Source organism: Gopherus flavomarginatus, chromosome 9 (genome assembly GCF_025201925.1).
Source record: "Gopherus flavomarginatus isolate rGopFla2 chromosome 9, rGopFla2.mat.asm, whole genome shotgun sequence".
Lineage (NCBI taxonomy): Eukaryota > Metazoa > Chordata > Testudines > Testudinidae > Gopherus > Gopherus flavomarginatus.
The window spans coordinates 30,368,645-30,440,733 of NC_066625.1; the positions used below are offsets into that span (position 1 = coordinate 30,368,645).

At 42.9% G+C, this 72,089-nt stretch overlaps 2 protein-coding genes across 7 annotated transcripts; one reads left to right on the plus strand and one right to left on the minus strand.

Annotated features, from left to right (window-relative positions):
* Positions 1–983: 983 nt before the first annotated feature.
* Positions 984–28,798, minus strand: ALG1 (ALG1 chitobiosyldiphosphodolichol beta-mannosyltransferase). Of its 6 annotated transcripts, none has more exons than XM_050966461.1 (13): positions 28,720–28,798; positions 27,244–27,321; positions 26,554–26,657; positions 25,276–25,424; positions 23,597–23,686; positions 19,937–20,047; positions 14,281–14,402; positions 13,437–13,475; positions 9,789–9,848; positions 8,946–9,056; positions 7,050–7,164; positions 3,748–3,823; positions 984–3,252 (listed from the first exon to the last, which is right to left on the minus strand). In XM_050966461.1, exons 3-13 carry the CDS (start codon positions 26,590–26,592, stop codon positions 3,121–3,123), a joined length of 1,044 nt encoding a protein of 347 aa, XP_050822418.1. In that variant the 5' UTR covers positions 26,593–26,657; positions 27,244–27,321; positions 28,720–28,798; the 3' UTR covers positions 984–3,120. The 6 variants fall into 6 exon arrangements, with proteins under 6 accessions (XP_050822418.1, XP_050822414.1, XP_050822415.1 ...); XM_050966457.1 differs by lacking the exon at positions 28,720–28,798 and adding an exon at positions 28,443–28,659; XM_050966458.1 differs by lacking the exon at positions 28,720–28,798 and adding an exon at positions 28,443–28,571 and having other exon boundaries at positions 26,584–26,657.
* Positions 27,867–47,017, plus strand: C9H16orf89 (chromosome 9 C16orf89 homolog). Its single transcript, XM_050966474.1, has 8 exons — positions 27,867–28,166; positions 36,526–36,675; positions 37,473–37,623; positions 37,846–37,963; positions 39,989–40,124; positions 42,010–42,114; positions 43,014–43,097; positions 46,473–47,017. The coding sequence occupies exons 1-8, from the start codon at positions 28,019–28,021 to the stop codon at positions 46,538–46,540; spliced, it is 960 nt and encodes a 319-aa protein (XP_050822431.1). The 5' UTR covers positions 27,867–28,018; the 3' UTR covers positions 46,541–47,017.
* The last annotated feature ends 25,072 nt before the right edge of the window (positions 47,018–72,089 follow it).

Genomic DNA, 72,089 nt, shown 5'->3' on the forward strand with positions numbered 1-72,089 from the left:
GAACTGAGCCCAATAACTTGTGTCTGACTAAAGTACATCTTCCAGAAAGGCACCCAATCTGATCTGAAGCTAGCAAGAGATGGAAAATCCACCACTTTCTTGGGTACTTGGTTCCAATGGTTAATCATCCTCCTTGTTAAAAAATAGTGCTTTGTTTCTAACTAATGTGAATTTTTTTGGTTTCAGCTTCCGTCCACTGGTTCTTGTTATGCTACTTGGTTCTTCTCCGCTAGACTACAAACTCCTTTAGTAACCCAATATTTTTGCCCCTGAAGGTACTTAAAAACTAATCAAGGGCATGTCTTCACCAGCAGCGCTTTAACGGGGCTGTGTAGTTGCGGCACCAGCCCTGGGAGAGAGCTCTCCCAGCACTACAAAATACCACCTCCACGAGGGGAATAGCTACCAGCACTTGGAGGCTGGCTACAAGCGCTGGTACACTGTCTACACTGGCAGTTTACAGCACTGAAACTCAGGGTGTGTTTTTTCACACCCCTGAGTGAGAAAGTTGCAGCGCTGTAAAGTGCCAATGTAGACAAGCCCCAAGTCATCTCTAGAAATGCCTCCCATTGACTTCACTGGGCATTGGATCAGGCCTTGAGGCTCAAAAGTTATATGCAGAGGAGGCTCCACAGGACATGCTGGGTTGGTGCTGGGTGCTTTGCTTTGAGTAAGACACATCAAGATCTTTACTGGATGCTATGCATTTGTTGTGACTTATCCCTTAAAAGATCTAGTTTTTCCTTTCCTCCCTCACATCTCAGCAGTCACCACTGGGCACATGGTAAGGAATACAATATACTAGCCTTAGAAAGCTATCTGCTTTCTAGGTGGTTGTATGCCATCTGGAGACTTGGGGCAAGGTGGGGGCACTTCTGGGGGGTGGAGGAGTATGGAAATGAGAGCAAAGCAAAAAGTGAGGCAGGGCAGAGGTGTATGTACACGTAGATACACTGGTGATGGGGCATTATGGCACATAACTATTTAGTCCCTGTTTTTTAATAACAATAACATAATAAACAGCATGTGAACACCATGACCATGCATGAGTGATCATACCAACAATGAAGATATGTTGCAGAGAGTGAACATCCAGAAAGCTGGTCTGGCACTATGTACTCTACAACCAGCAAGATGGATATTATGCAAGCACAGCCAGAGCGACAGGCTTCAGTGGTTCTGCCACCATAATGATATAAAAGGGGATACTCAACATTTACCTGGGGAAGAACAGCCAAGAACATAAGTTATTTTAAAGTTACATTTAAAACAGAATGTTAGTATTCTTATTAAAAATGAAGAGTCGCCTGTAATTACTCAGTGCAAGCAAAGCGTTCATTCCAGTGACAGAAAATTTAACCATTATACCATACGTATGTAAAAATCCACAGGGAAGCAACCTTTGTGTTTAAAACTGAAATGGCAAAAGTCAGAAAATTCTGAGGTTAGGATTCCTAAAGCAGCCTGAATTCTTCCCCCTTGTATAACAGCAGCCGTTCTAGGTCAGACCAAAGGTCCATCTAGCCCAGTATCCTGTCTTCCAGCAGTGCCCCATGCCAAGTGCCCCAAAGGGAACAAAACAGAACGGAAGTCTATGAGCCCATTCCCACCTTCTGGCAAACAGAGGCTAGAGACACTATCCCGGTCCATCCAGGCTAATGGCCACTGATGGACCTGTCATCCATGAACTTATCCAGTTCTCTTTTGAACCCTTTTATAGACTTGGCCTACACAACATCCTCTGGCAAGGAGTTTATTTTATAGACCTCTATCATACCCACCCACCCCCGTCACCTCCTTTCCAAGCTGAAAAGTGGCAGTCTTATTAATCTCTCCTCATATGACAGCTGTTCCATACCCCTAATCATTTTTGTTGCCCTTTTAAATAGTTTAACTTCCTCCTTTTTGTGTAATTCCCCTTTCTGAAATTAAATGCTACAGTGTTGGGCCACTGTGGTGTTTTCCTCGCCACAAGGCTGTTACATTTAATTAAATCATGGTCACTATTGCCAAGTAGTCCAGCTATATTCACCTCTTGGACCAGATCCTGTGCTCCACTTAGGACTAAATCAAGAATTCCCTCTCCTCTTGTGGGTTCTAGGACTAGCTGACCAATTTAAGGTGTCAAGAAACTTTCTCTCTGCATCCTGTCCTGAGGTGACATGTACCCAGTCGATTTGGGGATAGATGAAATCCACCATTATTATTTTTTTATTTTAATAGCTTCTCTAATCTCCCTGAGCATTTCACAGTCATTGTCACCATCCTGGTCAGGTGATCGGTAATATATCCCTACCGCTATATTCTTATTAGAGCATGGAAATACTATCTGTAGAGATTCTATGGTACTGTTTAGTTCACTTAGGATTTTTACTTCATTTGATTCTATGTGCTCTTTCACATATAGTGCCACTCCCCGACCAACACGACCTGTTCTGTCCTGATATATTTTGTATCATGGTATTACTGTGTCCCATTGACTAGCCTCATTCCACCAAGTTTCTGTGATGCCTATTATATCAATATCCTCATTTAAAACAGGCACTCTAGTTCACCCATCTTATTATTTAGACTTTTAGCATTGGTATATAAGCACTTTAAAAACTTGTCATTTTTTAGCTGTCTGCTATTACATGATGTTATTGAATGGGACTTTTTTTTCATTTGACTGTTTCTCATCAGATTCTACCTGTATTTTATCATCTTCCATCCTCGCCTCCTTACAAGGACATAGAGAATCTCCATTAATAGATCCTCCCCTAAGGGATGTCACTGTCCGAACCATTCATTCCAAATGCTAGAGGTAGATTAATGGTCCGGATAGATTGTGAAATTTAAGTTCCTTCAGGCAGGGACCATGTCTTTCTTCTATCTTTACATAATGTGAAGTACAAGTTCAGCTGTAAACAAATCTCAAACCATACCGAATTATTCATCCAACTGGTTCAAATCACAGATCAAAGTGTGTGTTGCAAAGGTTGTTTCAGGATGGAGAGATTTAAAAAACACTTGTCTAAGACCAAATATAAAGGTTTTAGTCACCATTTCCATCATGTATAACCAAACTTGGGAATGTGAAAATCATATGTGCAAATTCTTTTGTCCATTTTTTGGAAATCATTAATTGTTTCTAAACACAGGAAGCACAGTTTGTTCCCAGCTCTCATCCCACCGCAGCTGCTTGGATGCCCGAAGATTTCTTCTGAACATATCAAGTTTACTTTCACCTGTAGGAAATTCCAATAAGAGCATCTGCAAGATTAAAGAAACAACATAGAAGAAGTTAAATATCACACTTCAAGCGTCTCCTGCCCCTCCCAACTTTAATGGGCAAATTATTAATAGAGGAGCAGTAAAGTGGACTCTTCCTTCTAGACCTCTAGGTGTTGCAAGATGATAAAATACCTAAAATGTGCTTTCTTACTTTAAATTCATACACAAACAGATGTGGCCAATAAAATCTATAACTATAGGCAGGAAAATCCTCTTATAATGCATATTTTAAAGTTAAATCCACAAAGTATAATTATTAATACTCAATATTATTCAATGTTGACTAACACTATATAAAAATAAACAAACAAAAAGCATCACTGCCCAAAAGTAAACAATGAGAGAAGACAGAGGAAGAGAAAAACATGACAACTAGATCTATAATCTATTCATTCCAAACATGCAAAAGCAGTACCTTTTCATTAACCATAAAGAAAAAGGAAACAAAAATGATTGAGCCTCTAGTATCTTTACCTTCAGCTGTTCTGCAAGTTCATTCGAGTCCCTAAATATCAAGCCATTTTCATCATGTTTCACAAGTTCATGTAAACTGTGAACAGAACCAGTGAAGAAAATGTGAGAACAACATAAAAGGCTTCTCCACTTAAATACTTGCAGAAATTGTTTATGTACTGTAGCTCTATCAAATACTCTAGGGACAGTCTCTCTAGAGCTCCCAGCTTTCTCCTAATTGGTCTCCCTCTATTCATATCAAATCAGCCCAGTCCATCAACTTAACCTAAAATGAGTCAATCAGCCCTTAAACTCCAGGACTTGCCGTCTTCTCTTGTTAGTTTCTTAGAGGCAGCATGGCACGGGACTGTTACCCCTCCACTATCCCAGGCCTTTCTGCCTCCCTATCTCTCTGTTCTCCACCCATTATAGCTGGGCTTGTTTTCCTTATTGGTCCCAGCATTGGGTACATGCCTCTATGATGGTGGTTCTGGCAACTGTGCTGGGATGTGGTCAGTCTGGTTGCCTGTGAGCAGGGAAGACTATCCTCTCTCTTCTACTTATGCTCAACATGAGGTTTGTAAACTCTGTTACAAGCCCCATGTTGTTAAGATCCTGGATCTCTTATAATGATTGAAACAGATCAGTTCTCCTTCCTAGGCATAAGTCTGTCCAGAACTGCTGCTATACAAACTGCATTCGCAAACTGTACTGAGAAAGTCCTACTCTTGGGAAAGAATAAAAAGGATACAGTGGCGACATGTTATTTCATCTGCCAGCATAGAATAACGTACAAGTTTGTGATCCCTGCCACTATTGTGCAGAAAGAGTGGGGTTTGTAACTGAAGCAGAAGTGAGAGCAGTGCAAGGAGGAATCCAAGCAGTGCAGCCCACGTTCCATGCTACCAGCAAAGCAGCCTTCCCTGCTGGCTGCAGATTGTGGAGAAGCCTGCTAGAGCTTCTCGGGGTGCATGTTGCTAGAATCTGCCACGAGAAGTGTGAGGGCTGGTCTTCACTATGGGGAGATCGATGCTGCTGCAATCAATGCTATGGGGGTTGAGGTAGTGGGTCTAATGAAGACCCACTAAATTGATGGCAGAGCGCTTTCTGGTTGACCCTGGTACCCCAGCTCCCCAAGAAGATTAAGGTAAATCAACAGGAGAGCATCTCCCGTTGACACAGCACAAGGAAGACACTCGGGAAACTCGACCTAAGCCATGTTGACTCCAGCTACATTATTCACATAGCTGGAGCAGCATAACTTAGATCAACTTACCCGCCATAGTGAAGACAAGCCGAGACAGAACTGCGAGGTGTGCAGTGGTTGAGCCTTGGAGGACAAGATTGGGACAGCAGGGGCTGGAGCATTCCCAGATGGAAGGGAAGCTGTACCCAGTGGAAAGAGGAGCAAAACTGAGGGGAGATACGATTGCTCTTTCTAACTATATCAGATGGATAAATACCAGGGGAGGGAGAGGAACTATTTAAGCTCAGTACCAATGTGGACACAAGTACAAATCAATATAAACTGGCCATCAGGAAGTTTAGACTTGAAATTAGATGAACGTTTCTAACCATCAGAGGAGTGAAGTTCTGAAACAACTTTCCAAGGGGAGCAGTGGGGGCAAAAGACATATCTGGTTTCAAGACTAATTTTGACAAGTTTATGGAGGGGATGGTATGATGGGATAGCCTAATTTTGGTAATTAATTGATCTTTGACTATTAGCAGTAAATATGCCCAACGGCCTATGATGGGATGGGATCTGAGTTACTACAGAGAATTCTTTCCTGGGTGTCTGGCTGATGAGTCCTGCCCACATGCTCAGGGTTTAGCTGATTGGCAGAGGCCCTGGGGGTTTACGTGGGGTACGGGTCTGTAGCATGGGGCACGGGTCACTTGCTGAAGGATTCTCTGCATCTTGAAGTCTTTAAACCATGATCTGAGGACTTTACAGGAGTGGGTGAGTGAGATTCTGTGGCCTGCGTTGTGCAGGTCAGACTAGACCATCATAATGGTCCCTTCTGACCTTAAAGTCTATGAGTCTACGAGTCTATGCTTTGTTAGCCCATTGTAACCGAAGCCATTCATTTCCACAATGACCAGTCTGCAGTACTTTATTGTATGTAATCCTTCTGAAAGACAGGTCTTTCACAGTCATGGAGTCTAAATGAATCCAAGGGAACCTAAGACAGAATAATATATATCATCTTTCATCCCCTTCACATATAATAGGTTCAATTACACTTTCTGAGTCTCCCTTACATTGCACTGGACACACACATTTACCAACATGTAGCTTACATACTAGAGTATGATTTACAGAAAGGGTGATTTACTTTAATTTGCATCCTCCTATTTGCTGATTTACATTTTAGCATGTTCTACCCCTATAGCATACAAATTACACCAACTTGGACTTCTTTAGACTCAGTAAGTCAAATTTGCAGGTGATGTGTAAAATTACACATTGTAACTTGATAGCTGCGTGAGAGTCTAAGTTATACATTACACACCGAGATGGCAGGAAAAATGGCTAAATTACAGCAGATTTGATTCTCCTCTGAATTGGCCCAGGAAGCAGGATAGATTAAATAACAGCAGTCTATAACATAGTGCAGCGATTTTCTTCAAGGATTTTTTATTTTTTTAAAGTGGAACTTTTAAAAATTTGAAATGTGCATTTTTCACCTGAAGATACCATGATGATACTGAAAGCTAGTGTATTTTACGGGCTTATTAAACTGATCCTATTAAAAGATCACACACAAAAAGAAAAAAAGAGCCTTCATTATATATTACAGTCATGAACAAAGCTATCACAGAGTATTCTGTGCTGCTGTCACCACCAACACTATAGCAAAGTATCTTTATGAAAGCCATACTTCTCCCAAAGGATTACAAGTACTTTATAAACTATAGACACAGTAACCACTTCATCCATCACTGAGATTTAGACAATCCCAGAGTAGTATGAAACATCTCTCAAATAGTATATCGAAACAAATCCAGTAGTTTAGAACAGGACATGAAGAAGAGTACAATTTCCAACTGGGATTATAGGTGGTTGTTTTTAAGGCATTCTGGTTAGGACACATTAAAAAAGTGTTAATTTTTAAAATGACCTCTAGAAGTCATAAGTTCGTTTTAATAATTTTATTTACCTTTATCAAATTAAAGCAAACATATTACTGTGGCGTAACTAGGAATCAATTCAGTATCAGCAGAAATTGTTATATTGTGATTTTATAGCAAACTATATATTTGTTTTAAAATATCTATCTGAGTCATTTTAAGCTATGTCAAAGTAAGCAAGCTCTTACCACTGGAAATGTACTGCACATACAGGTAAACAACAGCCAAACATATCCACCACCTTCATAGGCAGATCCAAACCACTAGATGATTTGTGGAGACAGACACCCAGATCTGCTGAGCCTATAAATGATAAAAGAAACAAAACTGACTTTTTCAAAAGTTTATTTTGAAAGTGATTAATTCTAAAGATTATTGTCTAAACATACAATTCTGTAAACATTAACAATTTTTGATGTAACCTGATCTCTTCTTTGGTGCCATTAGAACATAACTACTTGGAACATCATTTATGTCAGAATGTCACTAAGTAAACACCATATATACAACTTCTTTATTTTTCAGAGTAGCTCAGATTTAGAAACATAACTAACTGATATTAAAATAAGGGCAGAAGAGAAATTAAAAAACTAACAGATATTATACACTTAATCTACCCGTATCTATTTGAAATAGTAAAGAAATAATTAAATCAATCCTGCCACAATTCAGGGGATGGGCTAAATGACCCACTAAAGGACTCTTCCAATCCAAATGCCTTTACAATACAGGGATAATTTACAGAATCCAAGTTTACAGCAATGAATATTTATTACTTACAAACCACCACAGACATACAAGCCAAATAAATTGACAGTGCCTGACCTGAGGGGCTGAAATTAGGCAGAACTTGTATTTTACCAGTATTTTATCCTTACATAGCTTTTATTGAGCTTCATTTCTCTAAAATGCTACGGGAGTACGAACGTTCTATTTCCTAATCTCACCAGTTAACTTCAACAGCACAGCTAGAAACTCTCCAGTGTTATTTACTGAACAGAATTTGAGAATACACTGAACAGAGACCAACCCATTATATTTTAGCCTACCTAGAAGAACAGAAGGAAGCAAACAGAGACTTTTTAAATAGAGAGCTATTGGCAAAACTTTAAGATGGAATTCTACACCTAATTACCAAAATAGGAGGTTAAACAGTGCAGTTTCAAAAATTAAATAATTTCTCAGGCATAACAAAAGGCACAAGCTACAGTTATATATTTTGTTCTTAACAAGCAATTTAATTTTACTGTGGTATTCATATATCTAGCATCCAAAATCAGGGCTGGCAATTTCCCAGGAAAAACTAGTTTAGGCCAGGGCACCAGTAAATACCAACTTAAACCAAGTTTAAACCGGGAAACTGGGAAGAATAATTGCATCAGGGTCCAGCAAGTTCAGCGAATACAGAATGAATCTTTGCAAACTTTGGATACATTCATTCAAAGCTGAGGAATAGGCTTGGCCTATCCACTACATCAAAGTTGATCTTCAGCTACAGGATGCTGCATGGCCAAATGGACCTGGCCCATTGGTCTGCAACTCTGAATGCTTCTGACTGCTTAATGCTTCAAGTCTACAACTCTGTACTGTTGTTTTCATATAATCAAATGTTTTCAACTTTTGTTTATGTCATATTGAAAACTGAAATGAGTCATAACGTATAACTTCCTTGAGAAAATATCAAACCAAAATGTGGACATGCCAATGTTCAGTACTGCATTACAATTACATATATTAATATTATGCCCATTTTAGTTTTACTTTGTATTTGTACAATCCTACATTAATCTACAAATCTACTGCCCTTACATAACCACAGTTGGAATATGTAACTAAAACTAAGTTTAAAGTGGTGTCATTAACTAAACAGTTTTAAAAATAGAAAATGCCTTAGACTGGAACTAACTAGTTTTTCCCAAGGCGCTAAAAACCATGATTTTACATGGTAAAAAACATCTCTGATAAATACCACGACATCCCTGCCCAAAATTATCAACAGCTATTCCACAGCCTTTGCTTAAGCCTCACACATTGTTCTTGAGTCTTTAAAGCTTTTTCAGCAACTGTAATAATCCTTTATTTACCAAGTAGAACAGGGTAATCCTCAGCTTCTAGCCACGGTGTACAGATCTGGATGTGTTTAAAGTGCATTTTGTCTATCAGTCTGTTGTAGTGCTTTTTTAGAGGCCCTTTACCTTTTAAATGGAAAACAAACACAATATAAATATATTAGTGTTTTTGCTGTGAACACCCAAAGTGGGGTTTTGTCTGCACATTAAAGTCTGGGATATAGAGCAAATCTCATTTGTCTTCCTAGATTGTAAGGTACTAGAAGAAGGGGCTGCGTCATTCATCAATGTTCATACAGGGCCTAGCATGGTGACAGTGAATCCGACTGGGTCTTCTGAGGGCAATCATGAGATATAATGCTATATCGTAGATATAATGTTACTGGATACAAATCAACTGAAAGATGGCACCCTCCAGCAGAACAATGCCCTTTTAGCATCATGCTAATTTATCAGTTTAGTACTAGGAGGAAAGAACACCATTTGTTGAACCATCTATATCATTTTGCAAAATCCTCAAATTTAAACCACATTTTAAGATGTTTTACCAGCATTTCTTCACTATTCAAATTCTGAAAATACATCCAAAGGAATTACAGAGTACAATAAAATGGGTAGATTTGTATGCTGGGGCATATCTTTTATTTTAAAATGCCCAGCATGCCACCACTGGTTTGCTTTTTGCTCCAACCATTGGTCTGGCAAATTAGTGCCAAACAAATATCCAATTTATTTTCTTACTTTAGAAAGACCAAAAAAAAAAAATCAGTGTAAGAGTCAATATAATGGGATGATTAAAATTTATCCTCTAGCATCAGCACTGAAAGGGAACAGAAAATTATCACATAAAAGTGATACCTGTTATCACACATACTAAAGAAGGAAGCTTGATTCCATCATTGACATACTCTTCATAATCTGCAGAACAGATAAAGTTATTTTGTGTGTATCTAGCACGCATCCTAATTAAAGAATAATTCTGATGGACAAATGAGAACTCTATTTCAAATAATTAAAAAAACTTCAGGCAAACTAGTAAACGTGGAAATTCACATTCGGGAACTTGATCCTAATTTGGGCCTCTTGTAACAGCCATAATGCAAAGTAACAATTCTTCACAAGGATACAGGTTTCAGAGTGGTAGCCGTGTTAGTCTGTATCAGCAAAAAAACGAGGAGTACTTGTGGCACCTTAGAGACTAACAAATTTATTTGGGCATAAGCTTTCGTGGGCTAAAACCCACTTCATTGGATGCATGCAGTGAAAAATACAGTAGGAAGATGTATATACACAGAGAATATGAAAAAATGGGTGTTGCCATACCAATTCTAACTAGACTAATCAATTAAGGTGGCCTATCTGTTTCTTCACTTCAGCAGGTGGGTATTGTAGTTTCAAGAACGCTCGATAGAGATCTTATTGGTGTTTTTCTCTGTCTGAGGAATTGGAGCAAACGTGGTTGTATCTTAGAGCTTGGCTGTAGACAATGGATCGTGTGATGTGGTCTGGATGAAAGCTGGAGGCATGTAGGTAAGTATAGCGGTCAGGTTCCCAGTATAGGGTGGTGTTTATGTGACCATCGCTTATTAGCACTGTAGTGTCCAGGAAGTGGATCTCTTGTGTGGACTGATCCAGGCTGAGGTTTCATCCAGATCACATCACACAACCCATTGTCTACAGCCAAGCTCTAAGATACAACTGCATTTGCTCCAATCCTTCAGACAGAGACTAACACCTACAAGATCTCTATCAAGCGTTCTTAAAACTATAATACCCACCAGCTGAAGTGAAGAAACAGATTGACAGAGCCAGAAGAATACCCAGAAGTCACCTACTCCAGGACAGGCCCAACAAAGAAAGTAACATTACACCACTAGCTGTCACATTCAGCCCCCAATAAAAACCTCTCCAGCGCATCATCAAGGATCTACAACCTATCCTGAAGGATGATCCCTCACTCTCACAGATCTTGGAAGACAGGCTAGTCCTCGCTTACAGACAGCCCCCAAACCTGAAGCAAAATACTCATCAGCAACCACACAACAGAAACACTAACCCAGAAATCTATCCTTTCAACAAAGCCCATTGCTAACTCTGCCCACAAGGGACACCATCATAGGACCTAATCACATCAGCCACACCATCAGAGGCTCATTCACCTGCACATCTACCAATGTGATATATGCCATCATATGCCAGCAATGCCCCTCTGCCACGTACACTGGCCAAACAGGACAGTATCTACACAATAGAATAAATGGACACAAATCAGACGTCAAGAATTATAACATTCAAAAACCAGTCGGAGAACACTTCAACCTCCCTGGTCACTCAATTGCAGACCCAAAAGTCACAGTTCTCCAACAAAAAAACTTCAAAAACAGACTCCAATGAGAAACTGCAGAACTGGAATTATTTTGCAAACTGGACACCATTAAATTAGGCTTGAACGACGACTGGGAGTGGATGAGTCACTACACAAAGTAAAAACTATTTCCCCATGCTAATTTTCCCCCTACTATTACTCACACCCTCTTGTCAATCGTTTGAAATGGGCCATCCTGATTATCACTACAAAAAATTTTTTTCTCCTGCTGATAATAGCCCACCTTAATTGACTAGTCTTGTTAGAGTTGGTATGGCAACACCCATTTTTTCATGGGGGTGGGGTGTGTGTGTGTGTGTCTTCCTACTGTATTTTCCACTGCATGCATCCAATGAAGTGGGTTTTGGCCCACAAAAGCTTATGCCCAAATAAATTTGTCAGTCTCAACGGTGCCAAAAGTACTCCTCGTTCTTTTTGTCTTCACAAGGAATCACCTAGCCCTCTCTGAAACATGCATGATACTTAAAGGAAACAGTCTGTGAGGTGTAGTCATAGGTGTTTGCCACCCACAACACTGCTGGGCCAAATTCTGCTTCCCCCCCTCCATACAGATAACCCCATGGATTTCAAAGGAGCAGCAAGACTTTTCTTTTTCCAAAATACATTTAAAGCTGATTTCTTAAGAGATTTTTAAAAAATATGTATGTTGACATATTTCCTTTTTTATACTATTTAAATATACTATATGGACATTATGCTTTTAAATGTACAGTTCATAAAATCCACAGTAACTCCAAATAATTCTGTGACCACTAATAGCTGTTTCTTGTTAAGTTAAAAAACCCAGACATAGATTATCGAAATTGCGTAATGCAGGTTCCCATCTTTCTTGAAATCATTTCAATAGGTATTTGAAAGTGTGTGTGTGTGTGTGTGTGTGTGTACATGTTGTGTAACAGGGTGGTTTGCCTCATTAGCTGCAGAGCTTGGATCTAAGCCAACAATTACAGGATGAGTCCCACCTGAGCCAAAGTTCCCCTAAATCAATGGCTTATTGGGCTGATGTGGTTAAGGTATGTCAGCTTCACAGCCAAGGGTACACAAGGGAGTGATATGGCCAGTATCATGTTCAACTGCCTTTGACAGCCCTAACCTGGTGGAACAGGTAAACATTTTACATCTGAGTGACAGGAGATGGCCTTTCAGTGGGAGATCACGTGCAATTTGAACCCATAACCTTCAGACCTGTAGTCAAGCACCTTAACCACTCACCCATTGAATCTTACATCAGGTAACTCCCAATAAAAGGCAGCAGTGGCTGCACTGAAGGGGAGGTGCTCAGGGAGGCTCCAGCAGAGTCCTGGGATTTGGGAATGAGGGCTTGGCTACACTGGCGCTTTACAGCACTGCAACTTTCGCGCTCGGGTGTGAAAAAACACCCCCCTGAGCGCTGCAAGATACAGCGCTCTAAAGCCTCAGTGTAATCAGTGCCGCAGCACTGGGAGCGCGGCTTCCAGCGCTGCAAGCTACACCCGTAAGGGATGTGGTTTACGTGCAGCGCTGGAAGAGCTCTCTCCCTGCGCTGGCGCTCTGACCACACACATACTTCAATTTCAAGTGTAGCCATACCCTAAGACTCCAGCCAGGAAGGGTTAGGAATAGCCTGCTAAGACAGGAGAGACTCTGGGCAAGCTAGGGAAAGTGCACAAAAGCTCTCCCAGCAAGGAGGCCTGGGAGTGGAAAGGAAATGTTTGTTTAGGGGACTTCAGTTTGGGGCTCTGAATGATTTTCTGTGACTAAACCCAGGCCTGTCTATGTAAGGAATATTTGAGGGAGAAATTATTCAAAAGGCACCGCAAAGGCACCCCTGGCCACAAGGAGCTCAGTAAGCGGCCACGTCACTACATGATGTGTACAAAGTAAAGCTGTAGCCCACTTTATCAAGTGGTTAGAAATATACCTCCTAACGACAAAGGTTTTAATTGTATCCTGCATATCACTATGATCTTAAGCTTTTTTTTTTTTCCTCCCACACTGAGAAACTACTCTGGTTCTTAAATGTATTTGAATTTTCATTTGCACATGAAGGCACTGTTCTTTGAAGAAGCTCTTAGTAATTGTTAAGAACACATCCATAATAAGACTCTTTAAATAGCCAATGGAAACTCCTTGATACTTACCTTCTAAAGCTTTTAAAAGAATAGAAAAATCTTCATCCTCTGAAAAAGAAAGGTTTGTTAGTGACACTCACAGCATTTTAGCTGTAATGCCTTATTCTCTTGAAAAGACAGCAATCGTGACTTTCCTCATCTTCACTGAAGTGACTAAATATACAATGTGCATTTACTATGACAGGTTCTATAAATGTAATAAACAAACGCCTATAACTCTCATAGTGTTCCTACTTGCTCCATTTAATGGAAACTTTTCCAACACTTACACAAATACTGAACCCAATCAGCATCTCAGGAGCATGACATTTCACTGTCAATTTTATTAGACATTATTGCCCAATTAATTCTAATTCAAGAAGATGCACACTTCCATTCTCAAATGCAGTACAGCAGATTTCATTCCAGCTTTAGACCTTTTCATCAACAAAATAATTATCTTTGCGCATAAATATGTAATAAATGTACCGGGAAATGAAAGACAAAACATTTGAACTTATTAGAGCCATTCTAGAGCACCATGCATGCATATTTAATGTACTTCTAATGTTAGATGATGGTAGGACTTGTTTCTCTAATTATTTATGGAGCTCAACATTTACCTTAAAACTCCATAATTAAACTAAACATTTCAACGGATTATAGTCCTCATATGTAGACACAGATATCCATACAGCTGAGCTGCAAATTCTTCCTGTTAATCAAAGAAATGTATACAACTTTGTTTTTGCTGCTTGTAATGTCCTATATCAGAGCAAAGCTTATGAATGGGGGAGGGAAGTACAGCTCTAATTTTTATCAACTTTTTAATGTAAAGGTATTATAAAGGAATATTAACAATTTGATTCAAGACCTGTCCAACTGGTGCTGCTGATTAGAAGAGCTGGTCTTTCTTTGATTTGTGTTACATTTCCATTTCTGATGTCTAGTTCTGTAAATGCAGACTTCTCAACATCTGGATGTATGGAGTCTGTTCTGTGTAAACAGGATTTAAAGAGTACAATTATTAACTCCAAAATAGACTATGTAAGGATGTGCACGGATATAATCAAATACTTTACCAAACGGTATGAATTTCACAACATTCTGGTTCCAAATTTGTCATTCAACACCTCTGGGGCTCATTCATTTTGCTAGTGAGCATCTGGGTGTCATGATCATGTGACTCAGATGAGTCTTTTCCTAGCTATACTACTTCCGAGAGTGTTCCCTTGGCAATTTGTGAAGAGTGTTTAGCATGCCTTCCAATTCTCCACTATGTACTTGATTTACCTTGAAGATGATGGTCTATAGTGCATTCATTCAAACATACATGGAGTCAATTCATTCTGCACTAAGGATTTTAACAAAGAAGCTGGACTGACTGTCCTGAGGATTTTTTAAGCCATTTCTCATGGGATAGTTGTTGTCTGCCATGATATTTATTACGTGCAGTGTAGCTGCAGCCATGTCAGTCTCTGGATATTGCAGAGACAAGGTGGGTGAGGTAATACCTTTTATTGGACCAACTTCTGTAGGTGAGAGAGAAACTTTCGAGCCAAACAGAGCTCTTCTTCAGGAATATCTTTATGGCTGAAAAGCTTCCCTCTCTCAGCTACATAAGAATGGCCATACTGGGTCAGACCAAAGGTCCATCTAGCCGAGCATCCCGTCTTCCAATAGTGGCGAATGCCAGGTGCCCCAGAGGGAACAAACAGAACACATAATCATCAAGTGATCCGTCACCCATTCCCACCTCCTGACAAACAGAGATTAGGGACACCATCCCTGTCCATGAACTTATCTAGTTCTTTTTTGAACCCTGTGATAATCTTGGCCCTCACAACATCCTCTAGCAAGGAGTTCCACAGGTTGACTGTGTGTTGTGTGAAAAAATACTTCCTTTTGTTTTTTTAAACCTGCTGCCTATTAATTTCATTTGGTGACCCCTAGTTTGTGTGTTATGAGGAGTAAATAACACTTCCTTATTTACTTTCTCTACACCAGTCATAATTTTATGACTATTGTATCCGTTCATACCATTTGGTACTATTTTATGACTATCATATCCCCCTCTTGTCTCTTTTCCAAGCTGAAAAGTCCCGATTTTATTAATCTCGCCTCATATGGTAGCCGTTCCATCTCCTAATATTTTGTTGTCCTTTTCTGAACCTTTTCTAGTTCCAATATATCTTTTTGGAGATGGGGCGATCACATCTGCACACAGTATTCAAGATGTGGGCATACCATGGATTTATATAGAGGCAATATGATATTTTCTGCCTTTTATCTATCCCTTTCTTAATGGTTCCTAACATTTTATTTGCTTTTTTGACTGCCACTGTACACTGAGTGGATGTTTTCAGAGAATGATCCATAATGACTCCAAGATCTCTTTCCTGAGTGGTAACAGCGAATTTAGACCCCATCATTTTGTATGCATAGTTGAGATTATGTTTTCCAATATGAATTACTTTGCATTTATCAACATTGAATTTCATCTGCCATTTTGTTGCCCACTTACCCAGGTTTAAGAGATCCTTTTGTAGCTCTTTGCAGTCTGCCTGGGATTTAACTATCTTGAGCAATTTTGTATCATCTGCAAATTTTGCCACCTCACTGTTTAACCCTTTTTCCACATCATTTATGATACATTGAAAAGGACTGGGCACCCTTGGGGGACACCACTATTTACCTTTCTCCATTCTGAAAATTGATCATTTAATTCCTACCCTTTGTTTTTTTTTTTCCATCTTTTAACCAGTTACAGAAGTCGGTCCAATAAAAGATAATACCTTACTCATCTTGTCTCTATGATATTTACTATGGCAGACATCCCACTAACTGATGGAGAAGAAACTTTTTTAATGTTAGTTCATGATTTTGAAAAATCTGAGATTTATATGAATGAGGTCCCTCTTTATGAGGTACTCAGTACATGATATTTAGCTCACTGGGAATTTGGCAATTTCCAAATTTCTTCCTTTTGATTTTCTAGCAAGGGACGCTTCAGTAGCTTTGTCTGTGAGCTTTTTACACCAGGACTCGCATCAACCTCAGTCTAGCTTCCCCATATCTATTTAGGGGCCTTATATCAAAGTCCATACTTCAAACCGAAGAGGCTCATGTGTATTCACCAGATGAGTGAAACCTACGTGAACAGATCTCACTCACTGAAAGTATCTATGAAACAGAAGAGCCATTTTTGCCCAGAGATAGAGGAATACAGGTCAGGAATCCCTGAATCTTCATACCATCTCCAAGAAAGACGGTATTGCTACAAGGATTAGTATAGCATGAGAGGGATTAAACTCCAAATTGATGCAAAATCGTTTTATTATAATAACTTACATTAAATAAACCTGTAACTCATTATAAACCTGCCTTTGCTGAATTTGGGGAGATATTTCCAATTATCTTTGTACACCTGGTGCTTGGAGAATAGCTCTCATGCTTATGGTTTTGGTTGCATATTTTAGTAAGTTAAATATTCAGGCTAATTAAAGAAATGCCTGGGAAATCCTTGCTTTCTTACAATAATGGACAGGTACAAAAAGCTTCAAGCAAGAATACTGCTTCCTTGTCCATAAATCTGTGCTTATCACCTGCAGGTGCAATTTCAGATGCTGGAACAGCATGACGATTTTCATTTTGCTTGAGTACTTACTCTATATAATTTTTTGTGTGTATGATGCTAGAAAGATCTGAATATTTGTTGTTGTGATTTTTGTCTTGCATAGTGTGTTTGGTAGGAATTTTCGATTGCAAATTAAGGGTGAATCTACTGTAGACTGCAATCTTGGGAACCACTTGGTTAAAAAGACAAACTTCCAAAAGGAGTGTCTTCTCAAAGAGCAGAACACCCACCCTCTCCTCTCACCTCCTATGAAGCTATTCTTTGTGCGGCTCTTCAGAAGTTAACATGTGGCTCCTTGTATAGGCACCGATTCCGGGGCTGGAGCTATAGGTGCCAACTTTGTAATGTGCCAGGGGGTGCTCACTGCTCAACCTGACTCTGCCACAATCCCTTCCCCCATTCCACCCCTTCCTGTGCCCTCCCCTGAGCCTCTCACTTCTCCCCCTTGCTCTCACACACACACATGGCCTCCTGCAAGCCATGAAATAGCTGATCGGGAGGTGTGGGAAGGGAGGAAGAGGTGCTGATCAGCAGGGTTGCCAGTGGGTGGGAGGCACTGGGAGCGGGGGGAGCTGATGGGGGACTGTTGAAGTATTACTGTAGCTCTTTGGCAATGTACATTGGTAAATTCTGGCTCCTTCTCACGCCACCCCGGTCTAGGATTTCAAGAAGACATGTAGCATCTGCTTTATCCAGGCCACAAAAGCTAAGCCAAGAGCCTCTCTAACTCCCACTTCTCTCTTTTCCTTCTGAGGAAAAACCTCAGTTTTAAACTCACAGCAAGAATTCTAGAAATATTCTTACTGAAAATTATTTCTTTTACAGGCACTCTAGGGTCTTCATTCATTTTACTAAGGAAAACATGTACAGTTAGGAAATGTTTTAGTTACTTCTAACCCTGTGTTTACACTAAAGGTGAAGACCTTTGTTCCTTGGAGGCTAAAGATAGCATAAGCTCCTTTTGCTGTGTTTCTTCACTAATATTTTGTATCCAGTTGCAAGCATCTAATGTACTAGCTTTCTGATGCCACTGTTACGTGAATAGTGATATGTTTTATGTATCAACATGGAATCAAATGACATTGTTCTAACTGGTTACTAATGTAACATGCCTTATATTCCAGTGGCTTCTTGTATCTATACTAATTGGGAAGTGAGTTAACTTCCTTGACAAATCAAAGACAAGAAACACATCTCCAAGGATTGTTAAGAAGAAACAATGCTTTGAGAGCTATGCGAGTCTAAATACTCTAAAAATCACTTATGTTCAAAAAGACTTTTAAATGTAAAAGGCTTATGTAGAAAGGAGGAATGTTTGGACTCATCTGAAACAGAAATTCATCTCTTAGTAAACCCTGATAGAATTAGAGAGATCTCAGAAGATGAACTAAAAAGAAAGAATTAAGACCCCACCTTTAGAGAGACACTGAAAATTTCCCACACAAACACAAAATAAGAGGACAATGAAGTTGAAGATTTACAATGCTGTTGCATATGTATTAGCAGACTGCATATTCAGAAGCTGAAGATTTTATCAATGTCATCCCATGAAGGTGCTGAGCCAATGAAAGTGTGCTAACAGCTAATATTTGGATCCTGCCACTCCCCTGAAAGAGGTGCATCTTCTACCTTCAGTGGGACTATGGAAGGACAAGAGTATACATCTTTCTGAACTGAGATACCAATTTGGCACATTCATCTCAGTCTGTTCATCTCAGCTCTTTCAAGCAAGCAAATAGCAGCAATAAGGCAAAGAAGCCATAATGCAACATCAAGTAACCTTCCAGTCTAGTATTGTTTCTGCAACATGATGACATCACAAAGACTTCAGCATCACTGGTGAGATAATGTTTGCAAAAGCACTGCCAAAGGATTAGATTTAAATTTTTCTTATATTATTTCAATGTACTATTTAAAGGTTATTATAGCTTAAGGTATTAACACCAGATTGTTCAGACTGTATACACGTAGGGAGGAGAAAACAGATAACCATGACAAAGAGAGAGAAATAGTGGGATTTATTTTTACATTCAGATTGCTACTATTCATTAGTTTGCCTATCTCAAGACCAGTCCTTGCAGTGAGTTGATGGGTTTATACAAAACACTGCCTTCTTATTTGAGAAACTGTTGAATAGCTTCTTTTAAGTAAATGAGTTAATATTTTCTTTCTTTTCATAGGACTCAGTTAAGATAATTTACCTCTGCCCATTTATAAACCGTTTAGGTTATCCATAATAAACCAAACAGGATTCATCAACCCTTAAATGAAATTTCCTTGCCCATCTATAAATTGTTTTAGTTACTAATGTACACTAAGACAGGACTCACTACTGATTTTGGAAAATAATACACTTCGGTATCAAATTATGTAGAGAAGAGTGCCCCCAAGAGGGAGGGCCGACCCTCCAGAGTAAATCTCTGACGAAAGGTCTCCACAGAGAGATGTACAGACTGACTGACTTGTGTTGTTTTCCTTTTTTTTTTTCTTTTTAATATTCACAACTAAACTGTGGGTATCTTGCTTGTTTTTAATTGTGGTGTCTCGTAGACATGCTAAGAATCTCATGTGACTAAAATAGTGGGAGGGGGTCACGTCTCTGGATCTGCATTAAGAAAAACAATTATTTAGATTTGGCCTATCAGTTTTTGTTTCTCTGGACTATAAAGGTGTAGTAACTTTTGGATAAAATGATTTAGTATTTGACACCCTAAGAACACCCCATTCCCACTCCACATGCACGTGGAATCATATCAACAAGATGAGTTGCAGTCAGTTAACGGGGAAGAAGCATCACAAGCAATAAGCATATACTCAGTTTCTAAAATAAGTGTGCTGGCCTATCTTAGTTCAGTTAATAAAGACTGTCACTGCATCTATTACTTATACATACCCTCTTTTAAATGGAGCATAGTCTTTGGCAAGTTTCATGTACAATTCATGCTGGATTTCTAATGGTGTTTCCTTAAAAAAAGAAGCTGGCTTGTCATAGAGGGTTATTGCTCTGCGGTGAAACAAATTCATTAATCAAATAAAAATATATATAAGGCAATTAAAAGCATCAATAAAACAAAACAATTAATGATCTGATTCTGAAAACTCTTTATATTTTAAAAACTTTTTGGAACAGAATAGCTATAATGATGGGCACTTCTGCCACCCTAAGGATGTACAAAAGAGCACAACAGTGCCTCAAAGCTGTAAACAGTTAAGCAGCTGCATAATCTTTATGTCAATGTGACTATGCATAAAGTTAAACACATGCCTGTATCTGCAGGATTGGGGCCTTGCTCTATCAAGAAGGAAAAAGATCTATTTAATTTTTTAATGCTTTTCAAGGTGAACTTTTTAAAAAGTCCCATGTTACTCCTGGGGGGATTCTGTGCCAAAAACTGCATATTTTCTTTGTCAAAATAATGCAATATAATCATATCAGTTTCAATTGTTTTGGTAATTTATTTAAACTACAATACAGAAAAAAAGTCACAATAACTATTCAGCATTTCCTAAACATATGAAATTTAAGTTACAAACACTTGGTAACTAATACCCTGCATTCCAGTCATAATCCTGGATTTTCATTTAAATTACATTACAGAACACCAAACATCAAAAAAGTAGAATGCCATTTTAAATTGCTCAGACTTCCACGCATGGAAGTCATACTGTATTGCTAATCATTGTCCTATACTTGGCTGGGTACCTTGGGAAGTGCTTAGTTCTGATTCTACTGACATTTTATTGACCACTTGGTAAATGTTTTATTTGCCTTCAAAGGCTTTTTTTTTTTTTTAAATGGGTGAGTAAAATAAATCATGAGCTGTAATAACCCCATTGTGCCACTTTGGCACAGGAAAAAAGTGAGAAAGCACATAGACCTTCCTAGCTAAGGATGCCCTTACTGTCATTTGTAAGACGACTCCTTTCACATCAGTTTGGCAATGTAGGGGCCTTAAAACTTTCACAGGTTTTAAAGCTCCTGGGAGAACTGACTGAGAATGGGAACAGTTAACTAACAATAGGAACAATAGGCATTATACTACAGTTCTGCCTCAGAGAATATGATAAAATTGCTGTTGATGATTAATTGAACAACTTTTCTACACAGTCAGGATACTACATTTGTGCCTCAGTGAATGAGATAAATTAACTCAGACAGGCTGCTTTATTTGTGCCTCTAGCCCAGGGCTTCTCTCAACCAACTCTTGCTGGTGGCTGCTCTAAGAATTTTTCCTAAAATACTTAATTAACTTTAGGAAAAACAAATAAATATGCACACATATAAGTGTCCATATCATTGTAATTTCTTTATGTAGGGGTTTATTGCAGACTCAACAACAATAATGTAAACTTGTCTCTATTCTTTGTTGAACCTAAACAGAATAGAAACAAAAATAAAGTACTTTGCATGTTCTGATTTGTTTTGAGATTGCCAGTTAGTACATCTGCTATGTGAAAAGTGATATTTGTATATTTGTTTAATATCACTTTTCACCGCAGAGTTACTCACCCCTGGCATGCTCGGGGACAAATTAAGCCCTGGATGAGGAGGTGAATAAGGAGGCAGGTGGGCCAGCAGCAGCAGTGATCGAGGTGATGGCATGGGGGTGAATCCAGGGATGGCACCCAAAACCCTGTGGTTGGGGGACAGAACCCACCACCGCATGGCCAGAGCCTGGAGCCCACCACCCCAGGGCAGAAGCCTGAAGACCAAGCCACACCACCTCTGGGTTGCCTGCTCCTACAGTTTGTGGCTTCAGAAGGGAGTAGGGACCAACCCCTGCAGGCAGCCCCAGGAGAGGAGCCACTGCTTTGCCAGCAGCTCCTCCCCCCACCCAATCACAACCCAGGAGGCTGTGACCGCAACAAGACCATGGTGGCCGCATTTGAAAAAAGCTGCTCTAGCCTGCCTCATGCATAATAAAAAGCCCAACCCTTACATGCCAGGGAGCAGCAGTCACAAAGAGGGACAGAGTCTCTCTCTCTCTCTCACTGGCACACTCGTACGCCCGCCCCTCGCCCCCATAATGATCACACAGACAGGCAGGCACGCCTAGCCCCCGTCCCAGTCTCTGAGGCTGAACAGACGTGCTGCCTGAGCTGCTGGGAAAGAGGCACGTGTCCCCCGGCAGATTTTTTTGTGTGTTTTTCTCTGCTTGGGGAGCACAGAAAAATGCGGGCCATATGAATTCTGCCCCCAGCACAGAATCCCCCCAGGAGTACCATGTGCTTACCTAGGGAGCTCTCACACATGCTGTAGCAGAGACAAACCCTCGCTTCTTCATCATACAAAAATTTTTTCTAAGCAGGAGGTACTATATATAATTTAAGAAATCTCAAGGAGTGTCACATTCCAAAAGTATTTACAGTAGGAGGATGTTCTGTATTTTGTGACATCATGGGCTGCCCTGGCAAGTGACCGGGAGATGGAAAGTCAATCCTAGTTTGCACAACACAGATTTTAGCCTCTCTCATTTTGGGCAGGGTGTGACCATCATGAGGCCTCAGCAAGCCAACTTTGCTCTTGATTCAGATGCAAAGGCACTCCTCGGGACAGAACGTCCAAGTGCTGAAACCTCCCCAGGCTGCCCTCCTCTGCATTAAAAATAAGAGTTGCTTTCGTACGAAGCCATACGATCTAGAAGACTAAACTACACCAATTAAAAATATTACAGATTTGGCAAGACTACTGCTTATTCACATGGCATAAGGCAGAACTAGGCTTGGCATAGTGGAGCAAATCCTACAAATAGGGACTCATCCATAATGCATACATGACACACATAATATAGCCTTATAAACTGCAGTATAATTGTCTTTTTAACTAGCCTTATAACTGTGACCAAGAATCTAAGCTTTAATTTTGTAAAATTCCTCAGCCCTTATGATCACAAAAGAAAAAATTTCAAAATGTAAAATAATGCTAAATTGATGCAGTAATGTCTCCCTGGGCCTGCATCTAAAACAATGACTCCACAATGTATTGATATTAAGGCTTGCTGAAGATGGGAATTCCAATTTCCTCCAATGCTCAAATTTCAATACAAGATTCATCCTTTACTACCACCACTACCAAAAAACTCAATCACCTCATGCTTGCTTCTGTGCCTATGTAGCTGGGGCCAAAGCCCCAGCTACTGCCCCACCCCATCTCAAGCTGTCACTAACATTTAATTCAAATGGCCTCTCAGACTTTCTTTGAGAGGCAATTATAGGGGAGGGATAAATATTCACTTTTATTTAAGTTTTGTGGAACTACTGGGAGGTTTTACAAAGTAAACAACAAAAGGGTAAGAAAAGTTTGGTGACACGTACGTCCACCAACCCTATATTTCTTGGTAGCCTAGTACCAGAAGCACTGGGATGGACAAATAATATTTTCATGATGAATATGCTTTTCCAAGTATTAGTTCTGAGTCAGAAAGAAGCTTCTTGGATCCCTGATCATACAGTAAGACTTCTATGAATCCAGAATCATTAGGACTAGCTAGCTATATATCCTCACCTAAGTGAAAATCTGTATACAATCATTTGTGTAAGGCCTTTGACTCACTTGATGTTACAATTCATTTGTAGATCTTCTTTCATTGCATTAGTCACACAAAAGTTGTAGTCAGATAGACGTCCAAAAAGCTTTTCATACCTGACAGAAATTAAACTTCAGTTATAAACCAAATGTCATTCCTAACTAATATAAGATTGTGACACTGAATACCAGCTTCTCACCAATACCTATTCTTTGGAATGAACACTAATAATAATTAAACAATTTTGCCTAAAATTATCAGGAGCTGTATCTCGCAGTATTCATTTCTCACTTGCCTCCTAACAGATAAATTATGTCTATGTTGATATTGCTCCCTTAAAGAGCCCTGTATATAGAGCCAACATTCAAGATACATTATAGTACATGCTACCCACTTGGAGGCTCAGAGAAACCAAAGGCCTGAACTAAATTCAACAAAAGAGACCTACTATCATAACCTTAGAGAGGGGTTACTGGGCAAATCAGCAATACAGAACCAACAAGCAAATCAGAAAGCAACTATAATATAAAGTGTTTAGCATAACCTAGTCATAACAAACAAGGCAAGACACAGAATATATTTACATTTGAGATATGGAACCTATAAGGAATTAATACAGCCACATACACCATCATGGTATGACTCCAACCCATCTAAAGAGACCCAGATTACTACTATGTATGTTCAGCTCATGCACCTCAGAAGCATGGTTGCAGCTCATTAAGTCCAATGGATGACACTCAAGTTCAGAAATAATTAGGCCTCTTAAGGTCTGTCTACACTTAAAATATTACAGCAGCGCAGTACACTGAAGTAGTGTTTCAGTGTAGATCATGGTTTCTCAAACAGGGGTCGCCGCTTGTGTAGGGAAAGTCCCTGGCAGGCCAGGCCGGTGTGTTTACCTGCCCTGTCTGCAGGTCCAGACTATCATGGCTCCCACTGGCCGTGGATCGTTGCTCTGGGCCAATGGGAGCAGGGCAGGGCAGGTGGACAGGGCAGGTTTTAGAAACCCTGGTGTAGACACTATCTATGCTGATGGAAAGGATTCACTTCCAAGAGAGGTGATAGCTAGGAATTCTTCCATCAACCTAGTGCTATCTACACAGGCACCTAGGTCAGCTTATCTACATCACCCAAGGGCACAGATTTTTCACACCCGAGACTGACTGTTAAATCAACCTAATTTTCTGGTACAGACCAGGCCTAAGTCACCAGGTTTTTTACAACTCTGCATGTACACTTCACATACAAACACTGGTATATATGTACAAACACACAGGCACACCCACACAATATTTAGCTGTTTCTGAAGGACATTCCTCAAAAAGATATAACCATTTTAACTCTTTGTGAAAAGTCCTATAGAATACAAAAGAAATAACAGGAATAGGAATTGCTCTAAAATTTAACAGAGAACAATATCATTTTCTATAGCTTTCTGGAACCATTTTACAGAATGGTATAACAAGGGCAGAATTTTCTATTAAGTTCTGTAGCAAGGTCCAAAAAACCCATAGAAAAGGCATTTCCTATTTAATTCTATAGGACACCTCCAAAAGGAAAGTATGTCAATTTTGAACCTAAAAATCAAGTGCCTCTTTAAGGAAACATCTGTCAATGGGCTCCTAATGACTACCTTCTACCTTTTTGTATACAGTAAACACTATACAATTTGTAAGAGAAAAATAAAGACTTCTATACAAACCACTCTGCAATTTGTACTATAGGGTGATTTTTTCCATGGATCAGACTCATTATAGTATAACCATAGTTGTGCCAATCAATGATCAGTTTGCTTCTTCGTACAAGGCAAACCATCCAGGTAACAGCTATACTAGGCAGGCCTGGAGGATTCTGTTTAATAAATAAAACAAAAAAACAGCAGCTAATTATGACAAAACGACAAACTGCTTATTAGCTGACAGAAAAGAAAAGGATTGGACTGACACTGCTTTTAACAATCTCTAGGTCTCTGGTTCAAATACGGCTCCTGAGTTATGACTTTTGGTCACACGAATCAGGCAACTACTCAGTAAGGTATGTGAAAAGAGCTGGTTAATCTCAGTCTCTAGTGGTCATACATCTAATCCTAACAACTACCATCAAAACTAGCTCTAAATAGCAGCAGAGACACCCAGAATCATTGCTACGGAAACAGAGCTATTTTCTCACTCCTAGAGATGGTACCTCCAAGTGAAGTTCAAGGCACATTGTTGGGGGAAGAGGAGCACTGTGAAGTTCATACTGCTGTTCACTCATATTGTATTTGTTCTGTAGATAAAAGCTTTCACCCCTCCATGCTCTCAATTTGGCATCTGCAGCCAACAGTAATTCCACTTAGAAAACTGACTTCAACAGGGCTATTCACATGAGTAAAGTTAAGTATTTATCTAAATGTTTGCTGGACTGAGGCCTTAACAATATAATGAGGGTTAAAAATTCATTTACTTTAAATGTGTGTAAGTAAATACTTGACTGGAATAACTCTACATTTCTATTAATCAACGTGGTATGAATTGTGATTTTTACAAGAAAACACAGAATTTGCAATTTACACTGGGAGACCAATTGTGGTATTGTTCTGTTCTCATTAGATTATTTAACACAGATAATTTTGATTCTATATTTGACTGCTTAAGTCACAATTGTGCTGAGTGCATTAGAATGGATTTCAAATTCTACCTTCAAATATGCAATTGAAAACTGCTTTTTGTAAAGACTCAAGCATCTGTGCTAAATTCAGTTCGCTAGTGTTTGTACCAATAAAGTCTGAATGCTCAAAAATTAACGAAAAAAGTGAACACAAAGGTTGCAAATATATGAATCAAAATTCACATTTGCACAAATTTGTTTCCACTATTCATTCTGCACTCACTAGCAGTTTTATCACCAAAATGAACAGTCACTATGTTTTTTGATGTTGCTGGAAAAATGTACTGCAGTGTGATACAATAAACACATAACCACATATCTACATATATACCTGAAGAAGAATATAAGATGGACGATCTACCTTCAGCATTGTATAGAACAGTTGTATTGCCTGTGCAATAACTTTCGTAATATACTGGAAAATCTTAGGACCAACTGTAAAATGACAGAATTCTTTGTCAAAATTTCACACACCACACCCTAAATATGAAATTCATTTAGAAACAATATATAGAAGGAACTTTTTTTTTTGTAAGTGATGGCATCCTTTAAAAATTAACACATTACTTCATGGCTTTTGTTTTAGAAAAAAGAGAAATTCATAGTGCATATAAGTAGATACACACAGCATAAACATGTAATTCCAACCACTTGCTCAGAAGTAGTCCAATTTACTTTAAAGGCATTGTCCAAGTTTTCATGTGAGTGCTCAGATTGTTAAACATAACAATGTCTGTAGCTTCCATGTAAGATAAACGAATATGCTAATTTTGAGCTAGATTCAAATCTCTGGTACAAAGAATGACAACACATTTAAAAAAAAAATTCTTGTATGAAATGCAAATTTTCCCTCCCTCTTTAAAAGAAGCAATGATACCCACTGTACTCTGGAAGTTAAACTCAGACCCTAAGAATTTGTTCTCCAACTGAACAATAATGATAAGTACCTTCAGAACAGAAACAGAATATGAAATATTGATACATGTGTACAACTAAAAATCACCTAACTCACTGAACTTACCTTGCAATACTTTAAGTTCCGAAATAGATACAATGTGTATCTTTTCATTGCACAAAATGTCACTATGCGGCTTTGTGCCTGGAAGAAAAAGAAACTGTTCTACAGCCAGATGTTTATTGAACACACATACAAGACTGTTACCATAACTGGACATATTAAAGTTGTAAAGTAAAGGTGAATTTAGGAAAAAAACCACCATTTTAATATGAAACATTCCTAAAGTTATTGATCCAGTTCTAAGTGGAGAACATCTAGAATACTAAGGCCATGGCTACACTGGCACTTTACAGCTCTGCAACGTTCACGCTCAGGGGTGTGAAACCCCCCGAGCGCTGCAAGGTACAGCGCTGTAAAGCCTCAGTGTAATCAGCACTGCAAGCTACACCCGTAAGGGATGTGGTTTACGTGCAGCGCTGAGAGACCTCTCTCCCAGTGCTGGCGCTCCCAGCGCTTTGAAATTTCAAGTGTAGCCATACCCTAAGATGAGCATATATAGCTGGTGGCACTTTGGTCTGAGTGAAGGAAGCTGCAATCAGTACTCATACTGGGACCAATAATCACCCCACCCGAGGAACATCTGGATGCTTGGGTCACAGCAACGCAGCATGCTGAGAGATATCCCTGTGAGCATCTAAAAAGTGCTTAGGTTTGGAGTATAAGGCTGGCAACTGCCACCCTGGTAGGCTGCCCCCGGTTGGGGCAAGGGCATGAATCTTAGTATGGAGCAAGGCTAATTGCAGACAGGTGGCTGCTGTTAGGTGGCTTGATATTAAACATGCAGCCATCTACCCTGGCCCCCACTGAACCCAGCTTAAGGTGGGCTCCAAACCCCAGGCATGGTTCAATATGGCTCCTAGGACTGAAGGTGTCCCTGGGTGTTTCACTGAGGAAACCCAGAAGAATGACACCACAGCCATGCCTGGGTGAGTGGCAGGGCCAGGAGAGGTGTGTGCGCGGAGTGGATCGGGTCTCACTGATGCCTGGAGTAGGGGGGACAAGTTGGGGCGGGGGGGTGGACCACCGAGGAAGCCCAGAAGGGTGACGCCGTGCCCGGGCGTAGGACAAGACCTGGTCCGAAGGGGGCGGGGAGGCAGGCCCAGACCGGTACAGGAAGCCCGGCAAGATGACTCCGGGGCAGGGCCAGGGCCCGGTCCCCACAGGGAGAGGGAGCTGGGCCGGACCGGGCCGGTCTCACTCACTGAGGAAGCCCAGCAGGGTGACGCCGTGTCCGTGCCGGGCCAGAGCCAGCGCGTGGTACTGCATGCGGGGGCTGCGGCCCAGGTCGCCCAGCACCACCACGCACACCCGCCCTCGAACCAGCTCGGGCCGGGCCGCCCGCCCGCGCAACCACAGGAGCGCCGCGCACAGCGCCAGCCCCGCCGCCACCAGCGGCAGCAGCATCGCGGGGGCCGCCATGTTGTGACGCTGACGTGTGGGGGGGAGGGGAGGCGCGCAGGGTACTTAGAGCCTACTCACAACGGCCGCCATCTTGGCATCAGAGCGAGGCTGCCTGCTCGGAGCCGGCCCGAGCCCGAACCCAGGGGGCGGAGACGCCTGTAGCGCCCGTGGCGGGACACGCAGGGGGAGGGGGAGGAGCTAGTTGTAAGCGGGATCAAGGCAGCCTGGAGCAGCGCCGGGCTCGGATTGTGGGGAGCCCCTTGGGGCGGGACTTGGGCTTCCCCGCCCCGGGACTGCGGGATAATCGGCATAATAGTAACGATGTAACAAAGCTGTTCCCTTGTCTGCTTTCCTCAGTGTCATGTACACGTAGCCAGAACCAGCGGAGCTCATTGTAACTGGAGCATTGGGGGGGGGGTTGAATTGCTTCATTAAAATAGCCTCTTTTCTCCTTAAAATTAAGCAAAATATATAAAACCAGGAGATAGTTCTGAAAATTGATGTAAAGACTAGATATTTCCTTGGAGTGTCTTTTGGTGTAAATACAATACAGACAGCAAGAATTTTATTAAAGAAAGGCCTTTTCATTACATGAATGTCAATATATTTAAAACTCTCAAGGAGCAGTAATAGGCTAAAAATATCCAGTCCTTTTCAGAGCATTAATTTAAGTTATTTCAGATTTCAAAATGTTGCCGGCAGATAACTGCCTGAGGCCAAGCAACAGCGGGGGGGTCCGTCGCCTGGTGTGCCGCGCCAATAAACACACCAGGGTGGAGAAGCAAACCAAGTTTATCTGAGATCTCAAAGCGGTGCAGGGAGATTGACTCAGATCAAGCACACCTAAAACAAGCAGTCTGTTTTTTTATATCCATGAGAACTTTTCTCACTGACTAGCAATCCCCCGTTTCCCCTCCCTCCTTCTCCTTCCTCCCCCTGTAGCAATTACGTAAGCGCAGGTGCATTAAGTAATCTTGGCCGCGGCAGCTCGTTAGTAAGTTTTTCTTCTGCAAGTTATCTTGTCCTTTTGCTAAAGGTGCACAGGCCTCATTATTTCTGCTTTAGACCAGTTAGAACTGTTGCAACTGATAATGGCTGTTACACCTGGCCTTTTAGGTCGATTAAAGTTTAAACATGGAGGGACTTTTGTCTGCTGAGGCCTAAAACCAGGAAGGCTCCATACTTTTGTGGCCTTCCACCCTCCTGAGTTACGTAGGGTTATGCTTAGTGACACCAACAAAAAGGTGTGAGACACTGAAAAATGAAATGGCAAAAGTATACAATGTGCAAGTTTAAAATGATGAGAGTGCACCGTGACCTGATGGACCAGGCCAAGAACAAAAAAGTCTTTCCCAAGTGTGATTTTCATCAAGAGTTATTGTCAACAGTTTACAGGGTTGCACAAATTCTGGAGAAGGTCAATAGTGGAGCTAATAAACAGATCAGAGGTCTGAAGGTTCTTAAGGTAGGGTGAAGCACTCAGATGTATACAGTTTAGAGATACGGCTACAGGGGGATCATCTTTAATATGGATCTATTTCAGCTAAGCAGGTGGAGAAACATTCATAGCAATTGATACAAACAGGATGGAAAATAATGTTGACTGTCTGTAGGGTGTTCTATCCTATTGGGTAACCCAATATTTGTTCTAAGAGACTGGCTGGTTCCGTATCGCTAGAATTCAAGGAGAAAATTGGACATGTAGTTGGACATCAGTCGGTAAGTGTGATTAGAAGCGCAAACAGGAGGAGTCTCACGTGCACAGGGCTGAAACTAACCACCCTATCTGGAGCTCGATCCTGCAAAGTGCCAAGTACTGTACCATTAGCTCCAATTGATGCCTTGTTTGGAAAACTAAGAGTCTGTAGTACCAAAGCTTGAAAATATATGAATTAACCTAAGTTAGTATTAACGAATCTGAAGTTTATCTTATGTATGCAGCATGTACACATTTTAATATTTGCAGGGTTAAGTTTACAGAGTGAGTACCAGAGCAGAAAAAGATCTGTTGTGTGCAGGAAAGTGAGCTTTCATATTTAATCTCACCTGCATCAAAATATGTGTACAACACTATGTCCTAATGGCAAGAATCGCTGCTTCTAGGAATAGGATGTTCTCTCTTAAATTATAGTTTAAGCTAATGTATTTAGGAACCATGCCAGAGGAGTGGAACTACGAGTTTTGCAGAAGTCTTCTCCAAGCAAACTAGCAAAGCAGAAATGTCGTTCCCTGTGTTTTTGCTGCTGATCTTTCTCTTTAAGTCTGATCTGTCAAAAAGTGAGGCTGATATGAGGAGCATTATCATTTCTGCTCTAGAGAAGGCAACTTTCTTCCTGGCAAATAAATACAGGGACATCAATCTAGATGCAGTGTTTGGATTTCATGTTTTGCAAGGTACTGTAACTCAATTGCCTTTATAAATCTCATACTAAACTGATATGAAACGCTCTCCTTTAAAATTACTGTTTTTATTAACAAGCCTTGGTTCCTGATAACACAGTTAAAGGGCTCTCAAATTTATACATTTATACCCATTTAAATTATTTTGGAATGATTAATTTCTCATATTAAAGAAAGCAGCAGTGCTCCAGCTGCCCTTTGTATTGAGCAGATATCCTTATGGAATCACAGATTGTCATTTTTAAAAGGTGTTACAGGTTGTTTTTGTCATGTTTGGGGGAAAATAGGGTAAAATGTGCAGAAGAGAGAATATTTCATCCACTTGATGATACTGGATGTTATACTTCTCTGGCAGGACCCACAGGGATGAGGCAAAGGTAGATGACCATAACCTGTATGCTTCCTAGATTCTAGGGCTAGGGCAAATTGAAGCAGCCATTATTACTGCTCTATATTGTACCCAGCTGCAATGCCTCCCCACGACCATGCTGGTGGTTGGGAATCAGAGCTCAGCAGTGTTCTGACCATGATCTTTTCCCCAAATACCCGCTTGCCCAGGGGTTAGGGAGGACAGAGGCTAGGAGAAGAAGTTGTAGAGCTATCTATGCTGATTTTATGCCATACCCCAGGCTGTAAGTATGTTGGAGGGATTTTCAGATAGGTGGCTAATCTGGTTGACTAATCTGACTATGTGTTCGCTGTATGCCTGTGGATGTGTGCCAGCTATCTTCTGCAGGGGGCTAGGATCTGATGTTTAATGGCAGAACCACTGGTTGATCACATTAGTGGAAAAGTACTATGGTGTCTCATTAGTGGTCCATAAGGGGGTCCCAAACTGTAAAACTATCCCAGCTAGAAGTCTACAGAGGGAATCTAATGAAAATTAGAGATGATTCCAAACCAAAACAGGAGCTAAACAAACTTTGGGAAACTTTGCAAAAGGATCCCAAATCCAGAGCCATCTCTCAAATGGGTCATACCAAAATCCCAGGTCCAGACAAACCTGAATTATGGAGAAATTCAGAACCAGATTCACACCTTGCAACTCAGGTTCAATACCTTTCTGCTAGTTTAATTCACACAACTCTTTTTTTGTTGTTGTTGTTGTTGGCTCTGATGAGGAGACCACATTTCTGAGACTTTATTCCACTGCAGAAGATTCCACCTATTTGATCTCACAAGAGCTATGCAGCTGCAGAGAGCAGTAAGCTTTGCTGTGAAACCCGCATAACAGTGGGGAGAGAGACAGGTGAGAACAGAGGGGAGTGGGAGAGTAAAAGGGGAAGGAAAGACAAGAAAAACAGATCAGTGGAGAAACAAAAAGAGAAAGGAAGCCAAATGGAGAGAGAGAAGAATCTAGGGGAAGGAGATGCAAAGAAGAGGGGAAAGGTGGGACCACAAGACCTAGGAGAGGGATACAGAGTAGGTGGGGTAAACAAAGTGAGAAGAGTGTGCAGGAAAAGAAGACACAACAGACAGAGAGGGAGGCTCTGTTCCAACTGTCATCAGGGAGGATCATAGAGGTGTGGAGAGGTGGGGGGCTTAAGGAGAAAAGCAAGTCACAAAGAATCATTGAAACAGTGAATAAAGAAAAACAGAAAGGTGATTTTATGTTTGTTTTTTGTAGGGATTGCAGTCAAACCCTAATTAAAAATGCATTTTGCCATCGTCACAGGTTAAGTTTGACCCTGCTGGGTTATTTATATATGGATAGATGGGCTAACAGAATGAGAGTGTGTATTGGTAATAGACAGTTGGTAATGGCCCAGAGGGGTTGAAATGTTGGCAGCACACCTTCATTCTGTTAGCTTATATATGTGTATTTAAGCTGATGTTTACTGTTTTTCAGCTGTCTGTATATGCATCAGTGGCATGGGAGAGCCCTTGAGCAAAGCAGAGATTTTTTTTTTGACAACTAACAAACCTTCCTTTTTTTCCATGTGGAGTTTGTCTGGCTAATCCAGCCTCGCTGGTCAAGAAGCAGCCATTAACATATCTTTTACCTGCACAACGATTTCCATATTATAAATAGACCTGAAACCAGATTGGTAAGGATCTGACTGGAAGAATCCAGATCTGCCCAAGCACAGCCTGGATAGCCTTCCTCCAAAAGGAAAGCCTTGAGATGGTGCAGTAATTGGCGAGGACATTAATGTCAAGTGATGGCTTCTTGAACAAATGCCTAGCCATCTCTTGTTTAAGGCTGGTTGGCATTATTATTATTTTTTATATTATTTGTATTATTGTGGCAACAAGAGCCCTAGTCATAAGAACATAAGAGTGGCCATACTGGGTCAGACCAAAGGTCCATCTAGCCCAGTATCCTGTCTACCAACAGTAGCCAATGCCAGGTGCCCCAGAGAAATTAACAAAACACATAATTATCTGGTGATCCATCCCCTGTCACCCATTCCCAGCCTCTGACAAACCACCCCTGCCTATCCTGGCTAATAGCCATTGATGGACCTATCCTCCATGAACTTATCTAGTTCTTTTTTTAACCCTGTTATAGTCTTGGCCCTCACAACATCCTCTGGCAAGAAGTTCCACAGGTTGACTGTGCATTGTGTGAAAAAATACTTCCTTTTGTTTGTTTTAAACCTGCTGCCTATTAATTTCATTTGGTGACTCCTGGTTCTTGTATCATGAGAAGGGGTAAATAACACTTCCTTATTTACTTTCTTCATACCAATCATAATTTTATAGACCTCTTATCAAATCCCCTCTTAGTCATCTCTTTTCCAAGCTGAAAAGTCACAGTCTAATTAATCACTCCTCATACAGAAGCTGTTCCATACCCCTAATCATTTTTGTTGCCATTTTCTGAACCTTTTCCAATTCCAATATATCTTTTTTGAGATGGGGTGACCACATCTGCACATGGATTTATATAGAGGCAATATGATATTTTCTGTCTTATTATCTATCCCTTTCTTAATAATTCCCAACATTCTGTTAGCTTTTTTGACTGTCGCTGCACATTGAGTGGATGTTTTCAGAGAACTATCCACAATGACTCCAAGATCTCTTTCTTGAGTGGTAACAGCTAATTTAGACCCCATAATTTTATATGTATAGTTGGGATTATGTTTTCCAATGTGCATTACTTTGCATTTATCAACATTGAATTTCATCTGCCATTTTGTTACCCAGTCACTCAAGTTTGTAGCTCTTCACAGTCTGCCTGGGACTTAACTATCTTGAGTACTTTTGTATCATCTGCAAATTTTGCCACCTCACTGTTTACCCCTTTTTCTACATCATTTATGAACATATTGAATAGGACTGAGCCCAGTACAGTCCCCTGGGGAACACCACTATTTACCCCTATCCATTCTGAAAACTGACCATTTATTTCTACTCTTTGTTTCTTATCTTTTAACTAGTTACCAGTCCATGAGAGGACCTTCCCTCTTATCCCATGGCAGCTTACTTTGCTTAAAAACTTTTGGTGACAATGGTGAGGGACCTTGTTAAAGGCTTTCTGAAAATCTAAGTACACTACTGTAACCACTGGATCCCTCTTGTCCACATGCTTGTTGACCCCCTCAAAGAATTCTAGTAGATTGGTGAGGCTTGATTTCCCTTTACAAAAACCATGTAGACTCTTCCCCAACAAATTATGTTCATCTGTGTGTCTGACCATTTTGTTCTTTACTATAGTATCAACCAGTTTGCCCAGTACTGAAGTCAGGCTTACCAGCCTGTAATTGCCAGGATCACCTTTGTAGCCCTTCTTAAAAATTGGCAACATGAACCATAATCCTGTTGTGCTAGGTGCTGTACAAACACAGAACCAAAAAGATGGGCTGTGCCCCCAAAAGGGGCTTACAATCCAAGTATAAAACAAAAGACAACGGATACAGTCAGACAAGGGAGTACAAGTGAATTATGAGACAATATGGATCAGCATGATAGGCAGTGGGCTGTGCACACCAGAAGCCTAACCCTTGTCAAGGCTTTTGTAGGTAGCACATAAAACGAGAGTTTGGAGGCATCTTATTTTCCCAGCAGTGCTAACCCCAATTGTTCAAAAAATGTCAATCAAATCCTTAAAAAAATCATAAGATTTGGCTTTAAAATCATGAGATATTATGTGATCTATATTATTTCCTTTTTTCCCTGCCTTCTGCTCTGTGGGCCTCATGTAATATCATGACTCCAGGAGACAGGGCTTTAAAAATAAAAAACCCAAGAGCTTTCAACACTGCCTTCCCCATATGAGACATTTAATTTTTCCTGTCAGTCATGGACCTAAAACCTTTCTGGTGGCTGTCACTGGGTCTAGGAAGTCCGGATTCTTCTCACAGGCCATCACTCATCTAGAAGCTCTGCACAGGACATTCTGCCCAGGAAGATGGTATTGCACTGGGCTACCCTTCTGCTACTAATTGGCTTGCAGGTGGGTGTGGATTGAGACACACAGGGAGACTGGGACTGAAACCAAATGTTCTTTTGGTGGATGGCACTGCCTGTCACCAACTCCTGGGGAATTAGCTGCTGTGTTACGAGGGCGCCCTTAAAGTTGCATTTAGACAATGGGGCCTTAACGCAATTCCTTCAGATACTCCCAATGTTACTATGTCTTTTCTGGCCCTTGACACTGCTCCAACCGAAGGAACAAGTGTGCGTCTAGGCTGTCCTCTCTATGAATCCTTGACTGTGTTACAGAGTATTAACAGGTTGTCTTTCTCTCTCTCTGTCTAAGTATTTAGAGTGTTGCCTCTACTTTCAAACACCCAGTGTCCTGTTTTGACATTAGTAGCATCCCTCCTCCGTATAGTAATGGATGTTTGAGGCTTTTCAGATCAGCTCGCAGTGGAGTAGAAACCAGTGATATGGACTCTCAATATATTCTAAGTGTAACTTGTTTTATTTACCCATCTATAGCAGTCCTGGAACAGAGGTGGTCAAATATCACGCAGGGTAATCCCTCCTTCCAGGAATCTAAACCCAACCCCAATGCTTGGTCCCCAAGGAGCAACAGTTGACTCTAAATAGAGCCCAACTTGGAAAGCAAATTCTCCCACAACTCCTTCTCCAAGGACAACTGCCTCTGCACAGAATCATGCATTATCAAAAATGAACACAGCTTGTCCTCCCAGGACTGAACATTTGCTAGCACACACGCACACAAAACCCACTTGCAAGACTATGTATAACAGTGACACCTGCTGAGACCTGCCAAATAACATCATGCTTTTCACTGCAGAATCTAAGTGCCCTGAAGAGATCATCACAATCATTTTATATGGCTTTAGTTTTCTCCCTTCTCCTCCTAAGGTAGCAGGAATAGGTTTGTGAATCCAACTGACTGTTCACCTGAGGGGAACAGTACAGTTACAGTGTGATAATACTCTATGGTGAAGAACCCACTAACCAAGTGGAGACATTGTCAAAAGTTCAATCTGGTTATTGTCATACATACAAAAGCACTTAAAGGCTATGATCATACACAAAACCTCATTGTCTTTCTTTCTGCAGCTCATTTGAAAGGAGCCCTGAAGAAATGGGCCTCAGAACATGAATTACTATCTCAGCAGGCCCGAGTTGAAAGGCTGGTGAAGAAGTTGTCTTTTCTGATTGAAAAAGCAACTCATTCTCTTGGGCAGAGTGACCCAGAGTATTTCAAAGGTAAAACTAAATGGTACCAATTCCAGTGAGGTGGTGCAAAAGGGCATTTATTATTTAGGCTGAAGGTGTTTATACTGAAATGTTTTCCTCGTCTGTTTTGCCTTATGAAGCAGGTGCTATCGCTTCTGAATAGGAACAAATAATAATCAGAGACAGAGGCATCTGCTGTGCATCATATTCCTGTAGACACTTAGGAAAGGAGGGTGTTTAGTGGTTAGAAAAGGAACTGAGCCTGAACTTGTGGGTGCTGTTCCTCGCTCTGCTAATGGTTTACTTTATGGCCTTGGGAAATTCACTAAGGTTGTGATACAGCTTTCTTTGAAGTTGCTTATACTAAATCCACTGCTTTTATCATGTCTTCCCTAGCTATGTCATCTCTGAGCTGTCAGGTGCATGGCCTTTTAACTATTGTTAAAAACCAAAAGTGATGTTTCTCTGCAATTGATTTATTGCATCCCCAGATATAATGGTTCAAACACCTTCCAGATAGATTCCTATCATTGTATATGGCCATCGCTGGCTTTAAGGACTAACCTTGATCCCATTGCTTTGGACATAAAGAGAATGCATGATTCTGTGGTATAGTATATCACAGTAACTGGCTCATCAGAAGCACAAATCTTTAAATGGAGGCATATGGGATGTATCTGAGTGCCAATGCAATAGGGAGAACCCTCCACAATATGTTCTACCATTGCTAATACAAGGCAGAAGGCAGTAAGGTTGAATAACAAGGAACGTGTCACCCTTGCTAGCACTTCATTATTTATGGGTTTCTTTCTTTGATTTGCTTTCAGAATTTGAGCCAGTTTTAGGACCAAATTTTTGGATGCTTCCTCATTCGTGGAACCAAACAGACTCCTCACTTGCCTACTCCGTATTTGACAGCAGCAGTTGTTTTACAGAGGAAATGAGTGATAAATGCTTTACATATTTGCTAGGAACTTGGTAGGTTTTATTCCTCATCAAGAGGTATTCTTTGACCACGTCTGTTCTCTGGAGCACTTCTTCCCTCCTCTTTAACCTGTATTTGCATTCATAAAATGATGAACAGGAGTTCCATTCTTCTGCACATGCATTGAGAGGACAGTACACCTTTACATTTAGTTACTGGAGTCTTGTCTTCAGACACTTGAGCTATTCATTACCATTCTCTTGCTTGTTCAACAGGAAAGATAATGGCAAGCCCTGTGTTGTCACCAAGGCCTGTAGGAACATCATGACAAAGTTCAGATGCTCAGGTTACCCCCTATCACATCAGCTTTTCTACTTCATGTTTGCAGCTATGGTAAGTGCCAAGTTTTGTTACCTGAGGATTAGCAGCTATCACAGGAAAAATATACATGATACAACATGGGGATGTGGCTGGGTGGACTTTCTGAGTGTTTGTTGATTGCAGTTCTAACAGAGCTGGAAAGGGGAAGTTAGAAGGCTAACCTGGATATGCAGGAGGGCGGGGAAGGTTGGGAGCAATTACTCCAGAGAGAAATATGGAAAGAGGGAAGGAAGGAAATTGGCATACAAAATATAGTTATGTGGGACAAACTAGATGTGTGGAGGCAACAGGACAAACTTGTTCAGGAGACACCATCATATTCTAAATTGGCCACTTAAATTGGTACTTTGGATTTCAACTGCAGACAGAGAATTAAACATCTCTTTCTTTAGGAAAGAAGCTATGAAGGACTTTAGAAACAGCTAAGAGGAAAAGGAGGAAGATCCAGTAGGGAAAGACTATAGGGTAGTACATTTGTTGAGTTCTGGGGTGAATACAGCCATTATTATTTTCATTTCAATGTAAGTGAAGCGGGAGTATCTGGATGTAGGCAAGAGAGGTGAGGACCTTGAGTGGGACTTATCTGGCAGAGGACAGGTGTGTGGCGGGGGAGGTGACAGACTCATAGCAGAGTTAGACCTGGATGATGAGGGAAACCTGGTTCAGTTACTCATTTGTGTATGTCTGGAGACAAACAGGAACCACACGTTACCTAGTTCAGCTACTGCTGTGTTTTGTCTGTGAGGCAGCTGATCATTTTAGAGGATTATGTACAGCAAGAAGATGCTTAAAATGTGGCAGAGAGGGATGGGATTCCACCAAATGTGTAGAGGATTATGTTTGTAACCTAGGCACAGAAATTGGCCATAGCGCCTAGTTAAGAATATCAGATGACCACAGTCCAAGCAGATGGTTCCCTGCTAAATGGGACTGTCAGACTAAATTATCTCAATTTTAAAATCCAAAACCAGCCCTAAAGCATGGCTCACTGGATTTGAGGGGGAAAGGCAATGGGGTTAGTGATAAAAATACAATGAGAGAGAGAGAGAGAGAGAGAGATGACCAGCGGGAAAAATTAGAAGGAAGAGAGGTGGGAACAAACTTAATTCCCAGCGGCAAGAATGAAGAGGCCTTTTCTCCAGTGAAGTAAATCTATTCTCCCTGCATACTGCACCACAGGGTGGATCTTAAGGAAATAGAAGTTTAAATTAACTAACCAATCAAGAGATGGTCAAATTACTTGGTTTGAGCATTGCAGGGAAAGGAGTGAAGTGGGTGGGTCTAGAGTTACAAATAAACCAGACCACAGTGAGGGGGCTCTCCCTTCACACACAGTTGCCCTGAATTCTGGAGGTCTGCATAAGACACCAAGGAAAGCACCTGTATGTTTTAATCAGATTTTTCCCCACTAACCTCACAGCTCGGCCTTCCACCTATGTTATTAGGCAATTTCACTCCCTAGTGTCTACCTCAAGAATCTTGGCTCAGTGCTAGGGAGCTCCATGGTGGGAATCTTTTTCTCAGGCTTGGCAGAGCAGCCATCGTGATGGCCGGGGCAGCCCCCACTGCCATTACTACCATCATTTATTCAACATTTCAGTTTTCAAGACTTCATTGTTTGGTATTTTTACCTATACAGTATTTAAACAACTGTAATTAGGCACTGGGCAACCACTGTGAGTAATAGCCAGGAGAACAAGCTGGTATCATCTCACCTGTCAGTATTATGTGCCAATGGATTGATGCTCACTCTGTGCTTCCAATGGCTATACCATTTCAGGTTACAGAAAAGTGTGCCCCCACTGTCCCCTTTGGATTAGTAAAGATGCCCAGATTAAATAAATTGAGAGACCACAGTCCAAGCAGATGACTCCCTGATGAATGGGATGCTCAGATTAGCTTATCTCATAGTGTTTAAGTCCAAAATCATATCTGCAGCTGCCAATCACAACTATTAGATCTCATCATCCCTACTCCACTGTGAAAGTTAAAAAAAAATATATGCAATATGATACCCTGGTTTTCTTCTATATCTAGAAAGGCTGTTCAGATCATCTGTTCCTGAGGACCCAATATTACAAGAATATTTTCTGTGCTAGCATGATGAAAATAAATCTGGTGATCGAAAGCATTGGGTTCACGTTTTCCTCTCGAGACCTCTTCATGGAAAATAGTATGTAACCTATTCCCAATGAAGCAATAGCAGAGCATATTGTGACTTGTGATAATAAAATCAAGCTATTTATCCAAGCAGTGATGAAACATTAACCTAAGGGTACAGAAAATATTAGTTATGCTAAAGAAGTTAACCATACTACATGTAAAGCTTCATTAAGGGTTATTTAACTAGTATCCTACATTCTGCATCTCTTCACTAACTGCAGATGGATGACATGTACACTAGAATAAGCTCATGTTCTTCTGTTTGTTGTATACAGTGACTATAAATGGAAGGCCAATATTTTCAACTCTGGGATTTATGCATCCAAAGCTATAGTATTAAATAAATTGTCAGATGGAAGCCAATGGGAGCTGTTGTCTGACAATGAATCTAATGAGACAAGGTGGGTGAGGTAATATCTTTTATTGGACCAACATCTGTTAATGAAAGAGACAAGCTCTCTTCTTCAGCTCTTTGTAAGCTGGAATGCTGGTCTCTCTCACCAACAGAAATTGGTCCAGTAAACGATTACCTCAGCCACTTTGCCTCTCTAATATCCTGGGACCTGACACAGCTACAGCAACGTTGCATACAATGACTGTAGTGTGCATTTTGCACATCTACAAATTAGACCACTTGCTGAGATGCCTCTCCATGGTTTTACAAGCCTGTCTTTAGACATCTGTAGCAGGGCCTCTTTCGCTTCTGCCTCTGCTAAATCCACAAAATCACTCTGAGATTAGTATCCACTGGTGCAGTTTATTCACAGGCTTGTTCCCATCACTGTTTCACCATTTACAGTTGGCCCTTCATCATCTGCAAGCAGGAGGAAGAGGGAAAACTACTTCCACTCCCTGCATTTTCCCTTTCTTTCCTCTCCCCCTTGGCTGCCTCCCCTGAGGCTTCTACATAGCCCCAGGCTAATTAGGCAGCATCTGTCTCTGCTTCCCCAATAAGGGCCAAGTTATCCCTAGCCAGCTCTAATTTATTCTCCTAACTGGGAGCTGGTGTGACAGACAGCGCCGGCTCTAGGCATCAGCCAACCAGGCACATGCTTGAGGCGGCACCTTGTAAGGGACGGCCAATCTTGGGGTGATGGGGCGGCGTTGTGGGGTTTTTGTTTTTGTTTTGGCAGGGCGGCTCTCAGGGTTTTTTTTGTTTGTTTCAGCGGGGCGGCGCTTGGGGGGGGTTGTTTCAGCAGGGCGGCGCTTGGGGTTTTTTTATGTTTTGGCAGGGCGGCGCTCGGGGGGTTGTTTCGGCGGGGCGGCGCTTGGGTGTGTTTGGTTTTTTTGGTTTGGCAGGGCGGAGCAGTGCTTAGGGGTTTTTTTTTGTTTTGGCAGGGTGGTGCTGAGGGATTGTTTTTGTTTTGGTGAGGCAGCGCTTGGAGGGGTTGTTACAGCGGGGCGGCGCCTTTTTTTTTTTTTTTTTTTTTTTTGCTTGGGGCAGCAAAAAAGTTAGAGCCAGCCCTGGAGACAAAGGGCTGAATCAGCAACGCTATGCCCAGTACCCAGTCACAACATCCAACTTTAAAAGTTTGGGGCACAGGTTTTTGGTTGTAATGGTAGGAGACATACTGCTTGGGACTTTTAAAACTAAAGGGTAAAAGACAGTAGAAAACACGCTGTCAGGAACAATTTTGCATTAGGCAGGAGTTGAACTATTTAATCTAATAGTTTACACAATGCCTCTCCTGCCCCAATCTCTTATTTGTATAGGTTGCCTCCTGGAGGAAGAGGAACTTACAAGTTGTCAGACTGCCACCTTTCTAATAGGACTGGCTGGCAGAATTACGGATCATATTAGCCAAGGATTTTTGAGTGTCTTTCCTTCTGGAGGCTGAGTTTGTAAAGATGCTGTAGTGTTCAATTGCTGAATTGTGGGTTTATGTCCCCCTCAGTTATGTTATGTGGTATGTCTGGATTCTCTGACTTCTACAAACCCAGCTGGCTGGAGAACATTCTCACATGGCAGAAGCCCGAGGAGGGATGCTTTGGGAAGCCCAGTGAGTGAATCTCTTGACTTAGTCCATTGAAATCAGAAGTTGCAGTGGTCTTGATCCAAGAGTGTGAGGCATGCAGTGCAAATCAAAGTGCTGCTTCATAGCATTGCTCTCTGCCCCCAAACTTTTTTTATGTCTGAAATGTGTTCTATAGTTATCCAGTGGAATAAGAACAATCTTTATCCCTGTCCATGTTCAAAGCCTCTTACAAACACTGAGCCGTATTCAGCTCAAGAACTTTGTTGGATCGTATAGGTTCTTTTGACATTAACATGTTCCTGATGCATATTCCTCACCTGACATCACATTCCTCTATGACATTATAATCATCTGCTTAGCAACCAATTGTGATGTCACCAACAAGAGAGTGATGACTTCAGAAGGGGAGTAAACAGCAGGGGCCTCACCTAAAACTAATGGAAGGACTTCCATTGCCTCTATTGAACTTTGGATCAGGTCACAGAATCGGGTGAAGGCATGGGAAATTAAGCTCTTTTTACTCATTCTAATGCCTAGAATAAATAAATCTTTTTTTAATGTGAAACATAAATACAGGAAATATAGGGCATTTCAGCAAGATAATCTCTCAACACCTTTAACCCGGACTTGTATTTGTATGTAAAGCACCATTACACTCTCGAGGCCAATGCAAATAAATCTTACATTCAGCACAAGGCCTCAGCAGGTCTTTAAAAGGTATCCTTTTAAATGGACTCTTCTGCATTTGTTCCCCAGGACTTGTGTTCTCAAGACACCTCAAGAGGGGAAGGTGGGAAAAAGTGGCTTAAAAGCCATGTCAGAGAATACATAATTCAAGGAGAATGTATGTGTTTGATGCTAGAGAAGAACAATCTTGCTGTGTGCCTAGATCTTACATGCAAAGGAATCTTTTTGTTTCTCAGGTGAGAATTCTGAACACCCCTCCAGGGTGAAAGACCAAAAGCAACTACTGAGAAGAGTTAAAAGAAGAGAGAAGGTTTTTGCAGGTAAAGCTAGCGAAAACATTCAGGTGTTGGGCTCCCTATAAGCGTCATTGTGATTGGAGCTGGACGTGTGCTGCAAGAACTGTTCACAGACACAATTGGTGCAATTGCTTCTATGATATTTGCAGCCACCTTTGTTTGTTTCCCCCATGGGCATAAGCAACTTTACTTCTCTCCCACAAGAATGTTCACAAAAGGAGGAAGTGTCACAAGTAGTCATGTGAATAAGATATTCACTCCTGTGAATAAGATACGCTGGGACATCTTGTAAACTCTTTATTGGACTGGGAGTCCTTTAAATTGCAGCAAGGGAGGTTTAGGTTCGACAGTAGGAAAAACTTTCTGTCAGAGTGGTTAAGCGCTGAAATAAATTTCCTAGGGAGGTTGTGGAATCTCCATCATTGGAGATTTTTAAGAGCAGTTTAGACAAACACCTGTCAGGGATGGTCTAGATAATACTTAGTCCTGCCATGAGTGCAGGGGACTGGACTAGATGACCTCTTGAGGTCCCTTCCAGTCCTATGAGTCAAAGGCCTGGTCTACACTACCGAGTTTATTTCGAATTTAGCAGCATTAAACCAAATTAACCCTGCACCCATCCACACAACAAAGCCCTTTATTTTGATATAAAGGGCTCATAATATCGATATCTGTACTCCTCCCCGACGAGAGAGTAGCGCTGAAATCGGTATTGTCATTTTGAATTAGGGTTAGTGTGGCCGCAATTTGATGGTATTGGCCTCCAGGACCTATCCCATAGTGCACCATTGTGACCACTCTGGACAGCAATCTGAACTCGGATGCACTGGCCAGGTAGACAGGAAAAGCCCCGCGAACTTTTGAATTTCATTTCCTGTTTGCCCAGCATGGAGGGCTGATCAGCACAGGTGACCATGTAGTCCCAGAATCAAAAAAGAGCTCCAGCATGGACTGTACGGGAGATACTGAATCTGATCTCTGTATGGGGAGATGAATCTGTTCTATCAGAACTCTGTTCCAATAGATGAAATGCCAAAGCATTTGAAAAAAATCTCCAAGGCTATGATGGACAGAGGCCACGACAGGGACTCAACACAGTGCTGAAACTTAAGAAGCTGAGACAAGCGTACTAGAAAGCCAAAGAATGAAATGGACGCTCACGGAGAGAGGGGCGACTGATGACTGTAGCTATCCCAAAGTTCCCGCACTCTCCAAAAACCATTTGAATTCTTGGCTGAGCTCCCAAAGCCTGAAGGGTCAAAAACATTGTCGCGGGTGGTTCAGGGTATATGTTGTCGCCACCCCACCCCCGTGAAAGCAAAGGGAAAAAAATCCTCTCACCTTTTTTCAATGTCACCATATGTCTACTGGATGCTGCTGACAGATGCGGTGCTGCAGCACTACACAGCAGCATTCCCTTCCCTTCCCTTCCTGATGGTATAGTATGACTGATATCCGTCATCATTGTCCCATGAGTGCTCCTGTCTGGCCTCGGTGAGGTGAGCTGGGGGCGCCTGGGCAAAAATGGGAATGACGCACAGTCATTCTCTTCTTTGAGCTTTGTCTAATGGAGATTCAGTCCTGCCTGGAATATCATAGCAACTGGAGGCTGCCCTTCCCTCTTGCCTTTGATCTCTGCTTGCAGAGGCAATGAAGTCAGTGTTTCTTATTCCTGCATTCTTTATTACTTCATCACACAAATGGGGGGTAACTGCCACGGTAGCCCAGGAGGGTTGGGGGAGGAGGGAAGCAACAGGTGGGGTTGTTGCAGGGGCACCCTCTAGAATGACATGCAGCTCATCATTTCTGCGGGATGTCTGGGACTCTGACCTGGAGCAGCCGTTTGCCTCTCTGGTTCTTTAGTAGGCTTGCCTAATAGTCTAGGCAGGACTCACTCTCCCTTTAGACAAAACTTAAAGAAGAGAATGACCTGGGGAGTCATTCCCATTTTTGTCCATGCACCCCTAGCTGACCTCACCAAGGCCGGCCAGGAGCACCCATGACAGCAGCAGACGGTACAGTATGACTGGTAACCGTCATTGTCAACTTGCAAAGCAGCAGTTGGTACAGTATGGCTGGTACCCGTCTTTGCTAATTTGCAAAAGGCAAGGGGATACTGCTGTGTAGCGCTGCAGTACCATGTCTGTTAGCAACATCAAGTAGACATACGGTGAGAGTGAAAAAAGGCTGAACGGGCTCCATGGTAGCTGTGCTATGGATCTGCCCAGGCAATCCAGGGAAAAGGGTGCAAAATGATTGCCTGACGTTGCTTTCACGGAGGGAGGACTGACTGATGACATTTGCCCAGAATCACCCCCGACACCATTTTTGCCGCATCATGCATTGGGATCTCAACCCAGAATTCGAATGAGCGGCGGAGACTGTGGGAACTACGGGATAGCTACCCACAGTGCAACACTCTGGAAAGTGATGCTAGCCTCAGTACGTGGACGCACACTGCCGAATTAATATGCTTAGTGTGGCCGCATACACTCGACTTTATACAATCTGTTTCCAAAAACCAGTTTCTTTAAAATTGCAATAATCCCATAGTGCAGACATACCCTATGACAATTAGGGAGCAGAAGTAGGTGAGTTGGTGACAATCCCCACAGCATGAGTCGTAAGTGACAAATAACTAGTACTCAAAGTGATATTTTATATCACCTCACTACACACGTGTCAAGAAAAGTGTTTTTGAAAGGCTTGATGAATATAACATCTGTAGATAAAAATATAGGAGGTAATGGAGTAAACACCATCCATTGTGTCTAAGTGAGCATTTTTAAGACAGTGAGAAGGCTAATGAGAAGGATATTCAATGGCACTCAAACTGAACAATTTTTTAATTCTATGGGTAGGGTGTCTAACACCTGAGGACACCAGAAATGATGCCTTTTATTTTCCTCATCTAGAAACTTCAATATTAATCCTCTTGGTTGCTAGCTTTTCCTGTAACTGATCATATCCTATTCAGAAATCCTGTCCATTTATCAAATGCACGTAGGCACGTTGACTAAAGCCATTCACACAGAAATGCAGAGGATTTCACATTCTTAATAATACTTTGCAATTTTATAAGGATTTCCCTCTGTGGATCTCAAAGCACTTTACACACATTAGTTTAGCCTCACAATATTCCTGTGAGGTAGGAATGTAGCACTATCCCCCTCTTACAGTTATGCACACTAGACCATAGAGAGTCCCACAGACTTGCCCAAGGTCAAACACTAAGCCAGTGGCTGAGCTGGGAAAAGAATTTAGGAGTCCTGACTCCTAGTCCTGTTATTTTACCAGTAGGCCTCTTAGGTCTTTCAAATGCATAAGGAATGAAAAAGGGGAATACAAGTCATCCTGTATAGGCACCATGTAAGCCATGTTCAACATCTTTCTCCGCAGATGGATGTTCCTCTCATAACACAGCCGTGGCAGTCGGAGTACTGGGGGGATTCCTCTACTACTACTGAAAATGCCAATATGTTACAGATGATCAACTTGGAACTTCCCATATACACAAAGTTATGATTGGTTAGTCCTGAAGCAATACCTGCTCCAGTTTTAGCATGCAATAGGGGTAGTCTTTTCAATCAAAATTTCCACTTGCAACACATAGAGCGAACCCACTCTGGTAGCCAAGTTGTAATCACGCTGACACTGACTAGTGCTATTTTGGCAGCACAATGGAGATTTTATTAGCAGGTTTTCAAAACTGTAATATGCCAGTGGTTATTACAGTGACAAGAGTTCCTAATGTACTCTTCTTCCTAAGCTACCATTACAACTGAACACACATGGCACAATTCTTCTCATAACTCTGCTGACTTTGAATGCATCATCTTCAACATCAGTGGAGTTTGATGAATTTGTTTATCCTAGGTAGCTCTCACCTTATTATCTAAGGGCCCCAATCCTGCACCCATAAAATTATGATGATGTTGGAATATCTTCATGGACCAAAGGAGATCATCATTCAGATCTATTTTGCAGACTGGTTTGACATGCTGCCTGTGCTCTGAATAAGATATGCCACACAATGCACAGAACAGATCATGTTTCTTAGACTAGGACCTGGGTGAAGAAAACCACTGTGCAGACCCCAGTGCTGCACAATCTATAAGCGACTATTCTGTTACCCAATGGCCAAATCTTAAGATTCTTTTCTTTGCTATTTTACTATCATTGTAACTAAAGATGTTCGATATTGTGCTACGCTTGGCAGTAATTCATGTATTGTCTGCCACTGAGTATATGGTAACAATGAAATTTCTGTTACCTTGACCAGCAGCTCACAAGTAACTATAGGTGTGGGCAACCTGGCTAAATGAGATAATAAAGTCCTGAATGTTTGCTCAGAACCGTTACCCAAATGGAACCTTATTGACTTTTTTCAGTTAGGGAAAAGTCAGATAAAGAAACAAATTTATTCAGGGCAATGCCCTGTTTCCCTCCCCAAGCACTTGCACACACAGGACCATGGTGAGGCCTCTTCGTTTGCAATCTGCTTTCATTCTCGCTCATAATATCCTACAGTTACTTTCTTATGTTATTTACACTGCTTAACAATAAGGTAAATTGCTTCTTGCATTTGTTTCCTTGTCTGGATTATAACTGTGTTGTGTCACGTGGCTGATTAAATGAGCGATTAGCTCCTCTGAGCTACCAGACAGCATTTAGCACCACTAGTTCTATACAACTGTACCTTCAGCAGTCTGTTAAATTACTAACATTTTACTATACTTGCTTTGTGGAAGTAGCATTCTAGGTTAATAAACATGGATTTGATTTGCAGTGGCTGTGTTTGTTGGTTCTTTTTGCTTAGCACTTATATAGCACTGTACATTTCACATTCTCTGCCCTTCAGGAGAGATGTAAATAGGCTGTGGCCTTCAATTATAGTTGAAGGTCTGGTAGTACTGATGAAAGGATGGGAAATGCACGGTGTGAGTGAATCAATTTTTATGTGCAGTGTTTCTTTGTCAGATAACTACCCGGATTTCCAGCAGGGTTTTCCAAAAGTAGCTGTTCCACGTCCATACATGACACCTCACCTTTTCTTCTGCCCTACTCCAGCATGTTTGGAATGTGAGCAACGGGGGCACCAGGAAATGGTCCTTGGGACCTAATCTGGCAAGCATCTGCCCTGACTCAGTGAATTCCACCATTACCAACACGCTCTTAGTTCCATAGGCCTTTTTGATCTACTTAATTGACTGGCCTGGGTATGCCACCTGCTTTCTGGGGCAGTGCTATGAGGCAGATTTCTATCTGAAGTCAGTGGGAAGTAAATGCTCTTTCAGCTCCATTTCTAGAACAAACCCTTTTCTTTAATAGCTCCCTGCTGGAGATTAATCTTGGTTCTTCTATTAATGCCCCATGGTGTTTGACAAATAAAGTTGATACAGTGGCCAAAGTTACTCAGAAGCTTCTTTCATTTATGATCATCCAGGAGCGCATAACTTAGTCTCAGTGAACCTCACAATGTTCAGACTGGAGTATCATCCAAAAGTTCTGGTGTTTCTCTGAAGCCATCTAAATCTCTTTGGCCTGGAAGTCTGACTAGAACAGGGAGAACAGGTCTGCCAAGGAGAGAAGGATGTATGATTTCCCATCTGGTCTGCCATTGAGACCAGTGTGTCAGAGTAGCATCTGACTGCCCAAGATTCTCAGTGTGACCCAAAGCAGGGCTTTTGTTAGCATCTCGAGCAAGGAGCCACAGTTCTAAAATTGGTTTTGTGCTGAATCTTACACAGTCATACACAAGCTACAATCATGAGCCATCATAAGCTAATTTCCTGCATATCTCAAACCTCAAAAGTTCAGTGGTTGCTGGGCATGATACACTACTAATAAAACCAGTTTTATGCTACTGAGCCTCATGTCAGGTTCCATTTTGACTCATGACTTAGACTGACACTGCATCATTGTCCTTTGAGTATGGAAGAGCATAATAGTTTGCTTTCTCCTCTTATTTTGACATTAACCGTGGCACTGGCAGAGAGAATACTGGGTTTAAGGAAGAAGTGGAACTGCTTTAGGAGAGGAACATCTTTACTAGCAGTAGGGTGATGTAGATGTGTCAACAAAACCCACAGATGTGATTCAGGCTGAACAGCCCGTTCCTTCTGCTGCCCTGGTGTGTGGTCAGACACTAAATGGGGATAGGGCAAAAAGGTGATTCCACAAAAAGCTGGTCATGAGGTTTCATGTGTTTCAAGGCTAATTACAGCCTTCTGCTCAGTGCATACAGCTTGCATGACACTGGTTGTACTACCTAAGCACGAAATGCTGGTTCTCAGCCCACAGCCATTTGCTGACAGAGTACAAAGATAAGGTGACTACAGCTGTTGTGTAGTCATGACTCTGGGAGCTAGGACTCTGAGAAGAAAGAAGAACCAGGATGTGAGAGAGGCCCAGGAACAGCTGTATGCAGACCCAGCAAGATGAACTTGATGTTTTCCTCTAACTCAACCAAGTCTGCTCTTCTCCCAGCCTACGAACAGCTAGAAGTTTATGCTCATTTCTTCTGGAAGCAGACCATCCAGCTGTCATCAATGCCTTTGTCACCTGGTGATTAGATACTGAAATATGCTATTCAAAATATCTATTCAAAAACTGCACCTGGTGCAGAATTTCTCAGCTCACTTGGCAGGCAGTGCCTTGTTTTGCGAGCATATTAAACCCATGCACTGTGACAGACACTGCCTGCTTATTGGTTTCCAGATTGAGTTAAAGATGTTTGTTTTGGCCTATAAAGGCAGGTCCCAGGGCACTCAGTGCCTAAGAGGCTGTCTCTCGCCCCAGGACATATGCCACATTTGAAGTCAGCAGAGGCGCTTGACCTGAAGCCTCTTTGATATGAGAGAAGGAGCAGCTAGTAGGGCATCTTCTTAGTGCCCTGGACTTTTGAAACTCATTTCCTCCCCAAGTCTGTAACAGCCTGAGTTCGTTAGCCTGCAGGGTGTGCTGCAGGGGGTTCCTTGCCTGGGGCAGGCCTGGGTAGTGGTGGGATGAGAGACCAGGGCTGATTCTAGGGCTGGGGGAACAGGGTGCCTAAAACAAAGGGTGCCTTGGGTGGCAAAACAGCTAGGGCTGCTCCTGTGTGGGATTCCAGTGGAGACAGGTTAGTTCTTGCTACATGTATGTTGTTGCTGGGTTGATTTGATTTCATTGGGGTAAGTGATGGGTCGGTTGGTCTGTCTGTCTGCTTATTAGTGGATCTATTTTCAGGTTTGTCAAGGGACCCCGGAGCATTGGATGGGCGACTGAGATGTTTCCAAACTACAATGGACAAAGCACAATGTGCAAGTAACAGAGATACTTTGAAATAAAGTGAGTCATTCTTTTCCTGAATTGAGAAGAATATATATGCCACAGCTGGTTCTAGGGCAAGTTTTGCTTGCGGTTGCTGTCTCTGCCTTGAGGCCCTGTACAAGCAGAAGCTGCTATTTCTGATGGTGGTGGTTTGTCCTTCCAGATTCTGTTCTTGTCCATGTAGAAGGAGAAAGAAAATGCAGCATAGATTGCTGTGCTTTGCTCTTGCATGGAAATAATGATTTCCTCTTGTGATTTCTTCTTTGGAGGCACAGTCTTCTCAGTCCAAGTTTCCCTCATTAGCTCTTTCTCAACACAGGGCTTTCCCTGTTGGAGTTCTTTGGATACTAGCTCTCTCAGGGAAGAGCTTTCCCTATAGGAGTTCGGCAGCTTCCATGATATATGGTCATACTCACACCATCTCAGGGGAAGACCTCAGTCTCATAGGTGCATCCCAGAAGACAGCCAGTAGACAACCTCCCCATCCCTAAGGATATCACCCCCAATCAAACAAGGTCAATCCATCCTAGCATTAGATTTTTAGGAAGCCTCACACATCTTTCCCTCCCCTTCCTCCATATCCTTCTCTGAAACATCCAAAGTAGGGCAACAGGCACAGCCATGCTCGAGCCAGTGTTCACTATGGCCTTGAATATTACAGCTTCCAGGGGAGAAGGGATAGCAAGTCTGAGATTTGCACTTCTTCCTTATGGGACACAATCAATAATAACTACCAATGCAAGCTGCGGTGGAAACAATGGGGCCATTGCTGGAGGTGGTACAACCAGCAGGCAGAGGAGTGACAGCTGCAGCTCTTAATCAGAGGCAAAGAATGCCATGCAATGCCATAGCTGATTCGTTTGATTCTGGATATATAATGGTGAAATTCGGCATTTCCTAAGAATACTTGTCACTGCCTCTCAACTGGCATGGCATTGAAGGGAGGCAGTCATGGACCAAGATCTGTTTGCTGGGATGCAGTCTCACTCTGGCCTGAAACACAATTAGACGCCCCTGAGACAGCTTTCTAGGTAGCTAAAGCAAAACCTAACAGTGCTGAATATCTTCAGGGTGTTGCTCACTGTGATGAACATGAATAGGCTATAGTGTAACCCAAGCTAGGACTCTGTAGCCCTAAATCTACTAGCTCCTCTCAGCGCTCACATCACACCCCCTTCTAACACCAGCCTCTCTACCTAAAGATATTGGGGTTGGGGGAATTTTAAAAGTGCCCCTTACTTCTACTTCTACTAATCAAATCCCTCTGCTCCTATACCTCTCTTCCAGATTATTTACTTTTCACCTGGGAAAGCCGAGCCCCTCCTCAGGTGCCTTCCATTAGCATCACTCATCTTCTCCTTGACCCATAGAGAAACTCCCCATGCAAATATGAAAGGGGCTACAAAGCAATGTCCTCATGCGGGTTGCCTTGACAGCCTGGGGATAACCTGCCTGTATTCATCCCAGTTGATCAACATGTATTCAGACTTGTAATCAGTTGGTTTACCCAATCAGGTATATCTTATAAAGGGAAACCCTGACTTCCCTGAAGTTTTACACTCTGCCTGACAGTGGGTGTAGGAGGAAGATGGGGAATAATTCATCAGTTTTATTCCAGGACAGCACTAAACCGCATATTAACGGGACAATTTTTTCCCCTTTAGTAATATTCTAAAATGATATGTAAGCAGAGTCTGAATGAGCTCTCCCCTGACATCTAGTGGTGAGCTGTGGAAAAAGACTACAGGAACTGATCTCATTTGCATGGACACACCCACCCTGCCTAGGTGCTCAGCACGATGGGATTGCTTGTCCAAATGATCACTTGTGAGGGGGTTAGTTAAACAGAAGTTAAAAGGTACAGTGACTAAAGTGAAATCCCTGCAAGCTGCATGGGCGCTTTTTAAAGACACCATAATAGAGGCCCAACTTCAATGTATACCCCAAATTAAGAAACACAGTAAAAGAACTAAAAAAGAGCCACTGTGGCTTAACAACCATGTAAAACAAGCAGTGAGAGATAAAAAGACTTCCTTTAAAAAGTGGAAGTCAAATCCTAGTGAGGCAAATAGAAAGGAGCATAAACACTGCCAACTTAAGTGCAAGAGTGTAATAAGAAAAGCCAAAGAGGAGTTTGAAAAACGGCTAGCCAAAAATTCCAAAGGTAATAACAAAATGTTTTTAAGTACATCAGAAGCAGGAAGCCTACTAAACAACCAGTGGGGCCCCTTGATGATCGAAATACAAAAGGAGCGCTTAAAGACGATAACGTCATTGCGGAGAAACTAAATGGATTCTTTGCTTCAGTCTTCACGGCTGAGGATGTTAGGGAGATTCCCAAACCTGAGCTGGCTTTTGTAGGTGACAAATCTGAGGAACTGTCACAGATTGAAGTGTCACTAGAGGAGGTTTTGGAATTAATTGATAAACTCAACATTAACAAGTCACCGGGACCAGATGGCATTCACCCAAGAGTTCTGAAAGAACTCAAATGTGAAGTTGCGGAACTATTAGCTAAGGTTTGTAACTTGTCCTTTAAATCGGCTTCGGTACCCAATGACTGGAAGTTAGCTAATGTAACGCCAATATTTAAAAAGGGCTCTAGAGGTGATCCCTGCAATTACAGACCGGTAAGTCTAACGTCAGTACCAGGCAAATTAGTCAAAACAATAGTTAAGAATAAAATTGTCAGACACATAGAAAAACATAAACTGTTGAGCAATAGTCAACATGGTTTTTGTAAAGGGAAATCGTGTCTTACTAATCTATTACAGTTCTTTGAAGGGGTCAACAAACATGTGGACAAGGGGGATCCCGTGGACATAGTGTACTTAGATTTCCAGAAAGCCTTTGACAAGGTCCCTCACCAAAGGCTCTTACGTAAATTAAGCTGTCATGGGATAAAAGGTCCTTTCATGGATTGAGAACTGATTAAAAGACAGGGAACAAAGGGTAGGAATTAATGGTAAATTCTCAGAATGGAGAGAGGTAACTAGTGGTGTTCCCCAAGGGTCAGTCCTAGGACCAGTCCTATTCAATTTATTCATAAATGATCTGGAGAAAGGAGTAAACAGTGAGGTGGCAAAGTTTGCAGATGATACTAAACTACTCAAGATAGTTAAGACCAAAGAAGACTGTGAAGAACTTCAAAAAGATCTCACAAAACTAAGTGATTGGGCAACAAAATGGCAAATGAAATGTAATGTGAATAAATGTAAAGTAATGCACATTGGAAAAAATAACCCCAACTATACATACAATATGATGGGGGCTAATTTAGCTACAACGAATCAGGAAAAAGATTTTGGAGTCATTGTGGATAATTCTCTGAAGATGTCCACGCAGTGTGCAGAGGCAGTCAAAAAAGCAAACAGGATGTTAGGAATCATTAAAAAGGGGATAGAGAGTAAGACTGAGAATATATTATTGCCCTTATATAAATCCATGGTACACCCACATCTTGAATACTGTGTACAGATGTGGTCTCTTCACCTCAAAAAAGATATTCTAGCACTAGAAAAGGTTCAGAAAAGGGCAACTAAAATGATTAGGGGTTTGGAGAGGATCCCATATGAGGAAAGATTAAATAGGCTAGGACTCTTCAGGTTGGAAAAGAGGAGATTAAGGGGGGATATGATAGAGGTATATAAAATCATGAGTGATGTTGAGAAAGTGGATAAGGAAAAGTTATTTACTTATTCCCATAATACAAGAACTAGGGGTCACCAAATGAAATTAATAGGCAGCAGGTTTAAAACAAATAAAAGGAAGTTCTTCTTCACGCAGCACACAGTCAACTTGTGGAAATCCTTACCTGAGGAGGTTGTGAAGGCTAGGACTATAACAGTGTTTAAAAGAGAACTGGATAAATTCATGGTGGTTAAGTCCATAAATGGCTATTAGCCAGGATGGGTAAAGAATGGAGTCCCTAGCCTCTGTTCATCAGAGGATGGAGACAGATGGCAGGAGAGAGATCACTTGATCATTGCCTGTTAGGTTCACTCCCTCTGGGGCACCTGGCATTGGTCACTGTCGGTAGACAGACACTGGGCTAGATGGACCTTTGGTCTGACCTGGTACGATCATTCTTATGTTCATATGTTCTTATGTTGTGGCTGGTGTTGGATCCCCAGTCTCCTTCTTATTGGGGCAGGAGTAGTAAAGGGTTGTTATCCTTGTTGTGTGAACCAAGGGCAGCAGAACTGTGTCTGGCATATCCCAGTGGAGGGACTCACCCTCAACTGAATAGCATTCGCTAGGCAGGGGATATTGGTTCCAAGCCCAATGAGTTGAGGGAGGCTGGGGATGAGTGCTTATAGCTGGTGGCATGGGTCCTGTTAAAGCAGGTGTGTGTGTTCTGGCTTGAGGGCCACATTGGGGTATGGCAATTGTATGGTGGGCCATGAATGCTCATGAAATTGGGGGCAGGAATGCAGGGGGTGAGGGCTCTGTGGTGGGGCCAGAAATGAGGAGCTCAGAGTGTAGGAGGGGGAGGGCTCTGGGGTGGGGCTGAGGATGTGGGGTTTGGGGTAGAAGAGGGGGCTCTGGGCTGGGATTGAGGGGTTTGGAGGACAGGAGGGGGATCAGGGCTGTGGCAGGGGATTAGGGTGGGAGGGGGCTCAGGAGTGCTGGCTCTGGGTGGTGCTTACTGCAAGCAGCTCCCAGAAGCATGTCCCCTCTGCAGCTCCCATTGGCCAGGAACTGCGGCCAGAGGGAGCTGTGGGAGTGGCACTTGCAGACGGGGCAGCGTGCAGAGCCACCTGGCCATGCCTCCATGTTCTACATAGGAGGCAGGTCATGCCGGCTGCTTCCTGGGAGCCACATGGAGCGGGGCAAGCCCCCAACCCTGCTCCCTGGCTAGAACACTGGACTGGGGCAAACTCCTGAGCCTGCTCCCCAGTGGGAGCTGAAGGCTGGTTTAAATGGTCTGATGGGCTGGATGTGGCCTGCAGGCCGTAGTTTGCCCACCCCTGTGTTAAAGGGTCTGAGACACCATTTGACCCTTGCTCTCTCCATGGTATAATAAAAGACTCAATTTAGAGTCTTGTTACATGCTGCAGAGCTGAAATCACTGATACCTAGGTCTAAGTATTAGACTTACTTTGGGGCAGTGTCTCTATTGCAGGAGGCTGCCCCGTATGCTCTCCCACTAACAGCCGAAATCACAGAGAGCTGTGTTCAGTGGGGGGCCCTGAAGACATCTTGGCAAGTGGCGAGCAGGGCGGCTGGCAGAGCGGTGTGGCATGCAGCCAGCAGGGTGGCTGGCAGAGAGGCGCGGCAAGCAGTCAGCACGGTGGCTGGCAGAGAGGGCCAGAGCAGAGCCCTGCAGAGGCTTGGCAATCAGCCATTTGGCAAGTACCCACGCAGTGCAGTGTGTACGGTGCCTCCTTACCCACCTCACTTCCACACAGGGTGGGAGGTGAACTCTGTGGATGAATCTCTGGACTCTGGGGCTGCACTGGCCAAGGATAGCAACTGTGAGTGGAGTGCAGAGAAGGGATGGGCACATTCAAAGGACTTTTGGGTTGCTGGACTTAAGAACCTGAGGGGAAAAGGACACTGCCCAACTTACTTGGGGGTGAGTCTTTTGATCATAGTTTATGTTTATGAATTTGGGTGTTTTCCCAAATTAATGCTGAGTTACTTCCCTCCTTCTATTAAAAGTTTTTGCTACACTCAGACTCTGTGTTTGCAAGCGGGGAAGTATTGCCTCTTTGAGGTGCCCAGGGGGTGGTATGTAATTGTCCCATGTCACTGGGTGGGGGCTCGAGCTGGCTTTGTGTTGTATTGTTGAAAAGGAACCCTTAGATACTGAACCTGGCCCTTGTTGCTGCTGGCTCCACCTGGCAGAAGGGTTACAGATATAAAAAGGAACAGGTGTTCGGTTTAAACTAGATTATACCATTATTATGGGCTGAGACAGGACTAGGGTTTGGAGCTGGATTCCAGTATGCAACTTTTTCATAACATGGACACACCAGTCACAGACTTTTGGCAACATGGGCTGCTCTCGCTAGATTGTGGCTGAACTGGAAAATAGATGCTTTCCAGTTTGGGATCTGACCTGGAACTAAAGCCAGGGATTAGATTTGGGGCTGTGGATTCACATCTTACCTCTCCAAACCCTGAATTGTAGAGAGGCTTGGAGATTTGACCTCTCTCTAATATGAACAATGCTTAGCCCATTCGTCATACCTCCAATACATGCCATTACACTGCTCCTATACCTTCATGCAATGCCCCAAAGTGGGCACTCAGGGGTTTCTGACCCTGACCCCAAACTGGCCCAGGAAACATCTTGCCAATTACAGAACCAGTTTCTCCTCTCTTGGTTTTCACACCTCAACTGCTAGAACAGGGCCTCATCCTCCCTGATTGAACTGACCTCGTTATCTCTAGCTTGTTTGCTAGCATATATATACCTGCCCCTGGAAATTTCCATTACATGCATCTGAGGAAGTGGGTATTCACTCACGAAAGCTCATGCTCCAAAACGTCTGTTAGTCTATAAGGTGCCACAGGATTCTTTGCTGCTTTAGCCCTAAATCTATTACTCCTAAACTAATCTAGGTGTTTGCTTACTTTAGACCTTGGGCAGAGCTTAGTTCAGACATTCATTGAAGTGGTAAAGTGGCCCACCAACTTTTTAAAGCGAAATAGCTCTCCATATCCTGTTTTGTTGACTGCTGGAAAGTGATTCTGCCTCCTCCATCATCCTACCTGCTTATCTTGTCATACTGCTGTGAGTCAGGCTATGAGAAGAGGCGCTGTTTCTTGCAGGTCACATTTCATCTCGCTCTGGATTCTGCATCTCCTTCTGGTTCCTGTATTCCTTGCTATGCGTTTGTTCATCTTTCTCTCCTATCTCATTCTCTTCTCCTCGTTCTCCCCCTTTGCCAGGCTCCTGTTAGCCCTGTCCCTCACATGTTACTGGGCAGTGCTATGAAGTTAATAACTTCCTAGTGTCCAACTCCAGCAGAACAACTAGCTTTGTATACTGATGCTAGCATTAGGGAGCAGATGTTGGAAGATGTACTAGGGTCTGAAGCCAACATCTAGCATTAGACACTAGCAGAAGTTAGACAAATGCTACCACAATTGGATGTGCCATGATAGCAGCACCTAGGATTACTTCCTGGGTGAAATTCTGGCCCCATTGATGTCAAAGGAATTTTGATCATTGATGTCACTGGGGCCAGGATTTCACCGTTTGTGATCAATCTCAGTAGTACTACTTGTGATCCTCCACTGGGCCTAGGGATAAAAGCCACCTGACACTGCATAAATGCTATAGTGAATCCCATGTCTTGAAATCAACCTTGGTGAGGCTCTGGCTTACAGGTCAGGAAGGAACAGATAGCTGGATAAATATTCCACTGTCAGCCAAATTCTCAGATGCTCAGCCTATGATCATCTGCCCCTTAAGTGATAAATAGCTTTCAGAGTAATTATTGTACAAAGTTCACATTGCAACATAAAGAGGGTCAGAGTGGGATAAGTTGGCTTGACTCAGCTTTCATTTACCTGCACATGAATACAATTATTTTAGTACTTAGCTAATCATGACTTGTGGGGGAAGGTTATGTTGGAGATGCACTTAGACTGAGTCACTAGAGAACTCTTGTAATGGGCAGTCTTCTATTATTTGTCTGCTGTTAAAACTGCAGTTTGTTCACAATACCCACTGCACCGTATTTCAAAGTTACATAATGTTTGCATCTTTAAAAACACAACAGCTGTTTTTTAATAATACCCCGTGCAATATTAATATTAATATTCAAGCACTAGTGGCAATTCCTCAGGAGAGATAAGTAAATTGCAAAATTAACGGGTTGATAAGAAGAGAAAGAATATCTGAGTGTTTTCAACCTCTTTTAAGAGTTAGTTCTTCCAGTCTAGTTTCATGAGAGGTTAGTATCTCCTCTAGATTTCAAGAGCAGCCTCTAACCCTTACACATGGGGCTGTGATCAGATCTCAGAACCTAAGCAAGAATGGGCGAGTTCAGTATTTTAAAGGAACACTTAGCTAGTGCAGATGATTTAGTAGGTGGTGCTTTCTTCTCTAAATCAGTATGGAACAGGCGTTAAGGGGCACTTTGGTGCCAGAGGTGATGTCTTCTGAATGAGAAGGAAAACCATGGTAATTAAAGAACTAACAATGCATAAGACGGAAGTGTTACCCCAATGTCTTGGCAAAATTCCAGGTTAGGTAATTACAGAGTGCAACCTACATTCACCCTTCAGTTTCACCTAGACAGAGTATTCTCCTTTGCTTCCAGCTCTCAATGAAACTAACAACCCATGTAGACTCCACTCTGGCAGTGTGCTTGGCACAATAGTCCAAACAGTTCATCAACTGACATCTTGCAGTGCACTGAGGTTTCTGCTTATGTGGATGTCCGGTCTACTTCCTGAACTCCACTGCATAGGATGAGTCAAGTTTGCCTCCTGCCACCTGCCTAAGAAACAGCAGCATCGTTACCTATAATATGGTATACAAAACCAAACTCCTAACTGCAAGGAAACGACTAGCTGAGGACACCATCAATCTTGCACAACCTGCACAACACGCACGTATATTTCTCATCAGACAAATGATAGTGAAGCAATTTTACAAGAAATGGGAGATTTCACCGTGCGTCATCCGAAAAAAAATAACCCACCGTTTCGGAGAGAAATGCATTCACTTCTGCTTAGGGTGACCAGACATCCCATTTTTAAAGGCACAGTCCCGTTTTTAAGCCCTCCTGCAGGTGTCCTGACTTTTTCTTTAAAATGGGCAAACTGTCCCATGTTTTCTGTCTCCACCTGCATCAGTAGTGGTGGGTCCTGCTGCTGGCCAGATCCCTGTTCACCAGCCACCCGCCTACCAGCAGTGAGTGGTGTGGGTCCAGTGGCCGACGATGGGGATGGGTGTGCAAGTCTGGTGGCAGGACAAAGATGCAGTGCTTGGGGCCAGCCGCTCCCTCTGCTGGTCCATCAGTGCAGCCCCCACCGCATGCAGACTCTCAGCCAGCAGGGCCCCATCCCATTTCCGGATGACGCTGTCTGCGTATTGTGAGCTGTGATGGCTGGCGAGTGCAGGCAGGCGCCAGGCAGCGGACAGTTATTTGTCTCCTCTGCTGCCCACCCACTGGCCCTTTACATGCTCCCCCTCTTGCTGTCCTCTCCCCTCTTTGCTCCTTCACATCCCTAGCCCTGCTGCTCCTCCATATCTGGCCCAGCGGGGTATGTCCCACTTTCAGTGCTGTGTGGGGAACCAGCCACTGGTTGGAGCGCCTAGCTCATCAACAGTCTGGCCAGAAGGCTCCTTCCTTCCTCCACTGCCTCTGGCTGGTCTGGCACCCTAGGAAATCTCAAGACCCTCTGGCCCAGGGCACTGGCCAGGAGGAACCGAGTCCTGCATATGCCAAAGTCCCGCACAGCTCTGGCATGAGGAAGCCTCTCCACCCCTCAGCGGGGGGGGAGGGATAGCTCAGTGGTTTGAGCATTGGCCTGCTAAACCCAGAGTAATGAGTTCAATCCTTGAGGCAGGGATTTGGGGATTGGTCCTGCTTGAGCAGGGGGTTGGACTAGATGATCTCTTGAAGTCTCTTCCAACCCTAATGATCTATGATTCTAAGCTCTGGAGTGTGGTGGGGGGGGGAAAGCAGTTTCCAGCAGCTCCCAGGGCAGGGGCTTAGCACTCTCTTCCTTCCCACCTCCGGCCCTCCGCCCTTGATCTACAAGGAACCTCTCCTGCTTCTCTGGCTGGATTCCATGAAGCCCCTGCAGTCAAGTTTCCTGAGCCCTGGTGCACAATGCATCTTTAGGGGTTAACCCCTTCCTGCTCACACTGTAGCCAGAGGCAGCCGGGTTGTGTTGGTGGCCAGCAGCAACCTGGATGTGTTAGTTGCCTTTCGCCACTGTGCAGGCAGGAAGGAACAAGCTGTTTCCAGGCCACACAGGGAGGGAGGAGCAGAGAGAAAGAAGAGATGAGCTCTGGAAAGACATGGGCCAGGTCATCCCCCATACTCCCAACCTGGTGTCTGGAAGCAGCTCCTGTCCCTTCCCTCCCACAGAGGCTGCTGATGGCCACATTCTGGTGTGAACCCAGGCAGAAATCTGGGGAGAGGGGCATGTGACCCTGCATGCTCCCCTCCCACGTGTTGCCTTAGGAAGATGCAGTGCCAGGTACCAGGAGAGGTAGGGGGCCCAGTCATGCATGGAGGGCAGAGAGCACTGGGCAGGGAGGGTCGATCGGTCACTACCTCGCACCAACGTGAGAGATGTGTACGGGAGTGTGTGTGTCACCTCTCTGTGTGGAGGGATGTGGTGGGAGGTGGGTTGTCATCCTTCCTGTGTGAATCCTAAAGCCTTAAAGATACGAAGGTAAATAAAAAATCCAACTACACAGTATTTCTTTTTAATAGGGGCTCTTCAACTTAATGTTAATGTTAATTTGAATATTTGTACTGCATAGTTCTAATTGATTACCATGGAACTCACTTGACTACGAGTAAATTTTACCAGGTGTCCCATATTGAACCTAGGGAAATATGGTCACTCTACTTCTGCTCAGTAATGGGCTTGATTTTCTGCAATAAAAATGTGAAATTTCTCTATTTCAAGCTAATGGTTTATATCAAGTGAATAAAAAATGGATTCACCACATCCTTCGTCCTGAAATTGTTGCAATTTGTGCTGTCAGACTGGCACAAGAGCATCTCCTCTCTCTACAGTCACAGAGCTCCTGTGACATCTGTGGCAGACACATGCCTGGAGGGACAGCAGAGGTTTGGATTTGAGTTCTGTCATGTGGATCTGGGAGCAGAATGTACTCAGAAAAATTGATTTCACTTCCAAGGATCCATAAGGCCTGACTGTCAGGGCTTTCCTCAAGTGGAAGGCATGGATCAGGCTATAGGCTTTTAGAACTGAAATAACGAAAGCTAGTCATAATCCATGTCAGTCATTGTTACTTACTGATTTATTGGTGTTCTCCCAGGCCCTCATAGCATTTCACAGCATTTCAAACTGCTATGTGTAGGGAACAGCACATAGCCAAAAACAATAGTACAGTGGATGTGAAGAACCCTATTGTGTCTGGATGAGACTATTGGGTGGGGAACCTTGGCTATAGGCCTTAGCTAGACAATAGTACCTCCAACTGCACAATTCCTACTAGCACTGCACATTCTTTCAGTTCTGCTGAGAGCATCTTGGATTGAATTGCCAGCACCACTTCCTGCAGCTCCCTTGGAGAGCTCCTCTCCAAGGCTCAACCTTGTTTAGTTAGAGAACTAATGAGCTCCCAGTCCAGGCCCAGGAGTAGGCATATGCCATCAGACTCTTCTTCCCCCAATATATCTACCAGAATCTGAACTACACACCCCGCCTCAGATATCTCTGCCCCTCCATTCAAAGGACCATGCACTTCCCTAATTAACTCGTTAGGGTTAGTACAGTGCTGAGACAATATAAATCACTGTTTCAATACCAAGTATGTTATATTGATAAGGGTACTATACCTCCAGATGCAGCTCATCCTGGATATGCATCATAAGCAGCATAAGGCTCAAAAAGCATATTCCCAGTGAGTAACATGAACCTACCAGACAATGAAACAGTTCATGTTATTCCTTAATGGACTTTCCCCCACTTCTCACCAGTCAGGCTCCCCAGTGAATGAAGATTTCACTGGATGAGTTTGTCACAGACTCGAGTAGATGCCAATCACTTTGAAATAGGGGAAGACTAGGAGGGAGATTGTCTCCCCATTTAAGGCAGTGGTAAAGCTCCTATTGACTTCAGTGCGGACAGGATATCATCCTGGGTGTTTCAGGAACCCACACCAGAGATTGCAAACTCAGAAGACATGGTGCTTCTAGGATGTTTATATCAGAGTGAGTGGATCAGTTTGGATAAAATGAAAACCACATCTGAATCTTCATCCAAAGTTTAAGCCCATAGCTCTTTTGAGTTTCAGAAATGTTTGGATCAGATATATGTCTGGATCCTTCCCTTCCTGGTTTTCCAAGGGCTGGAACTACTAGGAGAAAGGCTATTTATGAGCCAACCAAAACCAGCAAGTGCTGATGGGGCCCAAACCTGCTCCTATCAGAGACAATAATAAAGCTCTCATGGTCTTGAACTGGATCAGGATCAGTCTCTCTTGGGTATTTCTCTGGTTCCCATTCCCTTCATATCTGAGCGCCTCTCCATTTTTAATGTATTTATCCTCACATACCATTGTGAGGCAGGGTCATGCTATTATCCACATTGCACAGATGGGGAACTGAGGCCCAGAGAGACTAAGGCCCAGATGCTTAGCAGTAGGTAGGCACCTACCTCCCCTTGAAATCAATAGTGCCTAAATGCTTTTGAGGATCTGGGCCTAAAATGACTTTCCCAATGTCACACAAAAAGTCTGTGGCAGAGCAGAGGCTTGAACCCAGGTCTCTCAAGGACTCAGCTACTCCCAAAGGGCTGGACCTGCCTTCCTTAGGATCAGGACACTAGTGAGATAAATCTGTTCCCATATTTCCAGTTTAATCTGCTGATTAAAAAGTGTGGTTAAGTAGACAATGTTTACCTGAACTCAGCTGCTAAACCCTTTAAATGATAACTGAGCAAGCTTCAAAAGAACTGGCATAGGTCCTGTCACTCTTACGAGTCTTGACTTCATTTGGGAGGTTTGTTTGAATAAGGACTTCAGGATTTAACCTACTGTTGGAAAACTAGCATAGAATATCAGGGTTGGAAGAGACCTCAGGAGGTCATCTAGTCCAACCTTCTGCTCAAAGCAGGACCAATCCCCAACTAAATCATCCCAGCCAGGGCTTTGTCAAGCCTGACCTTAAAAAACCTCCAAGGAAGGAGATTCCACCATCTCCCTAGGTAACCCATTCCAGTGCTTCACCACCCTCCTAGTGAAAAAGTGTTTCCTAATATCCAACCTAAACCTTCTCCCACTGCAACTTGAGACCATCACTCCCTGTTCTGTCATCTGCTACCACTTAGAACAGTCTATATCCACCCTCTTTGTAACCCCGTCAGGTAGTTGAAAGCAGCTATCAAATCCCACCTCAGTCTTCTCTTCTGCAGACTAAACAATCCCAGGTCCCTCAGCCTCTCCTCATAAGTCATGTGCTCCAGTCCCCTAATCATTTTTGTTGCCCTCCGCTGGACTCTTTCAAATTTTTCTACATCCTTCTTGTAGAGTGGGGCCCAAAACTGGACACAGTACTCCAGATGAGGCCTCACCAATGTCAAATAGAAGGGAATGATCACGTCCTTCAATCTGCTGGCAATGCCCCTACTTATACAGGCCAAAATGCTGTTAGCCTTCTTGGCAACAAGGGCACACTGTTGACTCATATCCAGCTTCTCATTCACCGTAACCCCTAGGTCCTTTTCTGCAGAACTGCTGCCTAGCCATTCATTCCCTAGTCTGTAGCAGTGTGTGGGATTCTTCCATCTTAAGTGCAGGACTCTGCACTTGTCCTTGTTGAACCTCATCAGATTTCTTTTGGCCCATCTGACGATGCGGTTCTGGCAGGACCCAACTGAGAGTGCCAATTCAGGACAAAATGCTTACAACAGGGTAGTTATGGTCCAAGGCTAGGGTTTTTCTACCTCTAAGGCAAACCAAACCAGCCAGACAAAAGAGGACTTTGGTCTCACCCCACTGGCTAACCACAAGTCACACAAGCAATTCCCTTAGACACTCCAGTTTCCCAGTATTACCACCAGTGCCACTCGTCCTGGGGATGAATGGTTATGAAAACCAACACCCCAATAAAGGAAAAAGGTTCTCTCAATCCCAAAGAATCAAGCCCCAGACCCAGGTCAATATACAAATCAGTTCTTACCCACAAATCATGCTGTTGCCAATTCTTTAGAATCTAAAATCTAAAGGTTTATTCATAAAAAGAAAAAGACATAGATGAGAGCTAAAATTGGTTAAATGGAATTATAGAGGGGCTTTGCCGAAGTTCGTCCCTCAGTGGGGCTGTGGAGTATCCCACCACCTCGCTCTAATTCGCTGTCAGTCCGGGCTCTGCGGCAGTGTGGGACGGCAAGCACACAGTTAGGGGCTCAGACCTTTAACCAGGGGCTGAGTCAATAATGCAATAGCAGCCCGGCCCTAGGTCAGGGCGGGGCAGCAAGCAAACAGTTAGGGACTCAGGCCCTTAAGCAGGGGCTGTCAGTAGTTCAAATTGTCCTAGCCTCTCCAGGCCAGGAAAAGGACAAGGGGGAGCCTGTCACCCAAGGAGTGGGTGGCAGGAGGGGACTCAGGCCCTCCCTCTCCACTGCGTCCCAGCCCGGGGTCCTAGCAGCAGCAACAAAGACTCGCTGCAGTCAGAGGGGATCCTGGCTGCAGGGATCCTGGCCACAATACACTGACACAGGTTCAGGCAGTGCTGCAGCCAGACTGGGGCGGCTGCCCCCGGGCTACTTCCACACTCCCCCTTGTAGGGTACCTGGGTCGTGCTAGCATCCTTGGCGGTCTCGAACACCATCGGTTCCTCAGGGTACTCAGCGAAGGGCAGGATCAGCTGTTCCTCGGGGTAGCTGGCACGGGGCAGGCTTGGCTCCTCCTCAGGGTAGCTGGGAAGGGGCCGGCCCATCCAGTCCTCAGGGTACCGAGCGAGGGGTAGGCTCGGCTGGCCAGGTGCAACCTCTGGCCAACCGCGGTCTGCTGCTGTCTCCTAAGAGGGAGCTTGGTCGCAGACGTCTGGTCTCTCCAGCAACTGGTTCTCCACTGAGCTCTGCCGGTGAGCTTTTATACTTCTGGGTCAGCGTCGTGACCTCTGAGGGACGGGTGCAGGATCCAGTGGCTCCGCCCACCTTGGTGTTAGGGCTGGTTCGTCCCTCAGCGGGGCTGTGGAGGATCCCACCACCTCGCTACAGGAATCGATTACATACAGTAATGGCAAAGTTCTTAGTTCAGGCTTGTAGCAGTGATGGAGTAAACTGCAGGTTCAACTCAAGTCTCTGGAGTACATCCCCCGCTGGGATGGGTCATTCAGTCCTTTGTTCAGAGTTTCTGTTTGTAGCAAAGTCCCTCCAGAGGTCAGAAGCAGGACTGAAGATAAGATGGAGATGAGGCGTCAGCCTTTTATAGTCTTTTCCAGGTGTAAGAACACCTCTTTGTTCTTACTGTGGAAAATTACAGCAAAATGGAGTCTGGAGTCACATGGGCAAGTTCCTGCATACTTTGCTGAGTTACAAGGCATATCTGCCTTCTCTCAATGGGTCAATTGTATAGATGATGGTCCTTAATAGGCCATCAAGCAGGCTAGGCAGAGCTAACACCAACTTGTCTGAGATGTCACCCAGAAGCACAGCACAAGTTTGAAATATAGACAGTACAGAGCCAATATTCATAAACTTCAACTACAAAATGATACATACACACAGACAGCATAATCATAACCAGCAATCCATCACAAGGTCTTAGACACCTTATATGACCCACTTTATATAAGACTTGGTGCCACTACAGGACCTTGGTTGCAACCATGTTCTATATAGTCCTAGATTATATCAATAATATCACAGCCCAATCCTCTAATTTGTCTAGGTTCCTCTGTATTCTACCCCTACCCTCCAGCGTATCTACCACTCCTCCCAGTTTACTGTCATCTGCAAACTTGCTGAGGGTGCAGTCCACACCATCCTCCAGATCATTAATGAAGATATTGAACAAAAAATCAGCCCCAGGACCAGCCCTTGGGGCACTCCGCTTGATACCGGCTGCCAACTAGACATGGAGCCATTGATCACTACCCATTGAGCCCGACAATCTAGCCAGCTTTCTATCCACCTTATAGTCCATTCATCCAGCCTATACTTCTTTAACCTGTTGGCAAGAATACTGTGGGAGACCATATCAAAAGCTTTGCTAAAGTCAAGGAATAACACGTCCAGTGCTTTCCCCTCATCCACAGGGCCAGTTATCTCATCATAGAAGGCAATTAGGTTAGTCAGGCATGACTTGCCCTTGGTGAATCCATGCTGACTGTTCCTGATCACTGTCCTCTCCTCTGCTCATGAAACAGCATAGACCATCTCTCAAGTGTTGATTTGAATCAAATGGCAACATTTTAATAATTGCAACATTTAAAGTTGGGGGTTACAAAGGGACCTAAGAGGCAGGCACCCAATTCACTTGGGCTTCTTTGAAAATCTCAAACTACATAACTATCCACTTGATAATATACGATCGCAGAACCCCACAGCACAAATTGACTCTTGTTAATTTTGAGATGCTTCTGTGAATAAATCCCCTAGGTGAAAATGTCTCCATCTCTCTTTAAATACTGCTGCAGAAACAACCTCCCCACCAAACCTTGGAAATCAGTGAGGATACAATATTTTATAGAAAACAGCAGGTTAGACCATTCCATCTACTCACATCCTACTGCTAATTTATACTGAGCTTATCACTGCTGTTTAGGTTTAATTAAGAAAGCAGAACGACTCCTGTTTTTATCATCTGTTGTCTCAGTGAGCAGAGTCTGAGTGCTCACGGGTTCCCAGGCAATCTGAATCAGACATGCCATTTAATCAGCCCACAGTAGAAAGCTAGAAAAGAAAAACAAATAGCTGGAAATCAGATGAAACAGTATCTGAAGCGTGGTGAGTATCTCAGGACAGATTGCTGGCACAGTAGGTAGCTTACCCCCTGAAGCAACCCATCCAGGAGTGTCATCAGACAAAGAGCCAGTGATTAAATCAGAACACACTATCAACTATTTAAATAGTTTGTATAGAAATAAAACAACTGGAGGGGAGGCAAGCAGAAACTCAGAGAATGAAGGAACTGGAAGCTGATGCCAAACTGAAGTTACGCACTTAAAAACAATCTGTGTCTAGCATATTCAGATGCAGGAACAGTATTTTTTGAGGAATCCTTGTGGCACCTTAGAGACTAACAAATTTATTTGGGCATAAGCTTTCGTGGGCTAGAACCCACTTCATCAGATACATGGACTGGAAAATACAGGAGCAAGTATAAATACCTGCAAAGATGTGAGTTGCCTTACCAAGTGTGAGGTCAGTCTAACAAGACAATTCAATTGACAGCAGGATACCAAGGGAGGAAAAATAACTTTTGAAGTGGTAATGAGAGTGGCCCATTTAAGACAGTGGACAAGAAGGTTTGAGTAACAGTAGGGGGAAATTAGGATTGGGGAAATTAGGTTTAGGTTTTGTAATGACCCAACCACTCCCAGTCTTTTCAGGCCTAATCTGATGGTGTCCAGTTTGCAAATTAATTCCAGTTCTGCAGTTTCACACTGGAGTCTGTTTTTGAAGATTTTTTGTTGAAAAATTGCCACTTTTAGGTCTGTTATTGAGTGACCAGAGAGATTGAAGTGTTCTCCTACTGGTGATATTTTTTGAGTTAGAGGTATTTGACTTATTAATTCTTACTCTTCTTTCCCGTAGAGATAAATGAAACACCAGACATAGGTGACAGAATACATATATGAGGGGGAGGGATAGCTCAGTGGATTGAGCATTGGCCTACTAAGCCCAAGGTTGTGAGTTCAATCTTTGAGGGGGCCATTTAGGGATTGGTCCTGCTTTGAGCAGGGGGTTGGACTTAAGGTCCCTTCCAACCCTGATAATCTATGAAAAAAAATATTTCTGGAATTCTCAAAACATCCTGCATTGCAGACATTCTTTCTGGTATTTTTGCTTGTTTACACCATTATCCTTGTAGGCAATATTATGTTAATCACAGGTGACTCTGGCCTGCACACACCCATGTACTTTCTTCTCTGTAACCTGTCCCTCATAGACCTCTTCTATACATCCACTACTACCCCTAAAATGTTGGTGAACTTCCTCCAGGAGACAAAGACCATTTCCTGTGCTGGGTGCCTGGCACAAATCTTTTTTTCTCATTACATCACTTGGTTCTGAATGGATCTTCTTAGTCACCATGGCTTATGATAGATACATTGCTATATTCCCCCCTTGCTTTATACAGTCACTATGAACAGGAAAGCCTGTCCGCAGCTGGCTGCTGGATCCTGGGCATGTGGCTTTCTAAATTCGCTCTTCCACTCTCTTCTGATGTCTGCTCTGTCATTGGGTGGGCGTGATGATATTAGCCATTTCATGTGTGACTTGCACCCTCTTTTGGAGCTGTCCTGCACTGATACTGCCCTGAACAAAGCTGTTCTGCGTGCAGCCAGTGTGTTCATTGGCATCAGACCCCTGCATGTTCACTGGGGTTTCCTACATCTGCATCATCCAAGCCATCCTCCAAATCTACTCCACTGAGGGCAGATGTAAGGCCTTCACCACCTGCATCTCCCACTTTACCATTGTTGTTATGGATTACGGGATGGCTCTGTTTAATTATAACCAGCCCTGCACGGGCTACTCACTGGGTATAGACATCCTGGTCTCTACTCTGTATTGCATTGTAACGCCCATGCTAAACCCCATCATATACAGCCTATGGAATCAAGAGATGAAGGAAGCTCTGGGGAAAATAGTCAATGGAAAACATGCCTCTCAACGAACATGAGACACTGGCAGGGAATGAGCCTGAGAGCAGCAAAATGGCTGTACATTGGCAGATCCCATGGGAAGCAATGCCTGGGATCCAGAACTCTTCCACACTATTCCTTGCTCTGCCCAATGGCTTGCTGTGATTTTTTTTCAAAAGTGGTGTAGATCATCTCTGACTAACAGGCCACAAAGTGCTCTACGTCTCTGTTTCTTCAGCTGTGAAACAGGGATAATGATATTTTCTCATGCTTGGAGCTCCTTAGAGGAAAGGTGCTATGTATGCGCAAAATTGCATTGTTATTCCTCTTGATCCTGCCTGGAGCTGCCTTGGATCTCAGCTTTTGGGCCCAAAACTTAATCACTCTTGGATTTATGTCCTGTACCAGATATAAATAAAGCCAGTGAATTATAATCGCTAAACAACTGATGTAATTGCCAGAAAGAGGATAAATTTTAAATCTAGCAGACTGGTGCTCTGGGGCATAAGTGACTTTGTCATATACTTACTGATGTTAGACATGAAGTAGATATGATGGCTGTTCACAGGAAATGTGTGTATGAGCAAGATTTGCAGCTGATTCATGACTGCTGATGTAGTTTGCAGTGTGCTGATGTAGTTTGCAGTTATAACTTTCTGTAGATTTTATCATTTAATGGCCTGATCCTGCTCCATTGAAGTAAGTGGCCAAACTCTCTTTGCCTTGAATGACTGCAGACTCCATCTATAGATATCAAGGTTCTTACACACTGCCCTAGGCCCACATCCACCAAGGTATCAAGACTCCTAACTTCCATTTGTCAATCAGGACAATTCATCAGGGAAGACTTCAAGATTTTTCTTATTCAAATAAGAAAAAAAGAACATTAAAAATGCACACAGTTAAAGACAATTATGTATTGCTGAGGAAACTGGATTTGTAGATTAAGGCACAGGTCTGGGAGATCAGTGAAAGCTAGGAGACTCAGCACCTTTAACGATCTGGCTCCAAGTGCCTTACTTACATCAGCACCGTGAGCTAGGGAAGCACCATCTTAATTTTACAGATGGGAAAACCGAGGCACAGAGAGAATAAATATCTTCATTATGGCAACACACAATCCAAGCTAAGTAAGAAAGCGATTGACTTTAAATATTATCTATCTTTGAGTGTGTATGGGATAGCAACTGAAGGTTAAGCAAGTGACTATTGGGGTGATGGTTAATTTGGAGAGGTACATAATCTAAAAAAAATTAACAAAACAACACAACACAACACATCAAGCCTGTGTTACCCCTGGAATCAATTCAATTTTGTTTAGGAAAAAATAAAAATCAATCAGATGCTGGACCAAAAAGGGAACTTTCCACATTTGATGCAGGGATACTCTCTGGTGTAAGCTTTTAGAGCAGTGGCATGTTCTGCATAGCAACATACTAGTAGAGATCATCTCATGAACAGCGCCCCGCCCTGCCACCTGAGAACAGATTATGTCCCCACCCACTCACGGTCTCATTTCCTATTGCACAGTGTCCCCCTAGCAAATACAGCAATTACTGATATGCAGCTTTCACTGGGATCTCTAGCATAAGCTGGTGGAGAAAGTGACCAGAAGAGCCAGGATGCCTGTAAAGAAGCACCTGTAACCAAAGAGGTGGAGCCAGCATCATGTGACTTTGCAGCTGTCAGTGGCCCACCAGTAAGTGGTCCAGATAATCAGGGCCGGCTCCAGGGGTTTTGCCGCCCCAAGCAGCCAAAACAAACAAACAAACAAACAAAAAGAGCCGCGATCGCAATCTGCGGCAATTCAGCAGGAGGTCCTTCACTCCGAGCGGGAGCAAGGGACCCCCCGCCAAATTGCCGCCGAACACCTGGACATGCCGCCCTTGTCTGGAGTGGCTGCCCCAAGCACCTGCTTGCTAAGCTGGTGCCTGGAGCCGGCCCTGCATATCATCACTGGTACACATCCTCAGCTTGAGAAGTGCTTTTTTAGAGTAGTTACAGGATGAGTAAATATCCAACCCCATACTGGACAGTTCCTAGAATCTAAGCATGATAAAACTGCTACCCAAAAAGGACTCCTATGATGTACAGCTAGCTCTTTCCTGGGTTAGGATCCCATCATGCAATTCCTGTCAAAAGGGATGGGGCTGAAAGAATCATAAATTGGGTCTATTGACCCACAGCAACACCCTTCTAGCATTAACTTTAGAGAGCTAGGGCAATATTAAAGTCTATGGAAATCTGAGTAAAGCCTGTGGTGCTGGAAAAATGTGGGCATGTGGAATAATATCTTGGATTCTCCTGAGCAGCATATGGCAAAGAAAAACATTTCTATGTATTTTCTAGGAACTATTAGTTGCTCAACACCTTCATTTAAAGGGGATTCCCAATGACTAGGGTCAGGACCTGAGAGGCATGGAGAGACATGCTAGGGGAACAGACTTTTGGGGGTGACTGGGGCATGAAGTATTGTCAACCACAAGGGTTCAAAAAATCGTGTGCGCGCTGGGGGGATTGCATTCAGGTTTTTGATCCCTTGGCCACACTTGAGTCACATTTTTCAAGCTTATCTCTACAGCCAGAAGGGCTCCACCCTTTTCTCATTTAGAATGGAAGCCCAGATACTCCCATAATCACCTGACTCCAGGAGCTGAGTGTGACATTTCCTGGTGGTACCCAGGTTTGTGAGGCACCTTGGTAGCATCTGCCCTTAGCATGAAGAAGCCTTGTCTGTGCCTGCCAGTGTTCAGCTCCCCAATGCCACTGGCAACACAAGCACTCCCCTCTAGACCAGCAGGCCTCAAACTGTGGGCTGGGACCCCAAAGTGGGTCATGACCCACTTTGAATGGGGTCACCAGAGCTGGCTTAGTCTTGCTGGGGCCCAGGGATGAAGCCTGAGCCCCACTACCCTGGGTCAACGCCAAAGATTGAGGACTTCAGCCTTGGGTGGCAGGACTCAGGTTGCAGACCCCCTGCCTGGGGCTAAAGCCCATCAGCTTCAGCTTTGGCCCCCCTGTCTGGAGCGGTGGGGCTCAGGCTTTGGACCCCCCCCCCCACTCAGGGAAGTGGAACTTGGATGGGCTCAGGCTTTGATCCCCCATCCTGGGGTCATGCAATGAAGTTTGAGAACCCCTGCTCTAGATCTATGAAGGCTCTGCTGTTTCTCTGCAGGTAAGCAACAGGCACACTCTAACCTCTGAGCCCTCTCAC

What these genes read in the sequence shown, in the direction of transcription:
- C9H16orf89 (XM_050966474.1), top strand. Translation starts at nt 28,019, where the DNA reads ATGCAGCCATCTACCCTGGCCCCCACTGAACCCAGCTTAAGGTGGGCT. An exon ending in GACACCACAGCCATGCCTGG is followed by an intron (nt 28,167 to 36,525) that starts GTGAGTGGCAGG and finishes TTCTTTCTGCAG; the next exon opens with CTCATTTGAAAGGAGCCCTG. An exon ending in ACATATTTGCTAGGAACTTG is followed by an intron (nt 37,624 to 37,845) that starts GTAGGTTTTATT and finishes CTTGTTCAACAG; the next exon opens with GAAAGATAATGGCAAGCCCT.
- ALG1 (XM_050966457.1), bottom strand. Translation starts at nt 28,659, where the DNA reads ATGGCGGCCCCCGCGATGCTGCTGCCGCTGGTGGCGGCGGGGCTGGCG. An exon ending in CATCTTATATTCTTCTTCAG is followed by an intron (nt 25,425 to 26,553) that starts GTATATATGTAG and finishes TTTATTAAACAG; the next exon opens with AATCCTCCAGGCCTGCCTAG. An exon ending in TTTAGTATGTGTGATAACAG is followed by an intron (nt 9,057 to 9,788) that starts GTATCACTTTTA and finishes TCCATTTAAAAG; the next exon opens with GTAAAGGGCCTCTAAAAAAG.